We start from the raw sequence: 70,849 nt of genomic DNA on the forward strand, positions 1-70,849 counted from the left end.
AGAGTGTGTATGTGTACATGGTGAGGGGTGGGGGTTGGTTAAGCTTGGTCCTTGGGACCTCTCTTTAGCGTCCACAACATCTCATCACTCTCTCTGCTGCTGGAGAAAGTTTAGCTGCTGTATTTTAAGCCTTTGAAGGACAGCAGAATGTGCCACCCCAAAATGTGCCACTTTGGCATATTGATTACTTTCAGCTGCATGCATTTGAGAACCAGCAAATGCAAAGAGAGACTTCCTCTGAACTCCTCTGATCTGCCTGAAGACAGATCCTCCAGAAGGGACTCACAGGTCATAAATCCCTTCTGGGAGTTTCATCAACCGGAGAGGACTGATGCTTGTCACAGGAAAGGAGATTGAAAGTCTACACCACACCCCGACAAACCTCATCACAAACTATCACACCTCCCATCTGTCCTAAGGGCCCATTCATCTTCCCTGAAAAGCATTTACTCTCACCTAAGAGTCTGCCATTCCCCCACCTCTTTCCCTATTAAGATGGTGTTTAAGCCTGAATTCTTAGCCACCTCAGTCAGTTACTAATTCTCCCTGGGTTTCTCCCATGCATCCATGTTAGTAAACCTCTGTTTGTTCCCGTCTTGTTAATCTGTCTTTTATTACAGAGTTTCAACTCAGAGAGGTAGAAGGAAAATTCTCGTTCCTCCCCTATGCCCTGCTGATGGATGGAGTTGGTGAGATGGATGGCTCTGACTTAGGCCTCCGGCAAGAAATACTGAAGGCCCTCGATCACAGGGGACGGGAGCCTAGGAGGGTGACTCAGGTCCATTGTCAGGACAAGGTCTTCGTAAAGGGAGAACTGGCGCTGGCACAGCCGGAGGCTAGGATTTGAAGACCCCCGATTGGGGCCCTTCTGCTTTGGGAACCAAACACTCAAGAACAAAGGAAAGAGCTCTCTCCTGGGACCCCAAGTCAGGGGCATTCTCGGAGGGGCATGCTTGGCCAACGGTCTGCCGTGATTGAGTCTTTTGAGGAACCATGCTGCCTAGGCGGGGATCTGGAACATCAGGGTGTCACCAGAGCAGAGGAAAGCACTCACTGGGCTTCGGGTCACCTGCTGAAATAGTTGTGTAGGAAGTGAGTCTAGGAGCAAAATGGCATGGGGTTGCCAGACATTGCTGAGGGCCCTTCAAGTCTGGGGAACACAGATGTACAGAGAGCAGCAGATTCCCGAGCAGCGTCTTTCACCAGCAGCACTCAGCTCCAGATACGCAGGCTCAGAGGAGAGAGCCAAAGCCGTGATGCCAAACGAGTGTGATGAAAAGAGGCAGACTTGGAAATCTGGGGTATTGGAAAGTGCCACTGAATTGATACGCTTAGAACCTAAGCTACACAAGAAAGAAATGAAGCCGGGGAGGAGAGTTGATTAGTGCAAGCAAAGGGTCTGGTTGGGGGTGAAGGGTCATGGTAGCAGGACGGGTTAGGTAAGTGAGATGGAAGGAGACACTCCAGTTCCTGCTTTTGCAGGAGGAGCGGTCTCAGGTCACCGCGGGTCCAGGCCGCGCTGGTGGGAGAGGTCAGCTGAAGTGGACGGGACAGGAAGGACTCGGAGAGGAGAATGCCGGGTGTTGGCTGGGTCATCCGTGTGAAGTTAAAAGCATCCAAGTTTAAGGCAGGATTTGAACTAGAAGATGCTTCTTGCCAGGTGCCAAAACTCGAGCTGGAAGGTGGGAGATCTGGAAGATCATTGATGACAGCGACAGGACGGGCAGAGGGTGACTTGGTGGTTTAAACAGCAAAGGGTAGGAGAGAAGTGGTCTCAAAGGGATAACAATGACTGCGCCGGTGACGAGTGCCCTGAGTGGAAGGCACCAGGTACTCTGAAAGTAACGCGGCGACGGGGTGGGGGTGGGGGTGGGGGTGGGGGGTGGGGGTGGGGGGGGGCGGGGGCTTATTTAGAGTAGGAGGTCTCTCTGGGGAAATGACATTTAAGTGCAGAATTAAAGAGTGAATGGGAGTTTGTTAACTTGCCCTTGAGTGACTCTTAACTGACATTGAAAAAATAGCAGCAGCTGCCTCCCTGTGCCGCCCGGGAGGGGGAGAGGCGAGAAGCCCGGGGCGCCCCGCAGCGCCGCCGCTCCCGGCCAGGTGAGGTAAAGGCTGCCCGCCCTCTCTGCGCGTCTGCAGCGCCGGGCACGGTGCACCTCGCGGGCTTGTTATGAGATGCAAATTAGGTGCACCCATCACCAAAGCCTCGCAGGCGATCTACGTGGGGTCATCTGGTGCCATTATTCAGGAGAAGATGTTTCTCCTGGAATTGTCTCCAAGCACAAATCTCCTTGGGTCTTTCTATCTGTATTTATTTAATCCTTTTAATAACCCTGTGAGGTAGGTAAGAAGAAAAAAAAGCCCCAAAGAAGTTTTCTTTTTCTTCTTTCTAAATCAACACTGCCCCGAGCCCTGGCTTTACCCACGTTCTGTGGCTGTGTGTGACAAGGCTCCTTTTGTTAAAATCTGGGGCACTCAGGGGGTGGCTTCCTGCCAAACTGCCTTTTAATTTATCAGACTCTCTGCTCTCAGGTGTTCCGGTTCTTATTGCTTCACTTTTTAGGTCAGCAGTTGCTGTGAGAGAAGCCAAGTGTGTGACCTATGCTACCTGGTGAGGCTGCACCCAGGCGCTGAGGTCCCCACACACAGCCCCACCGTGGTCCCAGGAGTCTGGGTTGGGCCATTTTGAGAGTCGCCTCCAAGTGCCTTAGACAGGTTACCACATCTGATGCTGAAACAGGTAAGATACCTGTATGGCCAATGTCAAAATGATTTCACCCCACCCTGCACGTTACCAGCAAGCTGTTCGAATAAGGAAAGAAATGCTGTGAACCTTTTGCTTCTTTTTTCTTTTTCTTTTTTTTTCCTCATTTATTTTCTTCTTTATTTCACCTTGCTGTATTTTTGGAGCACTGTAAGCCGCTTTTAATCTTTTTGGAATCATAAGTGTCAACCAGGAAGTGCAGGGCCAGAACCAGGGGTGAAGTGATAGGGGCTGAGACACGCAGGTGGAACCAGAAGAGGTGAGGCAGGTCGAGCCCTGAACCCCGGCCGCTGACTGGCTGGGGGCACACCTTGGCAGGGCCCCCGCATGCCCCTCGGGGACGCCACAGCAGCAAGGCACCTCACAGAAGTTTTCGTGGCTGCAGGTGAGGTTGGAGCAGACGTAGAATGACAGAGGAGGTAACACAGGTAACCATTATGATGGTAAGTTTTTACGATCATGTGATACACACCTTTCAGGACATCTAGAAATACCAGGGAAAAGCACCGCAGGGAGAAGCCAGGTATGCTGACAGCAGCTCAAAACATGGCAAACTGAGTGCTGGAAGTCAACATGGCCTCATCCTGTTCTCCCTGAGAACCTCGATTTCCCTCCTCTTCTCCTTAATTTATCCATGGATTCACCAGGTCAGCCTTCCTGAAGGAGAGGAGCCCACGGATGGAAGATGAGGTGAGTAGCCAGAGACCAAAGAGGGAAACATTTGTCAGTGGTCTGCCATGTGCCAGGAATGTCCTCTTTAAGACATCCTTTGAGGTAGGTCTGCTTATTCCCATATTCCAGATGAGGACACTGAGGCACAGAAAAGTCGTTTACTCAGCCAAGGTCACAGAGCTAGTGACGAAGCCAGGATCTAAACTAAGATCTGTCTCATCCCCTTTTTGCAAGCTGCAGAGAAGAAAGTCATTCTTTGGGCCCCGTTTAGTGGTAGGTGTTTGATGGGACCAATGCAAGATGCCAGGAAGTCACTACATTTCTGTGAAACTTTTACTATCAACACCTGGTCTCCTCTATGCTGCCGCCCAGATGCTGTCACCACTGTGGAAGCGGTACTTCTCCCTCGACAACGTGGAAGCCCCTCCTGCTAACACCACGTGAGCGCCGGGCAAATTCTCACTCTCTCTAAAATGACTCCTTGCATCCCCTACCCCTGGCTCCAGTTAACTGCACTTAAGCTGCACTATTATAAACCTTGCCAAAACAACGGCACTATCCCAGGCAATAAAATGACTGCAAAACCTTGGTCTTTGCACTGGGTATTAGCTAAGGAGTTAAATCTAAACCCTCAATTGAAGCTTGTCAAATCAGTCAGTCTTACTGGGGACATGTGTCTCAGGCTCCTGGGTCTAAGTCCAACACAGAGGTGGGGGAGGGGGGGATGCCCAGGAAGCTTGGCCTCCCCTGACCACAGCGCCCGCTGCAGGTGTCGGCAGCTAGATGGGGCCCAGCTAGGTTCAGAGGCATCGCTGGCCGTCCTGGGAATATTTGTTGAAACGGCGACCGAAGACCCGGCACTCAAGAAGCAATTCCTGCCCACCAGCCCCAGTGGGGTCTCAGGAAATGTCAGGAACTGGGAGAGAGACATGCAGGCTTCTGGGTGTTACAGTGCCTTTGGGGCAGAACCTGAGAGAGACCAAACGAGAAGCTGGCAGACTTAAGGACTGATTGTCTTTCTGTAACCTTAGGAATTCTGTAAAATGGTGACAGTAAATTCTACAAGCCAAAACATGCCACTTGCCCAGAATGTCTTTTTCCGGGTTGGCAGTGTCCTGGGGAATGTCATATGGGCCAGTGTTGGGGGAGCAAAGGACACATGGCCCTTAGGTAACCGCTCTGAGAATATCCCTCCCAGCTGTGTTCCTTGCTTTGCGCTTCCTTGGAGGCCTCAGCAGCAGATGGTTACTAGGCAGGTGTAGCCACATATGGAAGTATCAACTCTTCCAGCTTTCTTGATTTTGTAACAAGCATCGCTGACCGGCCACAGGAAAGTACTCCTTCTAGAATTCCTGAACTCCAGGCTTGTGTATTCAATTGCCTACTCAACTTCTCCACTCAAATATCTAATGGACGTCACAGAGTTAACTGAACTCCAAAACTTCCCCTTTCAACTTGACTGGCCCTGTTTTCCCTGTCTTGGTCAATTCCAGGCCCTTCGGCTGAAAGTCTTAGAATTAAAACCCAAACCCAGTCCAGGAAAATCCTGTCTACTCTTCAAGATATATACAGAACCCAATCGCTTTTAGCACCTTCAAACACAGGCCCCAGTTCTCTCTCTCCTGGGTTATTATAATAGCTTCCTAAATGGTCTCCCTTCCACCCTCCTTTCTCCTCAGGCTGTTCTCACTCAGAAGCAACTGTCTTCTTTTTAAAAATAAGTCAGGTCATATCACACTCTGCTTAAAAAAAAACGAAACCCTCCAAAGTCTTCTCATCTCAGTCAAAGTACTTATAATGGCCCACAACGAAGCCCTACACAATCTGGTGCATGTGGTCGCCCACGCACTTACCCTCTCCGACCTCCTTCCCTGTTCCTCTCTGTCTTACCCACCTGCTCCGTGTGCGCTGGCCTCCGGTTCTTCCTTGAATTCCCCTGTTCCTGCCTCGGGGCCTTTGCATTGGCTGTTTCTTCTGCCAATGCTCTGTCCTCCCTCCTCCAAATATCAGTACACTTCTCTGTGATGGTTTTAAAACAGGTTCAAATTCACAGTTTTAGAATATATCAAATTCTTCGTAGAGCCTAATCCTAGCCTTAGTGACTCTGTTCTCAGGAATAGAGTACAGCGGAAGTGGCCGTGTGGGACTTCAGAGTCCACATCACAAAACACACTGCCACGTCTACCTCATTTGCTCTCCCTCGGATCACTCGAGGGGAAGCCCGCTGCCATGTCCTGAGAACACTCAGGTGGCTCTCTGGGTAGGTCCACATGGCAAGAAACGGAGGCCTCCTGCCCACAGCCATGGGAGCAAGCCACCGTGGAGCCACGCCACTCAGGCCTGCAGATGAGGTAGCCCCAAGCCAACCGCTTGACTGGGAGACCCTGAGCCGGAGTCACCCAGCTAAGCAGCTCTCAGATTCTGACCCTCCGGAAAAGAGAGAGGAATAAATCTTAGTGGTTTTAAGTGTCTAAATTTGGAGGTAATTTGTTATGCAATCATAGCTTATGAATATGGTTGCTTCCTCATTCCCTTCAAGTTTTACTGCAATGTCACCTTCGGGGAGATGCCTTCCTTAACTACCTTATTAAAACTGAAATCTCCCAGCACTCCCCAGTTTCCTTCTGTGATTTCTGATTCTCCAGAGCACTTACTGCTTTCTAATACTCTGTATAATTTACATGTTTCTTTTATTGTATTTCTCCTCACTAAAATATAAGTTCTACATAGGCAAAGGATTTTGTTTTGTTTACTGGCACATGGTTAGCACTCAAATATTTGCTGACTGAAGGCATGAACACTTGCCTTGGCTTAATTCCCTGTATTTACTTCCCGAATTCAAGGTTCATCCATTTTTTAAAGCCTGTTCTGATGCCGCTTTTCTAAGGATTTTGCCTGGGCTTCTCTTTTTTCACTACTACACAGGCCGGAAAAGGCTATTTAGTTTTAGATAGTGACAGGGTCATCCAGTCTCTTTCCTAAGAACAGGTGTGCTACCAAGACAAGCACCTTGCAGGCTGGTGGATACGTCTTTCATACTTGACCCATGACTGGTTTCCATGGAATTTAATTTAGTCAAACGGGCTCCAAAAGACACAAACAGTCCAAGCAGCAGATATTCCAAGTGGAAGCTAATCTGATTGTCCTTGGTGCCGGTACATTCAGGTCTGTCATGTGTGGCCAGCCTGCAGTCATGTGGCACCAGAGGGGCAGCTGTATCAACAGGCCCCTTGCAGGTCCGCACACAACACGGCTAGAGATTGAGTTTTAAATAAGGGAGAAGGTGAGAATGAGTAGGGAAGAGATACAAAGCCTCTCACACAAGGCATTGTTAGCAGGCCAGAGAAGAGGGGGAAAATTCTATAGTGCGGGCCTGCAGCCTCGGAAAGGCTGGTGACCACTGCTGTTGTGCAATCTCCGCTGTTGGCTTTCTGCTTGTTAGCTAGGTGTTCCCTGAGGCCCTTCCAGAAGGTGGTATACCTGACACTTTGACCAGCATTATCTCCAACCTGGACACAGATTGCAGCAATATCCTTACAGACACAGGGTCTGTATTGTTATAATGATCTAAAAGCCATGTAATAAAAAAGCCATATATATATATATATTTTTTTTTGAGTTTGCGGCTTCGCATGGCCTCTGGGTGACAGGTGTACCCAGGAGGGACAATGAAGAGTCAGTACATCTGGTTCACATTAACCAGCTGTGGACTAACTTTCTGTTTTTAGGTCTCAGTTTCCTCAACTGAAAAACAGCTGTTTTTAGCTCCCCTATTGCCTTCTGGTTCCAACATTCTCTGAGACCCAGAGCCACGCAGTAAAGAGGCTTAGGCTGCAGGTAAAGAGCCTCTCAGGACGGCGGGGCCACAAGGTTAGGATTCTTCATTAGGGTCATAACCAGTCGTCTTAGGGCAGATATTTGCAGAGGCCAGGGCACGCTCACTGTGAAAAAGGCCACATTTGGCCACTGGGCAAGTGCCCCCAGCCAATTCCAATGCTGGCACTTGTCCAGTGCACCTTCCTGGTGAAACCACATCCCACCACCCAGGCGCCCAGCCCTCCCAGCCCAGCTAACACCCTTCCTCTTTGCCTCTCTCTGACCCTTTCTCTGAGAGTCTCCTTCTCACCTCTGGTAATCAGCTAAAATTACTCATCTTTACCCTCAGTGAGAACTGTTGGGAACGACTTGCTTTTTTAAGGTATGCTACGTGTTTGTACTTTAAAAAGGTTAATGCAATTGGCGTGAACTCTTTACTGGATTCCAGGCAAAGTGGACAGGAAGCTAGGGAAAAGTGGCAGGGGCGGGGATGTCCCCAAGGCTGCTGGAGCTTGGGCTGAGCCCTTGACTCACCTTCCACAGTGCCCTGACCTCTGGTGTGCAAACTGGCACAGATGAGTCCGTGTCACGTGTCACCGGGGGTAGGTTACAAATAGCACAGGGATTAGCAAACCCATCCCAAAACCTCTGGGTCAAGGGCAGGGAAAGTTACCAGTTTAATTTCAGCAGATCATTAGCGACTGAGAACTGGGCAGGGGGTTCTATGGCCAAGGAGGGTTGTGCGCACACCTGTGAGCGAGGAAGGTAGAGCTGACCCGGAATGGAGACAGCCAGGGACCGGTTCCACTGTGGAGAACCCTTGTCTCATGTTCTAATGGCGCGCAAGTTTCTGTGACTTGGTGTCTCCATAACCTGTTCATCGGGGAGCTCTCAGCGAAGGACTTGCCCCAGTGACCCCAAGTCAAAGTCTGTGGAACGGCAGGAGGAACACAGGGCCACTGGATGGGCCCTTCCCAGGCCGCGCGGCAGCCGAGCGCCGGGCGGCAGGAACGCGGGAGCCCCAAGCTGCGGCCACGCCGGTAGGGGAAAAGACGCTCCCCTTACTCACGCCCCCTCCCTCGAATCCTGGAACCTAGCCCCGAAAGAAACCAGCTCCTTCCCGCCGCCGGGATCTCGGCCGGCGCAGCGCGCAGTTCGGACAGCCGGGGGAACCTCAACTCGCCGCCCCGACTCTCCTAAGGCTGCGGGCCAGGAGAGCGGTGAGGCTGCTCATTTTTTCCGGGATTCTTCGCGCGCAGTCACAGGCGCGGAAGCGGCCAGGGCCTCCAGCCCTGGGCCGCGAAGCTGCACCTCGCTCTTCACTCCCAGGCTGGGCGCGCTTCCGCCCCCGAAGAGCAGCACCCGGTGACCGCCAGCTCCCGCCAGTCTGCCCTGCCCTGCCCTGCCCTGCCCTGCTCGCCTTCTCCCCGATCGCCGCGCCCTCCCGGCACCGCCTCCTCCTGTAAATACAGTGGCGGCCCGCCCTCCGCAGGTGGGAGTGTGCGGTGGGGATCCGCGGCCAGCCCGCTGCCCACAGCCAGCGCTGCACCGCTGAGCGCCTACCCGGACCCGACGCCTGGCTCCGGGGAAGCGCCCCGGCGCAGGCAGCGCGCACGCTACACGAAGCCTCAGGTAAGCAGCTCCGGACCCCGAACCTCACCGTGTCCCGGGAGCCTACGCTCTCAGGGCACGGGTCTGGCGCCGCGTTGTTACCGCCGACGCTTGGTGGCAGGAGGGGCGCCAGCGCCAAGGACCCCGCGCTAACTTGCGTTGGTGGGAGCCGCGCGGCCAGCCGCTCGGGGCTGTTACCCTGGGCCTCCCTAAAACCCATGGAGCTATTTCCCGTAAAAGACATTTACCTTTTCCCCTGGACCCCCAACCGCACCAGAGATTTGGAAGTTCTTAGGTGCTGCTGATTTGAAAATGTCTTTTGGAAAAGGGATAGAGTGTTAGGGAGGCGAATTTGGCTTTGGGGAAATTAAGTGTAGGTTGGCATTTGAAAAAGGTTTAATTTTCTATTAGTGTAGATGTCTATGTGTCTGCTTGTGATTTCAGATTTGGAGAGAATAGACAGACGGACTGACTATCCCTCCACACGTTAGTTATTTTGCATTGGGGATTAACACATCAGCACTCAGCCCACTAGGCCATGGAAAAGAAGCTACAGGTCAGTTTGGGGCTTCCATTTTCTTTATTGGTATTTGGGAATTTGCCTTTAGATGATTGAAGCCTTGTGACTCACTTCAGAATTGAAGGTGCCAGGAACATAATGAATTCCTGATAGGACTTTGTAGCAGAGAAATCACCCTTATCTTGGAACCAGCAAAAGAGATAACATGATTCAGAAATTTTAAAAAAAATATCAGTGCAATGCTTTAAATCTTTGTCTCAGCTTAACCGCATTTCCATAAATGTAGTTTGCCCAAGTTTAAAAATAAAAACTCACTTCCCTCCTACATTTCCTTTTTTCTTCAACTTCCTTTTGATTTTATCATACTTTTTCCTGGAAAAGTACTTCCTCATGTAAGACAGGCTGTTTGCTTTCTTTACCTACACTGACCCTCCTTGGCCATGATTTGGGTTTGTCAGGATGGCCTTGGGCTTAGAGCTCCAGTTTGAGTTCCTTCATGTGGCCACAGATGCGAAATGTTTTAAGTTTTTCTTTCCTTGAGCAATGAAGACAGCCTTCACACTCGCATTGTCTTTTTGAATGCCCCCCATTCATTAGAGTAAACAAGACAAATGGATAATAAAGTCAGTCTGTGTGAACTAGAACACTCTTTAACAACTGCTCCAGGTTTATTTAATATGTGATACCCTTGAAGAACAGGGCTTGGGTGATTTTGTGGAAGGTGCTTTCCCACTTGATTTCACTTATACTTTTCTTTCAAAGTCAAGTTCTAGTGCTGTTTAGTGCTTTGTGACTGGTGATTTTATCAGCTGCTTGTTTTTAACAGCCTTAACCTCTTTGTGGAAGTGGGTGGCACCAAGGAGGGTGAGTGAGAGGCTGCCTGGCCACCTGGGAGACAAGGCTCCCCGTCACCGCTGTGCCACACTCTCCCGGGGCCATCCCAGACCCAAGCACCCAGGCCACCAGATTGTGGGCCAGGGAAGCCCCCGAGTGAGAACTCAAGAATCACATTTTGACAGAAGTAACTTAATAACTACTAAACACACTGGGTTCCTGAACCACCTTCCCTTCAGTTGAAACTTGGCTCTCCAGCAGATGTAGCCTTAGCATAAAGCACAGAATGGAAAGTTGCTGCGGGTCTAAAACAGGAAATGGAAAGTTAGTTACCGAACAAAAATTTACTGACATGGAAATGCTCAGAGCAGCGGTGATGAAATGGGGGATGTCTGTAAATCAAAAATAATCTCCCTGGTTCTTCCTTCACTCACCACTGTGAGTATTTTTTTTTTAATTTTGGGTTTTTTTTGTTTTGTTTTGTTTTTGTTTTTGCCTGGGAGATTGAGTTCGTAAGACTTAGAACAGGAAAAGTCACACCCAGTTACTTTTGTTTATGTTTTTAAGAAATATTTACTAAATATTAAAATAATTAATCGCAGTTGACATTCAGTATTAGTTTCAGGTGTACAACATAATGATTAGACATTGATAAAACTTATTTCCCCCCAGTAGGCCTAGTACCCCCTGATACCATACATAGTTGTTACAACATTATTGACTATATTCCCCTATGCTGTTTTGTTTTGTTTTTTAGATATACTCTTAGGTGCATGGTAATTGCATTTCCTCTTCTTGGATTTCTTCATAAAATTAAGTATTCAGGAGTTTCTGAATGCCAGTCCTTCTGACTCATAAACCAATTCATTGTTCTACAGTGTATCCATTGGATAAAGTTCTATTCCCTATGATTTCATCCTCGTGTGATTTCTGAACTGGCCAGCAAAAGAACGGGGTGGGTCAGGAATACCTGTGCCCACTTTAATTTGGTGTTTGGTTATATTTGCAGAGCTATTGAAACCATTGGAGGGAAAGAAACACACGCCACCCCTCCCTGGGGAAGGGGCCTCTTCTGGCCATGTCTCCTGCAGCAACTGAACCAGGTGGGGTCCAGCAAGACAGGCATGTCAGCATGCTCATTTTCTTCCTTTTCGTCTTTGGTGCCATCCTGTTGTTTGTGGGAGTCCTGCTCTCCATCTTTGGGTTCCAGGCATGCCAGTACAAGCCCCTCCCAGATTGCAGCATGGTGCTGAAGGTCGTGGGGCCTGCGTGCGCCGTGGTCGGGCTCGCGGCTGTGATCCTGGCCCGCTCCCGGGCGCTGCGTCAGTTCCGTGATGGGCGCCGTCGAGGCCACCAGGCGGACCCCGACCAAGCCTTCCTCTGCGGAGAGAGCCGCCAGTTCGCCCAGTGTCTCATCTTTGGATTTCTCTTCTTGACCAGCGGCATGCTCATCAGCATTTTGGGCATTTGGGTCCCTGGCTGTGGCTCTGACTGGGAGCAGGAACCGCTGAATGAGACAGACACTGTCAACGAGGAGCCCCAGATCTGTGGATTTCTGTCTCTGCAGATCATGGGACCCTTGATTGTGCTCATGGGATTGTGCTTCTTTGTGGTTGCCCATGTGAAGAGGAGAAGCAACTTGAATGAGGGCCCGAATGCCTCTGAAAGTGAAGAGAGACAGACCCAGAACTCGGAGCCTGTCCAGGTCACCGTAGGTGGGTGGCTCTCACTCCTGTGTTTGCTCCTATCACCGGGGCTGTTGCATCAGGGCTTCACTGGGCTGCCCTTGGGTCTGGCCGAGATTCACTGTCTCTGTCTCTGTCTCTGTCTCTCTGTCTCTGTCTCTCTGTCTCTCTGTCTCTCTCTGTCTCTCTCTCTCTCTCTCATACACACACACACACACACACAGTGCTGCTGCTATAGTAAGCCCCATAGAAATCCTTGTTCACATCATTTTGTCCCAGCAATTCGTTATTATTTAGAAAAAGCTTTGGGACTTTAAGTGGTGAATTTGACTGAGGTCACAGAGCAAATTGAGAGGAAAGTGAGAAGAACCTCAAGGACAACCTGTGAGTCCTCTGTCACATCAGGGACCTGCCAAGTGATCCTCTTTCCCCTGTTATTCTCACGCTGAAACCTGTGGCACTTGGCATTGCTGGGCACATGAGTTCTCATCCCGACTGTCACTGGTTGGCTTTCTGGTAAGTCCTTAACCTCTTGTGGCCTTGGTTTATATATCTATCAAATGAGCATTGCCCTTCTAAGATCCCTTCCAGAACTAACATTCCAGGTCTTCTATGTTTTGAGGGGCCTTCTGTTTTCTGCATTGTTCTTTATTTTCTGTAACTTCAGGATTAGGGCAAAGTTTAGAAGCAGTGGCATAAATGAAGATGAGATAAGACAACACCTGTCACTTATTTCCCCCATGGAATGCCTAGAAATTCCTTTTGGGTCCCTTGGGTCCTGCTGAATAGATGGATTACCATTTCCTAGAGTCGCTTCCCCCGAAGAACACCACCAGTAGCTTAGCCTCAGCTTCAGACAACCAAGGAAGAGCCCCAGCACTACTCATTTTTGCAAATTACTGTTTTTTCCCCAGTCTCCTACTTTTGAAAGGCTGGAGCTCTGAAGCCATAGGCTTTGACATCTAAAAGGCTAGGCAAAGAGAATTACAGAGCGGGAACATGGAGGGGACAGAGAAGGAGAGTGTGAGTGCGGCGTTTCTCACGGGCTGCGGCCGGAGCCAGCGGGGCTCAGCTGGGCGGTGCCCTGGGCCGGACTCAGAGGAGCAGCAGGAGGACTTGCAGGCGGTCCTTGTGTTGAGCCAGGGTTGGTGCTCCCCACTTGCTGCTTTGTGCATTTATATATGTAAGGCGACAATACAAGTATTAGTTATATATTAAGGGCAGCTACCACATGTAAAAAGTTTATTCTTGTCCCAAACACCCATTTAAGTGCTTTTAGCATCTGCTCTTCAAGGGCCTGTTGCGTGAAATTCCTTCATGCCTACGACAACCCATGAGTCAGATACTCTTAGTATCTTCAAGTTAGAGATGAAGAAACTCTTACCCTGAGGCCCAGGGATATCAAATAACTTGCCTGAGGTCACGAAGTAGCAAGCGGCAGAGCCAGGATCCAAACCCAGCTGGGTGGCACACAAACACTGTGGCCCTTGCGTAGCACCCTCCCCAGAGCACTGAGCTGTAATTCTGTTTCTGCTGGTTTCATCTTCGCTAGGTGCTCTGTGTAGTTCTCACACGACAAAAGGGCTCACCCAGTAGAGACCATTCTCGGTCCTTTTGGGGAGCACAGTTGGGTCCAAGTGAACCCACTCATGGGATGGCTGGAGCCTTCCACTTAGTGGAGAGCATTTTGAGGTATGCCCTTTGGATTTGCTCTCAGGAGAGTTTCAGGGTGGCCTCCGTCCTGGTGGCCGGAATGGGTGGGGGCATCAGGGAGCAGGGCTGCTGGTGCTGGGGCCGGGAGACTCCTGGGCAGCTCCTGGGCAGTTCTGTCTGATGTTGGCATGGCACCGCATAGTTTACAATCTTTTCCACGTAACCCTTTAAGTCCCATCAATCCAGTGAAAATCTGGCACCCTAACTCCTTGTTTTTTCTCTTTGATATAATGGGATATGATTTAAATTTTTAGAGATCGTGGCTTTTGGCACAATTTATAAGATTCTGGACATTGTCTCTCAGCAATCAGTTCTGCCTTATGAGGGACATTGGGGTAATGAGAGGCAGTTCTTGGCTAATTCTCTAAATTCGGTTGTTTCCAGAATGGAAGTCTCTCCTCCACTCCACCCCAGTAGTGATGTGTGGATAAACCAATGATACCCACACTGGGGACATGCTCATTGCTGGACCCTGGGTACGCAAGCAGGTGTAGGAGACAGCCCTCCCACGAGGGGTCTGTGATGTCAACTCACAGAAGCTCAGGTCCTGCAGGGCCTGGGGAAAGGGAAACCCCTAGGGGAGATGGGACATCTTTCCTGGTGAGAGCGGACTGCAAGGTGTGGGAGGGCTGGGAGCTGCCGGTGCAGGAAGGACAAGCCGCAGAGATAACCGGTGACTTTGAACATTTCCTTGTTTCTGTGCGATAAGTTACTGGCCGCTTTAGAGGTTTATGCCTGGTCCTGTGTTCTACAGTGTGTGATTAAAGTGAACACTTAACCTTGCTTCCTCTGACCTACCCAGACCTTCTGAAAAAAAAGGAGAAGACAACCATTGTGTTTTTATCAAGTTTAGGTTAGCAAGGGAAGCTCCAACAGCTAGGAGTGACGGAGTTCATGGGTTTTCTGGAGGGCCAAGGTGCCTTCTGGGAAGTGCTTCGGACACTCAGCACCGAGGTGGAGGTGGAACCACTGGCCAAGACCGCTGGCTGGGAGTCTTTCTTCAGGCGTGCCAGTCAGTGCCACTTGCTGGGAGTGTGAAGGAAGCAGCTCTGAGGGGACAAAGCAGCTGAGAGAGTTCGCTCTAGGCCCAGCACTGTTTCGATGGCTGCGCAGGAATCCAATCCTCCTACCTGTCCTCGGAGGCAGGTACAGTTATGGCCTGAGATTTACAGGCATGGCATCTGAGGCCCAGAGGCATTAAAGAACTCCATCAGGGCCAGGCTGGGTTGGTAACTGGCAAACGGAAGGGACCCTGGGAGCTTTACCCTGTGAGTCCTGTCCCTGCCCAGGCAAGCATCAGATCTGCCACCCACCCGCCCGTGCAAACCCGGCTCCTCCCTGCAGAGACGTCCTCTCTCCTCCTCCATGTTTCCTGAGCTGTCATTTGATGCTGCCCAACAGATGTCCTCAGACCTCTGTAGAGGGGTGCTTGCCTCATGGCTAGAATGTTCTGGGCAACTCATGTGCTGTGTTTTGTATTGGAATTGGAATCGTTCCCTAGTGTCTCCTCCCCAAAACACAGGTGTGTGTTCTGGGAATGCTGAAAAGATTTTTGAGTTTGACTTTGTTTTGTGAAGCTTGGGTGAAATGTTGGTAGATGAAAGACTACAAGAGTGTAAGCCACAGCTGTGATGATGCCAGTGACAGGCTGTGGGGCAGCTGACTGTCATTTGTCCAGAGGTGAAACTGCATTTGAGGGACAAGACGCTTGATCTAACAGCTAACTTTTGATGAATTAAAATTGTAAGTTAAAAACAAGAAAAGCTTTAACGCTGTCAACATCGCAAGGGGGTACATTGTTAGGATAATGCTTCATTGAAGTACTTTAGCTCAGACTTGCAATAAAGTGTAGGCCCACTATTTTTTAAAAATTGTGTTAAAAATATATAACATAAAATTTACCCTCCTGACCGTCCTTAAGAGTCCAGTGACAGGAAGTACATTCACAGTGCTGTGCAACTGTCTCTACTCTCAATTTTCAGAGGTTGTGTATCACCCCACACAGAAACGTGGCACCCATTAAACACTAACTCCAATTCCCCTGCTCCCGCCCCTGGATGCTTTCACCCTCTGTCTCTGTAAATTTGATTAGCCCACTTTTTAATTCTGGAGTTGGCTCAGATGTTTTCACCATTTCTATCGATGGGCCAAATACATAATTAATTTATTTTGCTATTGCTAAATTGTTTGCATTTCTTACTCATTGATCTTCAACCAAATATTGTGTTTCCTTAGGTGATGCCGTGATAATATTCCCGCCCCCTCCGCCACCTTACTTTCCTGAGTCTTCAGCTCCTGCAGTAACTCGAAGTCCTGGGGCTAACAGTTTGCTTCCAAATGAAAATCCACCTTCCTATTACAGTATTTTTAACTATGGGTAAGACTTTCTATTTGAACTTCAAGAGTAGCATTTTAACATTTTTAGGCCTATACCTGAATTTAGACCAAATCAGCTTTAAGGCTGTAGTACAGGAGTAAACATTGGAGTGTGAATATCTTCTTTTTGCTGACAGTATGTAAGAATTATTGCCTTAATATTAACAGTGCCTTTCAGGAAACTCTGGGCAGCATGTAAGTTAAAAATTATAAAAGTGTTTGTGCTAGGTTAATGTGAAGTTTTCTCCAGGCATTTTTCTGTGCTCCTAGCAGGGGTGACCCACAAAATATTTCATAGCCCATCAGCCACATGGAGCACTGAGCAAGGGCTCAGGAGGCCCCCCACTTGCTGCTTTAGATTGTGGGGAGGTGTGAGGGTCCCAGGGGATCTCTAACGGAGGTACCTGAGTAACTGGCTAAAGCCACCTGCACCTGACCTGACCAGGCTGCCTTTTCCCCTCAGTAATAAGTTGTTCCCTGGGCCTCAGAGCCTTCTCACATTGACTGAAGAGAAATATAAGATCCATACCCCTAACCCCAGGCTCCGTCATGCCACAAATTAGGGGGTGTACCTTGGATCAGATGCAACAGCAGAAATCTAAGTACCTTTTCTTTGAGGCAGGGAATGCCACTGAAGGTTCTGGAGTCAGCGCGATGGGCTCCAAGCAGGGGTTGGTTAACCCAGTTCACAGCGGGCAAAGGCCGAGGTAGCCATATCGGTGGGTAGGCCGAGTCCATGGATGGGCCTGAGGTAACAGGAGCCTGGAACCATGGTGGTTTGAAGGAGAAGGTGTGTGGGAGGGAAACTGGAATGGAGAGGACAGTGAGGAAGCGCAGAGGTCATCATGTCAAGGGTGAGTCGCAGGGACAGTGGACGCCGCTGCCTGAGAAGGAAGTGGGACCAAGCTCGGTGCAGGTGGGGAGAAGATGGAGAACTGCTTGTGATGGAGGAGTAGCGAGATGCGGACCCTTCAGGTAGACTGGAGACGCTAGGCCTTGGCCAAGCGATGGAACTGGGAAGAGGTCGCTAAAACCAGGAGGGCAGGGAGTTAATGACCTGCAGAGGGCCCACAGGGGCAGGCGTGGTGGGAAGGAGTTCGCGGAAGTGCCAGGGAGGAGCAGGGCTGGCGATGAAGCCTTGGGCGCCTCCTCTGATAAGAAACCAGGATGTAGGAAGTGAAGGGAGGATTTCTAGAAGATTCCACAGGGCGTGGTGAGTGGATGAGCAGGACTCAGTGAAAGGCGACTTCCCAGACATTGAGACATGTGCATTTTTGAAAGCAGTGAGAGGCAGGGCCTGAGAGACGCAGTGAGCGCGCTGGAGATGGTGCTGCCTAGCCAGCCACTCACCTTCTGAGGCGCATGTTCTTGTACTTCAGACGGGGTGGTGAGCTGGCCATGGGACCAGCGACGGATATAGGAATTGCCCTGCGTGGATGAAGGGGAGGTTAGGTTCTGGACATTTGTGGAATTCTGTTAGTGACTTTCTCTACTCTTTCCTCCAATGATGAACTTCTCCAAGCCCTAAAAGAAATGTCTCTTAACTTCAAAAAACTACTGCTGCTTTGATGGTTTCTGTGGGCCAGCCTCTGGCTTCTCTTGCATGCCCTCATGTAGTTCTCACAGCCTCAGGAAGTGTGCACTGTTATCCCTGTCTCATGGGGTGGGGTGTGGCGTGGGGGCGGGCACTGAGGCTCAGCGATCCTGCTGCTAGAAGGCAGCGGGATGGAGATTCAGGTGCAGGTCTGCCTGTTGCTCACACCCGCTCCATGAATGAGCATACCTTCCTGCTTCCTTCAAGTTTTTGCATAAGTTTGACTTAATTTTCTAATGATTTAATTTCCGGTTTGCATAAGTTTGCCTGCCTTTTGTTAGCTGCTTCAGAAGAATGAGGCAGAACAGTAACTTGTGTGTATGTGTGTGTGTTCTTTTTGGATGGCCCCTACCCATTTGTGCTCCATGTCTTTTGAGTGACAAAGGAAATGACAACTGGAGTGAGACTGTCTTGATATTACAATTGGCTCTAAGGAAAGTAAGGGGCAAGAAATTGGAACATATCTATAAACAACAAAATGTGGAAAAAATTACTCCTTAGATCCTTGCAAATTTGAAAGGAACCTTTTCCTTAAGGTGTGTTACGCTTTCCTCTCCACCCTCTCATGTCCTCTCTCTCTCTTCAGCAGGACCACTACGGCTGAGGGCCAAGGCGCGGCCTCTGAGAGGGAGCATGTACCCATATACACTATTTCTGGGGCTCCTTCGTCCTCTGAGATCGCCCATACTCCGCATCTCTCGTCTGAATTGCCTCCCAGATACGAAGAAAAAGAATCTACTGCAGCCATGTCCTTGTCTCCCTCTTCTCAGCCTTCCCCACCATGAACTCGGACTCCTGTTCGGTTTTATATAGAATTGATCACTATTTTATTTAATTTTTTTTAATAAAAGATACAATAGCATCGGCTATGTTCTGATATCCCTGGTGCAGCGTCAACATCACTGACAAGCGCTCACATACATTGGAGGGTCAGGGACGGAAGGTTACAGTGTAGTACATACAGCATCCTGAGCTAAGGCCGGGGGGAGGCACTGCGGGGGCTTCAGAGTGTCATTGCAGGACGAGGAGAAGAGCCGGTGTTCAATCATTATTAGTTTTCCATGCCCTATAGGTGGACCAAAAAAGGTTATCTGGCAATTTCTCATGGGCAAGACCCCAAATTCAAGTTCTAGGTAGTGGAAGGGGGACAGGGGAGAAGTTTTGCTTGTAGGGTCTCAGTTGCCTTTAGCTCAAAATAATCTGCATACCCCAGAGGCACATATTGAGGTGACTTGTTTGAATCCCGACACAGGTTAAGCTGTTAGGGTTTCAGACCCCTGGTTGTTACTGAACAAATGGACCCTTGGGTTGGGGAAGCCCAGATGCTATTACCGAAACAATGACACCCCCTTTCCCTGGGATCCCTCGGTCATAGGTCCTTTACCCGCTGCCCTTGGAATTATGGCTCTGAATGGCAGAGTTTGGTGAAAAGGAAAGGAACTATTTATTCAGAAGTTACACAGGTTTGATTAATGGCTAAATGTCGCCCTTAAACCTCAAAATCCCTTTAAAACAATCACCAGCCCACACAATCCTGCTTTCCCTGCTTTGCCTAGTTAGGCCAGTCAGGCCTGTCAGGGGTACGGTCCTTCAGAAGGAAAAGAACAGAAGTCCGGGGCTCGGCTCGGCAGGCCTCTCAGCACCATCCGCTGCGTCGCCGCGATCTCCAGCTCTTAATCCCCAACCATGGGGCACCTTCTCCTGGCCCACTAGCAAGAGTCCTTTTTCTCCTCTTTCTTCCCACGTGGTCTTCACACTGTTCCCCAGAGTCTGTCTCTGTCTCTCCTCTCTCCTCTTTCTCTCCCAATTACATTCTGTATTAAGTCTTTTTTAACCTTCCTGATTAGCTTTTGTGATAGGCAAAGTAACCCTTTTAGCAAATGAGGAATGAAGCTATCCTGTTATTGACATGCAACATGACTCTCCGTGGCCCTGCTCAAGGCTTCCATCCCCCATGGCGGCCGCTCTGGGGTGGGGAGAATATATTTTTCTTGGACACCCCAATCTCTGGACCCTGTTACAAATACCCTTTGGTGGGGCCCTGGCTGTGCCCCTTTACAAGGGGAGGCAAAGTGCCTCTGGCCTGGCGGGCACATAAGCTCCTTCTCTCCCTCAGACCTATCGTTCTAGGTGGTTGGTGGTATTATTCCTATTGGAGGGAAAAAAAAAGACTCAGAGAAGATAATGAACTTATTCAAGGTCAGGTGCATCCAAATGGAGGCAGGGTTTTGAACCCCCCTAGGTGGTTTCTGAAAGCGAGGCGCACATGTCAGTAAGCTGTTCTGTCAAAGGCCAGCCAGAAGCAGTTAATGTTTAGCTTGGTCCATTCGGTTTCCAGTGTTAATTGCTTCTGGGACCAAGAAACCAGATTGCTCTCCTAATTTATTATTTCTTGTTCCTCTTCTTTTCTCTTCCTCTCCGTTTTCCTCCCCTTTATATTTCCTTTTTCTTTCCTTCCTTTTGAAAGAAGGTAATTAGGGTACTTAAGTAATTTACACTGGCGCAGCTACCAGTGTATTGACACCCTGCCCCCCACCCCCCAAGCCTCCATATAGTGAAGGGACACTTTTAGAGAAGATATTTCCTGGGATACTTGGGTAACTAGCTCCCCCTGAGAGGTCCAGAAAGGATGTGGCTTTCCGTATTATAAAAGACAGGCGTTGAACCATCTGGACAGTCGACCTTTATTCTCATAAGGCTCCTGCTGAACAAAAATCTTTGTATAGTTGACTATAGTAAGAAATATTTAATTCTAGACCTTAAGAAACAATCCCTAAGTATTAGTGGTTCTACCTGGGAGAAATTGAGTTTAAGAAGATGAAATTTGTAGTAACTTAGCATGTTTGGTAACAAAATTTGATGTAGCAAAAATGTGAACTTTTTATGCCTTTCACACAAGCCACAGTCCCCGCTAGAATCAGCATTGTGCCTGAAAGCAGCACACACGAACGTTACTGCTCCCATAGCTGAGCTGCAGTAGCGACCGATGCCCTGGGAACTGCCACCGCCCCAAACCAGGGCGGCTGTCTGTTCGGCAGTGCCTGCCTCTTTGTAAATCGGACATTTACTGGACTGAACTCTTAAAGGTCTACACTTTTTTCCCTGGAAGGTTAATTATTCACATTTTAAAATTAGAACAGAAGGTAGATTATCACGACTTCCTTCTGCTGTTATTTGTTTATAATGAGTAAGCTGAAACTTCTAGGTAGAATTAGTTTTAATCATTTATGGGTTCTCATATATAATCAAGAGCCTTCTTAATGGCTCTGAGCTGCCGTCTGTAATGAAGTATTTTGCTTTTATATGCTAATAAACCTGAATAAGCTGTTATAACTTTGACCTTCTGGTTAGGGAAGTCTACTCTATTTCTGTGAGTCCCTTGGGTATCCAGCAAACCGGGGATGGAAGCCACAGCATGGAAAGGGACCTGGAAGTGTGAGGACGGCAGCTGCAGGCCTCAAATCACAGGCAGCATCTCTCAGAGAAGACGCCTGCCCCGCCAGTCCAAGGTTCTGGCAAAGAAAGACAACGACCAAAAACCCACCTGGCTACCAACACTTTTTTTTTTCTTTTTCCTTGTATGTGTTAACATTTTTTTTTAATTGAGGTGAAATTCATAAGCAGGCATGCTTCGTTTTATTACGCTTTGCAGATGTGTTTTTTTACAAAACAAAGGTTTGTGGTAACTCTTCATCGAGCAATTATATCAGCAGGCTCAGAGGATGGTTAGCATTTTTTGGCAATAAGTACTTTTTAAGGTATGTACATTTTTTAGACATGATACTGTCACACACTTAGTAGACTGCAATAAAAGGTAAACAGAACTTCATGTGCATTGGGAAACCAAGAAATCCGTGTGACCCCCCTTATTGCAGTACCCCCTTCGGTGTGGGAGCCTGCCGCTGAACTGGCAGTATCTACAAGATATGCCTGTACCATAAAATTAACCGTTTACAGTGAACAATTCAGTGGCATTTAGTACATTCACATGTTTTACAGCCACCACCCCTCTCTATTTCCAAAACATTTTTATCACTCCAAGATTAAAAAACCCATTCCCCTTAAGCAGCCACTCCTCATTCTCTCCCTCCTGCCTCTCCCCACTGGCAACCACCAACTTGCTGTTTCTGTAGAGTTACCTTTTTTGGGTATTTCAGATAAGCAGGGCCATATAATGTGTGACCTTTTTGTCTGCCTTCTTTCATTTAGCATGATGTTTCTGAGATTCAACCACATATATATCAGTGCTTCACTTCTTTTTAGAGCTGAATAATAATCCATTGTATGTATATGCCACAGTTTTATTCATTCATCTGTCGATCGCCATTTGGGTTCTATTTGCCTTTCGGCTGTCATGAATAATGCAGCTATGAACATTCATGTGCCAGTATTTGTTGGAGCACCTGTTTTCAATTCTTTTGGACATATACCTATGAATGGAACGGCTGGATCATATGTCAACTTTAGTTTGAGTTTTTGAGGAACTGAAAATTGTTTTCCACAGACGTTGCACCTTTTTATATTCCCACCAGCAATGTTCAAGATCCAATTCTTCCATTATCCTTACGAATGCTTGTAAGTTTCTGCTTTTTAAAATTATTATTATAGCCATCCTAGTTAATATAAAGTGGTAACTCATGGTTTTGATTTCAATTTCTCTAATGACTAATAACATTGAAAGTTTTCATGCATTACTTTGAACCTCATTATCAGTAGCTTAAGAAATCTTCCTCCAGATTTTCCTCCTGTGGCGCTGGAAGGTGTGGTGACTCACCTGACAGGAAATACTAGAGGAAGTCTGCAAACTCAAGGAGGACCACCCACACAAGGTGGGTGGGGCCACCGTGCAGCCTCTACACTGTGAACACCCCTTCTTGTGATTTCTTTGTCCTCTGGGGTCAGCTAAGGGACTAACCCAATTGACCAATTCAACTGAAACAAAAGCAATTATTGACAAAGTAAGGTCCCTTTGGTATTTCTTCAATTTATGAGTTAAGGAGGAAGAGGGCAGGCCAAGGGAAACAGGCTTCAGAGAATGAGAGCTGAAGGGGGAGGTGTGTGTTCATCCAGTTTCTACCTGAGAGGGTGGAGTGGGGTGGGGAAGGGGACAGGAGGAATTACGATGACCTCTGTGACATTGTTATGTGATGTGACTATTGGTTTTCTGATATGGTTGCTGTGCAGAGGACAGAGGCCACATGCATGATGGGTCTTCCCTAAAGAGGGTCACCATTCGAGGGCAGGTGGTAGGACAGGAATGGATCCAGAGATAGGAAATCGGCCTTGGAAGATGGCCTTACACGGGCAGAGGACAGATGGTAGGTAGTCAGCATTGATCTTCAAGGATCCAAGATGATCAAGACTACGCTAATTGTTGAAAAAGTTCAATTCCTCAGTCCCATTCTAGACTGGCCCAATGAATCCATATTGCCGGGGGCGCCACGTTGATCGTGCAGGGAACCTGGGACACACTCCGCTGTGGGGACAACAGAGAGACTGCAGAGGCAACCCCACCATGTGGGCTGGGTGATCGGGGTTACGGCTCCGTGTCATCCCTAGGCTTTTTGGAGAACTCTGTTTACACACCCAGCCTGTGCTAAGGGTCCTTCAGGGGATAGATGGGGGTTCACAGGCAGCCCCCAGTGCTGATGGTGGCTTCCCACAGTCTCCCTGTCCCAGCTTCTACCAGCCCTGTTGGTGATTCAGGTGAGAGCCCCCAGGGGGTGGGGAAACAAAGTCAGAGTTGTGTCACCTGCCCTTTCCCCTCTCACGTCGGGGGTCATCCTGTGTTTCCCAAATGGAGGACCTTGAACTCATTTAAGTAAGGAAGGCATGGTTTTGTCTTTGCTTCTCTGTGTTGGCAGACATCAAGACTGCTGGATGTCTACAATTGGGATCATCGGTGACATTTGTCAAGACGATGCAGAGTGGAAGGAAACATAGCTGGGTAAAAATGGAAAATGTCTTCCTTTCAGGGACACCCAGCTCCTAGCGAATTCAGCTGAAGGAGTTCTCCCCACCAGTGTGGTGGGCTGGGCCCTGCCAGCTGCTATTCTGGACACAGAAAACCCTGATCCTTCAGCCTCTGGTGTAGGAGCTTCACCAAAGGAGAGAGAAGTCCGGAAGCACATTGTAGAGGTGGTGGGTGGGCCAGAGGGGAAATGTCCTCTGACTGTTGGTGGGGAACCATGCATGGCCGGTCAGCTGCATGCCATGAGCCTCCTGGGACCTTACATACCTGGGATTCCTGGAGTATCATGCATGCTGCCACCAACCCATGTACCCCGACAGGAACAAAGTGGGGGGACTTGGATGCAGCTTTCCTAATAAGGAATGCTTTGGGGGAGGGGGAGGGAGATTCCAGCTAGGTGAAGCATGTGACTGCTGGAAAAGACTGTCTGCCCTTCACCTTGCTCCGGAGGAGCCCCAGCATCCGCCTGAGGTGGTGCCAGTGTTGGGAGTGCAGAGTGACTGTGTCCCCTCCCCCGGGAAAGGAGAGGGTGGCAGAGAGTAATCCCATGAGGGAGGGAGGTGGGCGGTGGTTTCACTACTCTGTGTTCTCCTGGAGGCTGCACAGGTCTGAAGAAGCCAGAGCTTGGGCAGGGTGTGTTCTGGGGGGTGGATAAGCCCCCACTGCTCCCATGTGCAAAACCACTCTCAGGATACTTGCTTATAGGCCTTTGACCTAGAGGGTGAACCCAGCGTACCGGTCCTAGCGGGGCCAAATGGCTTATTTATCAGGGGTTCTCACGAAGGAGGGGGACTGTGCCTTTTCCATGACATCAAGGTGGAGGTGAGGGGGGCCAGGACCCAATGTGATGGAAAGGCCCTGGGCCAGGCCCTCCAGGGGCTTGGTTCTTCCTCAGACTCGGGGTCGTCCTCGTGTCCCAAAGCCCGCGCAGGAAGTAGCCATTCCCCTGTCTGTCAGGTTCTCTAGGCCTGGCCAGACAGACGCTCCCAGGGGCGCTCCAGCCTTCCTTCAGGCCCTGAGGCCTGGAACTGCCTCCCCTTCTCCTTCCTTGGGCTCTGAAACTCTGCTCCTCCCTCGGGCTCCCCTGGCAGTTGCTAGAAGCTGCTCTGCTGCTCTGTCTTTCCTTGAGTCTGGGGTTTCCCCGAGGACTCTGCAGGGTGGGGTGAAGGCGCAGCCTCTCGGCTGTGTCCCCCCACTCCTCCTGCCACTCTGAAAAATAACAGGTCCCAGAGGGAGAGCCTGGCAGAGCCTGGCAGAGCGTGATGTCCTTCCTGAGGTCTGTGTCCTTCATGGCTATGCACTGAGAAGGGACCTCAGCGCCCAGTCCCAGTTCTGTGGGCAGGTCACTGTTCTCCCATCCTTGCCCATTACTGGGTGCCCTTTGGCTCTGGAAGGGAACTAGAATTGCGTTCCAGGTCCTATAAAGGTCTCCTCTTTTCATAGTAGGTTGCTGGCTTTGGAATTCTTCCTTCCTTTGAATTACAATTTAATATTACTACTAATAAAATGACTGAGTAAAGTAGAAGATTTTTTGAAGTTTTTAAACCCTTAAAATGTACCTCACTAAGCACGTAGGTACAATTAGAGTAGTGGGTTGAAAGTCATTTAGCTAATTCATTTTTTGTTGCTTTTATATTACTAATTTGATATAGAGCTAGAGTCATTTATACCTATTTATATTCAATATTAAGGTTAATTTTGTTTTTTAATTTAATATTGTTTAATCATTTTCTCTTTTAAAATAATTTTTTATTCTTCAATTACAGTTGACATACAATTTGTTTCGGGTGTACAACATAGTGATTAGACATTTATGTAACTTACGACGTGAGCAGCCTGATAGTCTAGGACCTGTCAACAAAAGAATGTCCAACCTACGGAAAAGTCTTGTAAGCGTTTATTTGAGCCAAACTGACAATTGCCAGGATGCAAAATCTCAACAGACTGAGAAAGTGCTCTGGCAAATGGCAATTTTGCAGTTTATTTTATGCACTGGAATCAAAGGAGGAGACCTGAGGACAGTTATGTGACAGCCATTGGTGGTAGATTAGGGAGGCAGGAGAAAGCAAAACAGGGAATCTCTGAGATTGAATAAAAAGTGAAATGGAGAAACACATAATCCTTTCACCTCAGTAGTGCAGGAGGGTTAACATTTACGGTGCACAGAGATGGTTTGTGGCTGATAAGAAACACTGTGGTCTCATGCCCTGGTGCCGGCCTCCAAGGGGTCTGGAAAAGCAGTTTACTCTGACACTTCACAGGTGTGTTGCCTCAGATGCACAAAGACAACAGACAATTTCAAAATTAAAAATTACTTTTGTCAAGGGAGCTACAGGCCCAGGACTTCACTACCCACCATTACCTGCTTTTAGTTCGTTTTTACGTTCAGAGCACCGTGCGTGCTTACTTTGGTTTCTGGGTTTGTAAGGCCCACCATGCAGGCTTCCTCTGAGCTTGTCAGGTTTAGCATGTGGCCCCTTTTTCATCCACATGTTTGCCTGACACCATACATGGTTATTACAAGATTCTTGACTATATTCCCCATGTTGTACCTTACAACCCTGTGATTCTTTTTACAACTGGAATTTGCACATCTTAACCCCTTCCCATTTTACATCTATCCTTCTACCCCCTCCCACCTGGCAACCATCAGTTTGTTTTTTGTATCTATGAGTTTTTTTGTTTTATTTATTTTGTTTTCTAGATCTCACATATAAGTGAAATCTTATGGTGTTTGTCTTTCTCTATCTGACTTATTTCACTTAGCATAATATTCTCTACGTCCATCCATGTTGTAGCAAGTGGCAAGATTTCACTCCTTTTTTATGGCTGAGTGATAGTCCATCGTGTATATGTATCACATCTTCTTTATCCATTCACCTATTGACACTTAGGTTGCTTCCATATCTTGGCTATTGTTAATAATGCTGCAATAAACATAGGGATGTCTTTTCAAATTTGTGTTTTAGGTTTCTTCAGATAAATACCCAGAAGTAGAATTGCTGAGTCCTTTGTCTCTTGTTACAGCCTTTGTTTTAAAGTCTATTTTGTCTGGTACAAGAATTGCTACCCCAGCTTTTTTTGTGTTTCCATTTGCATGAAATATCTTTTTTCGCCCCTTTACTTTCAGTCTGTGTGTCTTTTGATCTAATGTGGTTCTCTTGTGGATAACATATCTTGTTTTCTTATCCATTCAGCCACACTTTTAGTCAGTCCAGTTACATTTAAAGGAATTATTGATCGGTCTGCAGTTATTGCCATTTTCTATTATTAAATGTTTATAAATTTTAATATTCACTTGTTAAATATTATCTTTTTTCTATTACCATTTATTCCCCTTATACCTCCCCCCTCCCATTTTATTTTTCATATTTCTGATCTTTTTTGTTCTTTTTCTTAAAGAAGATCCTTTAACATTTCTTGTGATACTGGTTTGGTGGTGATGTACTTCTTTAGCCTTTTCTTGCCTGGGAAGATTTTATCTGTCCTTCAATTCTAAATGATATTAGGTTGGTCAAAAAGTTCATTTGGTTTTTTCTGCAAGATAGTTCTAATAGCACTTAGTTGTCTTTAACTCCATTTGAAACAATTTTGTTAGATTGCATTGTGACAGCTGTCAAATCAGTGTGCACTTAAAAAAACTTATCAAAATAGCTGAGTTTTTGTGTAGCCATTTTAATATTGAAGATGGAAGAAACTGTGCAACATTTTCATCATGTTAAGCTTTATTGTTTCAAGAAAGATAAAAATGGAACTGAAACGCAAACGATTTGTGCTGTGTAAGGAGAAGGTGCTATGACTGATCAAACGTGTCAAAGTGGTTTGCAAAGTTTCATGCTGGAGATTTCTTGCTGGGCAATGCTTCACAGTTGGGTAGACCAGTTGAAGTTGATAGTGATCAAACCGAGACATTAACTGAAAACAATCAACGTTATACCACATGCGAGATAGATGACATACTCAAAATATCCAGATCAATGAATTTATTGGTGGAGATGAAAAAAGTGTCTTTTATGGAAAAAACTAAATAAACTTTTTGGCCAACCCAATAGCTTTTCTGGTAGAGTAATTTTGGATGTAGGTCCTTGCTTTTCATTACTTTGAATAGTTTGCGTCAATCCCTTCTGGCCTGCAAAGTTTCTGTTGAGAAATCAGCTGATAGTCTTATGGGAATTCCTCGGTAGGTAACTCTTTTTCTCTTGCTACTTTCAGGATTCTCTCTTTGTCTTTAAGCTTTGACATTTTAATTATGGTGTTTCTTGATAAGGACCTTCTTGGGTTCATCTTGATTGGAACTCTGCATTTCCTAGACTTATATGTCAATTTTTTTCACCAGATGAGGGAAGTTTTCTGCAATTATTTCTTCAAATAGGTTTTCAATCTCTTGCCCTCTCTTTTCTCCTTTTGGGACTCCTCTGATGGGAATGGTGGTAGTCTTGAAGTTGTCCAAGAAGCTCCTTACACTATCTTCATTTAAAAATTTTTTGTTCTCTTGGCTGATCTGATTGGGTGTTTTCTGGTAGCTTTTCTTCCAAATTGCTTATTAGATCCTCTGCTTCACCTAATCTACTGATTCCCTTTAATGTATTCTTTTTTTTTTAAAGCTATTTTAAATTTCTTTAATTGCTGAATGCCTCTTTGGCTAGCATTTGAAGGATCATTATTTAGTCCTACAACTGACACATTTTTCCACTTTCTCATCTTTTTCTTTGCAAACCACCTAAGTCTTTATTTCCTCTGTTGAACATTGTTCTCTTTGACGTGTTACCAAATGGACCCCCTGCTTCAATGACACAGGATAATGTTGGAAAGTATGAGTATTTTAGAGATGTGTAAGTTATTGTTTCTCCTTTGTTATGAAATTATTGCTGACAGTTTCTAAAGACATGGTCACAGCTGCCTGAAACATGTCCTCTTCACTCATAGCATCACCTAGATCCCTGCCCAGTGCTCCTGAACTCATGGTTGGTGTTTCCGATGGGTGTGAAAGCTGTCCTGGCGGATCCTGCTGCTGCTGCTGCTGCTGCTTTTCAAAGTAGGCTTCTCTTCTCTTCCGTAGCTCTTCTGAAGTAAGTTTTGTACCTGATGTCTGCGGGGTATCTTGAGATACATTTCTGGAACTACCTTGCACACATAGCTCTGCGGAGATCTGCTTCTTCATCTTCCATGTCAATCTGTTGGCGACTTAGAGCCAGAGCCCGCCACAAGTCCTCCTCATCGTCATCTAACGCTCCTGGCCTGTCATTGGTTTCTAAGGCTTGTTCCAGGTCTGTTTTCTGGATTCTCTGTTCTTTAAATTGTGCTATTTCTTCTCCAATAAGCTTTGGTCGATGCATCTCTTGGACCCTGATCATCTGCAGGAGTTGGTCGGCTTCACAATCCGGCAGATCACCCTTAACAACAAATATAGAATAACCTTCCTGTTGTATTTGAGCCAGGAAAAGTGCAAGGCATGTGTCTGATATTAATTCTGGACCCGTCAAGAGAGAATTCAAGTTGAACCACTGTTTTCCTAATTTTCTAACTGTAAACCAGTGTTCTTTATAATTGCATATAAATGACCTTTCACTTATGGGATTGATCCCAAGCCTCTGATACTCTGGACTGTTGAACAGGATTAGTTCTAAACCCCAGATTTTCAAGGCATTGCTTATAAGTTGAATAGAGAAAAAACCACTATCATCCATATTTCCAGAAGGCTGCTGTAAAAATGTGCGGTAGTCTTCGCTGGTAACACCCCCTTCCACCATCCTCAATCTCTCCTCTTCGTCCAGTTGGTGCGCGATAGACGACAACTCCATGGGGCTGACATATCCTCTTTGCAACAGATTACTCAAGCAATGCTGAGCACAAAGTGAGCCTTCTTGTTTCTCGTGGAAGATGGACTCCATGTTTATTTGTCTGGCTAATGTATTCTTCATTTCATTTATTATATTCTTCATTTCTGACTGGTTCTTTTTATGTTTCCTATCTCTTTGTTAAAGTTTTCACTGAGTTCTACTCTTCCTCTAATTTCATTGAACATCCTTAGAACCAGTGTTTTGAACTCTGCATCTGGTAGATTGCTTGTCTCATTTTGAGTTCTTTTTCTGGAGCTTTGTTCTGTTCTTTTACTTGGGATATGTTTCTTTTCCTCCTTATGTTGGCTGCTCCCTGTGTTTGTTTCTGTATATTAGGTAGATCTGCTAGGTCTCCTTGTCTTAGTAGAGTGGCCCTATGTAGTAGGTGTCCTATAAGGCCCAGTGGTACATTCTTCCTTATCACCTGAGCCAGGTGCTCCAGGTATGTTCCTTGTATGGGTTGTGCGTGCCCTCCTGTTGTAGTTGAGCCTTGATTACTGTTGGCATGTCAGTGGGAGGGATGGACCCTCAAGCTGATTGGCTGTGGGGAATGGCAGTGATGACAGCAGAGGAGCTCTTGTGCAGTGGCTAGCCCATGGAGGGGGAGTCACTTTAGCGGGGCTCTGGTGCCTTTGGATGTGTCATTTGTGGAGCTGGCTGGGGAGTGCACTGGTGTGGTCTGAAGCTGACCACTGGGTGTGTTGGTTCTGGTGCCTTTTGGGAGAGGCTCTTGTTTAGGCCAAGTTCTTGTTAGGCCTGTGCCCAGCCTGGGGCCACTGATATGAACTACAAAGTGACCTGCTGATAGTTGCTACTTGTGCTGGGCTTGGGGGCAGCTGGGAGAGGCTAAGCTGTGAACTGAGGCTGGCTACCACTAGTGCTGGGCTTGGGGCCACTTAACAAGAGCAGGCTAAAGCCAGATGCTTTGTTTGGGGTTTGTGAACCTTTGAGAGATTTTAGGAAAGTCTGCAGCCTGAGCTGAGACAGGCTGTTTGTATGGCAAAGCTGCGGTAAGGTGGCTTTGGTAAGCCCCCATATTGGGTGGGGCCGGGTTGCAGGAAATCATGAGGGTGGGGCTGATGATGTTAACTAGGTAGGAGGAGACCCAGATTGGAGGCCCGCCTGCACTTGCGGGCTGGGTGCGGGGAGGGCTCAACAAAGAACCAATGGCCTCTGCCAGCACTTCTCTTTGGGAATAAGCTGCCCTTCCAGCCCTTGCCCTGAAGCCAGATAATTCAGTTCTTCCCCATGTTGCTGGTGCTTTTCGAGCATTGTCCCAGCACTGGAGCTAAGAGGGGGTGAATCTTTCTGTGAGTAAGTCCATGCATGGGCCCTTTAAGAGGAATGCCTAGGACTCCAGAAGCGCTCTGTCCCACTCAGCCACAGTCCCAACTGGTTTCCACAGCCAGAAGTTATGGGGACTTCTCTTTCCAGTACTGGAACCCTGGGCTGGGGAGCCCTGTGTGGGGCTGGGACCCTTCAGTCCTAAGTGGGGACTTTCGCAGCTGAGATATCTTCTCCAGTTTTTAACTGTCCCACGTGGGTTTGGGACTTGCCCAGTCTACATCTCCACCCCTCCTATCAGTTTTGATGTGACTTCTTCTGCATACCCTTAGTTATGGAATTTCTGTGCAGTTAGACTTCAAGTGGTTCTCAGTAATGGCTGTTATGTAGTTCAGTTATAATTTTGATGTGATCATGGGAAGACGTGAGCACAGCATTTATCTATTACATTATCTCGATTAGGACTAATTTAATTTAATTTTTGAACACATAAAACAAGCTATATAAAAAGGTATATATACAGAAGTCTTAGTTCCCTCTCTTTCTCATCTATTCTGTTTCACCCTCGAGGTCATCACTATTTTTTGAGTTTCAGGTGTCTCCATCTAGTGTTTCTTTTTATTCTCTATACATATGCAATACGTATAATGTATAAATACATATAATAATATATACTAATACATAGTAGTATATAGTATAACGTAATATACTATATAACATATATAGTATACTATTAGTATAGTATATACTTTATAGTATATCTTATATAATAATATGTAAAATAATCTACATAATATATAATATACTAATAATATAGGATATAGCGTATAATATCTAATACAAACAAAACATTAATATATGCTGCTCTGTACTTTCCTCTTTTCATCTGTCTCTTGTCAATCATTCCCTATATACAGATCATTCTCAGGTTTTTTGGTATAGCTACATAGTACCCTACTGTGTGAATATACAATAGTATATTAGAGTAACATACAATTCCTCTAATTATGGACATCTAGATTGTTTTCTAATCTTCTAATATTACAAATAATTAGAATAAATACATTGTGCTTATGTCATTTTTGATTGGAGAAGGTGTGTCTTCAGTGCAAACTTCCAGCAGTGACATTGATACTTTAAAAGGTAAATAAATGCAGCCTTGGCTGGTGTGGCCTAGTTGGTTGGAATGTCGTCCTGTAACTGAAAGGTTGCAGGTTTGATTCCTGGGAAGGGCACAGGCCTAGGTTGTATGTTCAATCCCCAGTCCAGACAACCAACCCATGCTTCTCTCTTGCATCAATGTTTCTCTCTCTCCTTTTCCTCTCTCTCTAAAAGCGATGCAAAAATGTCCTCGGGTGAGGATTTAAAGAGATTAAAAGTAAAAAAAACAAAAAGTAAATGCATACGTAGTTTTGTCATATATTGCCAAGTTTTCCTCCAAGTTTTCCTCCAAGGTACGTGCCATTTTGTACTCTCATTAGTAACATAAAAATAACTATTTCCTTACAGCTTCATTGTTAGAGTGTGTTAGCCAAACCCAACTTTTGGATTGTTGCCAGACTGATCGGTAAGAGTTCAGATTTCAGGGCAGTTTTAATTTACATTTCTCTAAATATGAGTAAGATTGACAATGTTTTCAAATATTAAGGGCCTTTTGAACCTTCTTTTCTATGAACTACATGTTTATTTTCTTTGCCAATTATTTATTGTGTTATAGTCTTAATTTTTTTAAAATTATCCAAATTTTTCTTGATGCAAGCAAAATCACTTTTCATTTGTACCTACCAGAGAGATAGAAAATGCAAAAATCAAACCAACTAGAAACCACAATGCTGTACCTTGCTCCCTCACCCCCAAACTCACTCTAAACCAAAAAGTATTGGTGATCCCTTAAATTTTAATTTTTCATCATAGGCTCTGTTGAGTTGACTGGACTATTCTGGCACCAAAGCAATGTTTTATTATTTTTCAAAATCATAGTCAGCCAGTTGGTTTTGTCAGAACATGGTGTTAATGAATCACAGGTGCAGTTTTGATACCGATGTGCACTGTTGGCTCTACATTGAGAAAAGCTGTTTCCCAGCCAGAAACGGGGTTGCCCCACTACCTTACTTTCAGACTTGAGAACACTCTGAGAACACCTCCTCAAAAGAACATTCTGTAGGTAAGGAGGGGGCAACAGTGTCATCTCCAAACATAGTTCGCCCAGGGGGTAGATGCTCCAACTCCTGATTCTTTGGAGGCCTGGTGTAGGCTTCTGCCTGGGAATTTCACTGTGAGGTCAGCAGCCAATTGAGAAGACACATGTGTCAAACAGCAAAGCATGCAGGGGCCTGCATGGTGTTGTTCCCAAGTGAAGTGAGTGGCACAGGGGCTCACCATCGCCACCCCAGCAGAAGTCCTAAAACTACCGTGCGAAGTCCCTGGATTAAGTTACCTATTGCTGCATAACAAACTACTCCAAAACAAAGAGCTTAAAACAACAATGCACATATGTTATCTCACATATTCTGTGGGTGAGGAATTTACAAGCAGCTCAGCTGGGTTGTTCTAGCTTATGATCTCCCATAAGTTTGCAGTCAAGGTCTCTGGCTTGGCTTGGCAAGGGCCCCACTTCCGAGATGCTCCCTCCTGGGGCCGGCTGTTTATGCCGGCTGTTGGCAGGGGGCTTCAGTTCCTTCCCATGGGGGCAGCCCCGGGGCTGCCGGGGTGTCTGCACAACACAACCCCTGGCTTCCCTCAGAGCAAGAAAGCAAACAGAAAGCAAGGGGGGAGCTGCAGTGCTTCTTAGCAGATAGCCTCGAAGTCACACAGCATCATTTCTGCCACATTCTATTTGTTAGAAGCGAGTTACTAAGTCTGACCCACACTCAAGGGGAGAGGAATTAACTTCTACTTTTGAAGGGAGGTGCCACAAACAATGTGCGGTCATATTTAAAGATTGTCGCAGTTCCTGAGGTCAAGATGCTTTTCCTCTTATAACTGAAGGGCTGCTTGACCTCTGGACAGTGAGGCATGTCTGCCTCTCTGGTAGACCCAGTGGTACATCAGAGAAAGATGTAGCCTCCTCCCAGGGGATGGCTCCCACCTTAGGAATGGACTCTCATCCACCTGCCTTCTTTTGACTCTACTGTAATAGTGGAACTGGTTAAAATACAGATTACTGGAACTCACAGGGAGATCTATTTCATTGGGTCTAAGGAGCTGGTGAATCTGCATTTTTACAACTATTTCAGATAAAGTGAGCCCTTTGGCGCTGGTCCAGAAAGATAAAGTGAGGAACTGGCTTTTCTGTCACTCAACAGTTCTGCCCCAGGCCACCCAGGGCAGGTTGGACCACACGACTGTGACCCTCAGAGCTCCCAGCACTGCACGTGGTGGGGAGGGGGCACGTCACAGACCCTTGATGGGTGGGTGAGCGGGCGAACTCTTCAATGATGGAAGCTCAATTGTGTTCACTGTGATGATCCCTTTACAGAAGTTAACATTCCCAATATTACCTAACACATTATTTTTGTCCCAAAACATTGAAATTTAAACTGACTCTCATGAGGTCCCCTGACCCAATTAATAGTTTATAGAAAATACAGGGGATGAAGGAATACATTACAGAATACCTTGAAAAAATAACTAGATGACTTAAGAATTTGGGGAATTCAATAAGATGACTGGCCTGGACTCTTGGAAGAGTCTATCTCATGGTATCGGTGGGTCAGGGGAGGGAAGAGGAACAGGCAGAGATACCATTCTAGATCAAGGGTCACCAAACTATGACTCGGAGGTCAGTTGTTTATTTTAATCAATAAAGTTTTACTAGCTTACCTATTGTCTATAGTTGTTTTTGTGCTATGATGTCATAGTTGACAAACTGCAACAGAAAAAGTATAGCCTGCAAACCTAAAGTATTTATTATCTTGCCCTTTCAGAAAAAATTTGCCTATCTGTGCTCTAAATTAGAAGAGATAAGCCACCATTCTGCTTCTGTCGATGACAGAATACGTAGTACTGGCTAGCCCTTCTCCCATACACGATTAGAATGCTGGATAAAATATGTTAAATAACTTTTCAGACATAAAATAATTGGCAGCACAGGATTGGACCCTCTGAGAGAGAGGGAACAAACCAGGCGAGCCTAACTATCATCCAGGCTTTCCGCCACAGGCATCTGCTGGATCCCAACCCAGGGAGGGGGAAGCAAACAGAATACAGAGTTCTTACTGACAGGACATGGCAGACACTGGTGTGTGGGGAGGCGGAGGCTGCGGGAATATGCAGAGCAGAACATTTTAGAGGAAGGAACTACACAGAGGAGTTCCAGGCCATGGGGTTCCCTTTGAGTTTTTGGCTAAATACTAAGTTCTGCATGTGTATGGGAAGCTCATGTAGAGTTGGGAGATGCTTGAGTTTTGACCTACCCTTGTGGAAAGTCCTCATTGAACACCGAAGGCTTTGACTACACTATCAAAAAGTCCACACCTTAGGATTAGGGCTGACCTAGCTACTCTAGATCTGCCTCAACAAAGCTTTAAAACATCCTTTTTAAAAAGACCCAAGTTAATGTACATATAAATTAACTGCCCATGAAAATAAAACGCAAGTCTTGAAAGGAAGACAACATAAATGCCTTTGACTTTTGACTCCCAACTTACTTAGAGGTTGAGAGGGTTTCTTCCTTCCTTCCTTCCTTCCTTCCTTCCTTCCTTCCTTCCTTCCTTCCTTCCTTCCTTCCTTTCTTCCCTTCTTTCTTTCACCATAAATGGATTTTGAATTTTATAAAATGCTTTCTGTGCATGTATAACCTTTAGCTATCATCACATTTTTGGTAAAAGACTATTTTCTCCTAGGCACAGAGACAAGGAAGGAAGTTTTCTTTCATAATTTCTCTTCAACATTTTGCCCAGTACAAAAGGGCAAAGAAAACCCCCGAAGCACACATATTGGAAACAAAGAAGTAAAACATGGTTGTGACTCTAGAAAAATCGTAAGGATTCTACAAAAAAAGCTACTAACTAAAACCAAAAAGTGACTCTCACAAGAATGCAGAGCACAAGGTCATTACATGGAAATCAATTGTATATCTATATTCAGCACAAATAATTGGAAAATAAAATGCTATTTGCAATATTAAAATTTAATGCTTTCAGATAAATTTATATATAAATATACTTAGATGAACTATGTACTGAAAACTACAAAATATTGTTGAAAGACACTCCAAGTGAATGGACAAATTTACCATGTTCATGGATTGGAAAATTCAATATTATTAAAATGTCAATTCTCCCCAACAGATTTGTAGATTCAATGTGGTTCCAATTAAAATCTCAACAGGTGTTTAAAAAATAGAAAATAGAAAATTATTATAAAATGTGTTTGAAAACATAAAAAACTAGAATATTCAAAATAATTTTTTAAAAGAAAAACAAATATGTAGGACTTCAAGACCTACTGTAAAACTATGGTAATCAAGACACTGGCATAGGATAGATGATGGATTAGAGTCCAGAAGTAGACCCATATATATGGTCAGTTGATGTTCTTTTTAAACAAAGTTGAAAAGATCATTCAATGGGAGAAAAAAAATGGTCTTTTCAACAAATGCTGCTAGAACAAATGGTTATATGTATGAAAAATATCTTAACTCTTATGTCATACTATATATAAAAATGAACTCTTAATGAATTATAGGGCTGTATATAAAAGCTAAACTACAAAACTTGTAAAATAAAACATAGAAGAAAATCTTTTAATGATAGGTTTGGCAAAGATTTCTTACACAGGATACAAATAAAGCACCAATTGTAAAAGAAATTATTAATAAATTGGCTTCCTGAAGATTAAAAATTTCTGCTTTTCAAAAGACACCATTGAAGAAAATGAAAAGCCAAATCACTAATTAAAAGAATATATTTGCAATACATAAATCTGACAAATTATATACTCATGTATAAGTCAATAAAAAGACAACTCAATTTTTAAAAGGGCAAATATTTGAACAAACACATCAAAAAAGTACACACACACACACACACACACACGAGCAACAAGTACATAAACAGATGTACAATATCTCTAGTTATCAGCGACATGCAAATTAAGACCACAATGAGATACTACATACCCAGTAAAATGACAAAGTAAAAAGAATGATAATATAAGCATTGGTGAGGATGTGGAAAAACTAGAACTCTCACATATTCCTGGTGAGTGTAAAAATTACAAACACTTTGGAGAAGAGATTGACAGTTTCTTGTAAAGTTCCACATATACTTACTGTATAATCCAGCAACTCTACTTCTAAATTTTTACCCAAGAAAAATGAAAACATATGTCCACAGAAAGACTTGTACATGAATGTTCATAGTAGCTTTCATCACAATAGCTTGAAAGTGGAAACAATGCAGATGTTCTTCCATGGGTCAATGGGTTAACAAACTGGTATTTTCATACAATGGAATATTACTTAGCAATAAAAAGGAACAAACTATTCATATATGCAAACACATAGATGAATCTCAAAAATATTACGCTGTGCAAAAGAAGCCAGACACAAAAGACTATAAACTATACTACTGAATTCATGAAGTTCTTGACCAGGCAAAGCTCTCTATACTGGAATATTTAGATCAGGGGTTGCCCGGGGCAGGGGTAAAGGCGTGATTTGTGGCTGAGGTGGCATAAGGGACATTTTCTATATTTTGATTGGGGTGGTTGTTGTAAGGCTACATATATTCTAAAACTCATCAAACTGTGCACTGAAAATAGAAGCATTAAAATAAAATGTTAATTTTACTTCAGTAAAAAAATTTTAAATAGACTAAAGAGAAATAATAGCCAAATGCAAAGTGTGAAACCCAATTGCATCCTGATTGAGTGAAAACAAGGCTATAAAAGGTATTAGGATGATTAGAAAATTTTGAATCTGGTCCAGCCATTAGATAATAATATAAAATTATTGCTAGTAGTCTTTGGTGTGATAATACTGTTGTGGTTGGGTAGGAGCATATCCTTATTCTTAGGGGATGTGCACTAAAATATTTACAATTAAATGGCATGATGTCTGCAACTTACTTTTAAATGGTTCATTAAGAACAACAATATGTATGGAAATACACACAGAGATGAAACAAATCTGGCATGTATTAATAACTATTGAAGAAAGTAGGGGGTATACAGATTTTCATTATACTTTCAACTTTTCTGAGTTTTCAACATTTCCCACTAACTTTCTGTAATGATAATAACTGGGAGAAGAAACATTAATGTGGAGGTTTTATGGCTTACCCAAAAGTCTACAAATTCTTCCTTTGAAAGGGACCCTTATGAAGACACTGCTCGAGATACGCTTTCCCAATTCTAAATGTGTGTGTGCTTCTGAGCAGAATCCAAGGATCCAAGAACGCTACCTGGTTGCAGTCCTGCTGCCCTCTGGCTTCTCCGGCTGCTGGCCGGAGCACGGAGCGTCTCGAGACGTGCTGTGTCAGGCAGACCAGGCTGGGGCCGCTTCTCCTCTGCCCTTGGTGGGAGGGAGGTGAATGTTTAACTGGTTGCCCACCCTGCAAGTTGAAGTATCCTCTGAGCCTGCCCAGATCATTCTCAGCTTGAATTCTGCCAGCCAAGCTAAAAGTCTCATAGCAAAGGCACAGGTAAAACAAGTCTCAGGTGGCTCTGTTTGCTGAAGAGTTAAAACCAGCCCTGACCGGTGTGGCTCAGTGGGTTAGGAGCACCGTCCCTCAAACTGAAAGGCTGCCAGTTGAATTCCCTGTCAGGCCACATGCCTGGGTTGCCAATCACGTCCCCCCTTGGGGGGGTGTGAGGCAACTGATCGATGTTTCCCCCCCCATCAATGTTTCCCTCTCTCTAAATATAAATGAATAAAATCTTGTAAAATATATAAAGAGTAAGAACCAGTTATACATGGGCACCTTACAAAACATACATTTTTGCATAAAAATGTCTCCTGTCACACCTTAAACTCACCCATATGTGGAGACACAGCCCAGAGACCAGATCAGGTGAGGTCTTGGAGGTGATGAAGGAGGGGTAAGGGATCCTGAGCTCTTCCTCCAGAGGGGGCACCTTTAGCAAGTCAGGGCGAAGCCAGCGAAGGGAGGTGGTTAGAGTCTGAGTTGAGGGGGGAGCAGAGAGTGAAGTCTGCACCTTGACCAGGGAGGGAACTGAATTCAAGATGCATGTGTGATAGACCGTGTGAGATGTTACAGAACCGTCTCTGAAGTTAAGTACTAGAAAAAAGTTCACCGGGCATGGCTGCTCATGGGCTTGGGTATCAGGTACAGAGTAATTTCCTGAGGAAAGGTGGGAGGGCTTAAGAATTGCACAGGAGGGGAGGAAATGGAAGCACAGGTGCAAACGATTTTCTAAGAAGTCTGGTACAACGCCAGTGGCTCTGGAAGATGGCACCAAGCAGCGGGAGGAGGGGAGGGTTTTTAGTGTCTGGAGACCTGAGTGCTCCCCAGTCTGTGTGAAGAGACTTGGACTAGGGAGACAGGATAGTTAGCAGAGGAAGGGGGAGAGGATGTGCTCAGACCCCTGCGGGTTAGCAAGAAGAGACTTTTCTGAGATGGAGGGAATCAAAGAGGGAGACAAAGAGGCGGGGGTGTATTGAGGTTCTGGGTAAGATACTAGCGCCACCCAGCTAGATGTGCATTCAACACTCATAGCTTTAGAAATAAGAGTGACTATATTTACAACCATAGTGCATATTTGAAAGTTGTTAAGAGAGTAAATCTTAAAAGTTCTCATCTCAAGAAAACAGATTTTGTGACCCTATATGGCGACAGGTGTTAACTGGTCATACAGCGGTGATAGTTTCAAGATATACACAAATATCGTCATTATGTAGCACACCGGAAAGTAATATAATGTTCTGTTAATTAGACCGCAAAAAAAAAAAAGAAAGAAAAAGAAAAAAAGAAATAAAGAACCTCATTTTATGTAGCTGTAGATCTAGGCCTACTTCAAATCATAGTTAATTCAGGAAGAAAGTCAGAAGGGAAAGAAGAGAACAAGGAAACCGACAAATGTGTGAGGAGTCTGAGATGGTGAGGAAGGTCAAGCCACAAAGTGATTGAAAGACATGGAAAGAGTGTCAAAGCAGAGAAAGCTACAAAGAAGAAATCACATAAAAACCCACCAAGAGATGGATAGGTAGGTTGAACACAGTGACCCCTCTATTGGAAAACAGATTCAGTGTGTCCCCCTGGGTGAATCATTGACTTTCACAGGGTGACACCTTCCTTGAGGGTCTTTTCAGTTTATCGCTGCTGCTTTCTTGCATCGCTGGGGAAAAGTCACATGGTCTGTAGCCATTATTCCCCAACTCAAGTATTTTGATCCTGTACATCTGTATTAAAAATGTTTCTAACTTGCCTGGGATCCATTCTCGTTGGGGAGAGATTGGCAAACCAGGTAGACCGAATTATGTTTTATAAACGTTGAGTGACCTCCTATGTGCAAAGCATCATCTTAGTTCCCTACAGATATAAAAATGAATAAAAGAGTCTCCATCCAGGATGCAGGTCGTGGGGTGGGCTGCGCAGTGAGCCTGCTCTTGCGGGGTGTGGTCGGCTATGTAGGTTTGGGCCTCAGAGGCAGTACTTACCTGGGGGAGGGACGGAGTACCAGACTGGGATTTTTCAGCTGGAAGAAATACATCAGTATGGGAAATAATATTGTCTTCTGAGAGTTAACCCTAAGTAAAAATCAATTCACTGTATAATGGACAAAACAGAGATGAGCAAACTTACCAAAGGAGACAGGCTGGTTCCTAGGTGAGCCGGAGAGCAGACATGCAACCTCAGCAGTATGTGCCTTTTCCACGCTGTTCGCTCTGCTGGAATACCTTTCCCTGCATCCCCTAGCTACCAAAATGCTATCATCCCATGTACTTTTCTTTCCTGATCCTCTCAATCAAGATCATCACTCCTTTCCCTATACTTTATTCTTTTTAAAGATTTTCTTTATTTATTTTTAGAGAGGGAAAGGGAGAAAGAGAGGGAGAGAAACATCAGTGTGTGGTTGCCCCTCACACGCCCCTTCCTGGGGACCTGGCCTGCAGCCCAGCCATGTGCCCTGACTGGGAATCTAACCCTGGCACTCAATCCACTGAGCCAGGGCTCCCTATACTTTAAAAGTATGTGTTTAAAAATAAACTAATGAGCAAAACAGAACTAGAGACATGTAAGCAGGGGACAGACTGACAGCTGCCAGAGGAAAGGGGGTGGAGGGGAAGAGAGAAAGAAAGGGAAGGGAATAATCAAAGAACATGTATGAATGACGCACAGACCGCGACAATAGGGTGGGAATGGACTGTGGGAGCGGGGGATGGGGCGGGACAGAGGAGGGCAAAGGGGGGAAAATTGGGACAGCTGTAATAGGTTAAACAAGAATAAAATAAAATTAAAAAAATAAAAATAGAAGTATGTGCTTAACTTTGTTGTCATTCACATTTTCCACTATCTTGGAGTAGAGTTTGTGGGTTACATGTAAGTCCTCCCTACGCCAATATAAACTCGACCACAGAACCAGGTCTTCTTCCACCCTCCATGCATATCATGGGTCACTAAACCTTACGTGAAAGACTGAGTAAATGAATGAATGTGAGATAAGCCTTTGACTACGCGCTTATCTGGAAGCCAATCCCGGTACAGCACATTACTAGAAAGGATGCACTCTTACTAGTAGGCAGTTACATAAAATCACACATAGATTTCAATCAATAGTGCATGGCTGTTATTTACTTACCCCAGGAGAAGTCTGTCCCAGGTTGGGATCCCCAGAAAGAGCCTTGTCCGTGAGACATGTTGAGGAAGTGCTCTTGGGGAAAACTAGTGCAGAAAGGGGGGGCACACTGAGCAAGGAGGTGTCTCAGCTGGACACCAGGGTCAGCCCGATCCCACGGAGCACTGGAGCATGAATCGTGCCACTGAGTTGCTACTCGCCGAGGCAAGGAGGCTGGCCTCTGTACCCCCAAGTCCGCTCGACTTCGGCTGTGGCTCCCTTGGGGGTGGGCGTAATTTGCTAGGAGAGAAGGCTCCCATTGGCCAAGGGCAAGTATCTGGACTGGGAACAGCTGTGAGCCGTTAGCAGCTGAGCTACAGGGCGGGTGCCTGGGCTTGGTTAAGGAAATCCAGGCGAAGGTTTTCAGTCCACTTAGGTTCATCTTTGATGATCGCGCGGTTCTCCCCTCCCGAGTCGCCCTTTTTTCTTCCCTTTTCTCCTTCTCAGCCAGCCCTACAGGGTCCCAGTTCCAACCAATTACAGCTGGTGCCACTGTAAGGGCCACAGGACATTCATGCAGTTGGTGGTCCCTTACGGCTCAGGTCCGGTTCTGTGGAGAGGCACACCCACGGAGAAACAAACGTTTCAGCCACTAATAACATTTACCTGCCACATTGTAACTTTCAAGTGCCCTTCAGCTGAAAGAGCTCTTCCCACCAGTGGTGAGGAGGTTGGGGAATGCAGGGAACAGAGGAGACCAGCAGACTCTACCACCACCCGTGTGAAGATGCTCCGTTAGAATTTCCTCTACTTGGGAAAAAAAGATGATCATTCCTACAACCCGTGACCCTGGTTAGGGTTCAATTTAAGTAACTAAAACAAACAGACCCCAAAGTGTTCATTGAACAAAACGGATATGTATTTGTCTCTCACAAACACAGGCGGCCGTGGGCTGGAGGGGGGCTCTGTTCCACGAGGCTGTCCAGGGACCAAGGACCAGGGACCAGGGCCAGCCTGTGTTGTTGCACCGCCATCCTCGGCCGGAAGCTTCATCACACAGTCGGTGGTGGTGGCCCCAGCTCCCGCCGCTGTGTCTGCATTGCAGCCGTGGCGGGGCGGGGGGGCAGGGGGGTCCGAGAGGCCCCTCTCTTTCATATGTTTATTTGTGTATTTGTTCCTTCATTCATCTTGTGGTAAAATACACATTACATGCAACTTAACATTTTGACCATTTTTAAGGGTATACAGTTCAGTGATATTAAGGACATCAGCACTGGCCACATCTAGAACTTTGCTGACTTCTTTTATGGGCATGATCCCACAGTGGCCTGCCTCAGCCCCGCTCACCTCCCATTAGCCAGAAATTAGTCATATGGCTATACCTGTCTGAAATGGACATTGGGATTAAATGTATTCTCTACCCAGACGATTGTATGCCTGGCTGAAACTTGGAACTTCCTCATTAATGGAAAGTGTGCAGCTTTAATACCCACACTTGACCTTTCACCTTCTAAGAGGCTCTGTTGCTGTGCCCATTCCTCTGTTTGGTTTATTGTCTGCACGCTCTTTAGGTGGCTGCCAGCACCACGGCGGCTGCCTGGGGTTCTGGTGGCTACGAGACAGAAAACAGCTGCTGGTGGTGGGGCATGCGTGTTCCTAAAAGGCTGAATTGAGATCGTTCTTGCTAATAAAAATAATTTTCTTTAATTGATTCGAAATACTTGCATATATAAAAAAGTATTTTTATAAATCACTTAGTGAAACAAATAATTATTTTTAATATTGGCCACTCTCATCTGTCTTTCATGTGAATGTAAAGCCGCACTTTAGCCTGGCGTGGGGCTGCCTACTGCACTTAGCTAGGTCCTTCTTGTCCTGCTGTGGCAACCGTGGTTCTGAGGTCATGGGTTCCATTATCTCTCCAAGGCTGGCTGCTCCTGGTATCTATCTATGTATAAAAGTCACCCCCGAACTTAGTGGCTTAAAGCAACAACAATCATTTTATTATCTCTTATAAATGATGGATCTGTGGTTGAGGAGTTAAGGAACGGCTTGCCTGGTCACTCCCAGCTCAAGGTCTCCCATGCAGCTGTGACCACATGCTGGCTGGAGTTGGAAGAGAAGAGGTTGGAAGGCGCTGGGCACTGGCCAGGCATCTCTCTCTCTTTTCATGTAGTCTCAGGACCTCCCTGTGTGGTCTTCCCATGCGGAATAGCTTGGGCTTCCTCATAGCATGGCTGTCCCAGGCAGTCATGGTGGCTAAATGCTTCCAAAGAGTGCTCCAGGGAGCAAGGTGCACACTGCTTGATGGCTTAGCTGTGGAGGTCATAGAATGTTGCTTCCACCACACTCATGGAGACAGGCACAAAAGCCCACCAGTTTCAGGGGAAGGGGAGACAGACCCCACCTCTTCATGAAAGCAGTGTCAAAGTAACCATGTGAAATGAGAATGAGGAATGAGAAATGTTGTCACAGCTATCTTTGGCAAAAACAATCTCCTACCTCAGCTTTGGCTGATTAAGAGCTTCACGAGCTCCGGAAGATGGAAGGGGGAAGCCCCTGAGAGTTATTCTTGGGTTTCCCAACTTGAAATGTCTAGATGTCCTAGATTTTGCTCATTCCTTTTTAATTTGGAAGATAGGCAGAGTTGGTCTGGAGAGAACTAGCTCTAGTACAGAAGAGAAGAGTCCCCTGCTGTACCCCCTCCTTGGCGGTGAAAGCAGAAGCCACCGCAGCAGCAAACAGAAGCATCTGGGAAGGGTCTCCACAAGGATCTGCAACTGGCCATGGTGGTTTTTAAGGACGAAGCTACCGAAAGTCGGTTTTTCTAAAATGTAATCAGTGTCCTCTGCTTGCTTATAGTTTCTGCTCTTAAGTTCTGTTTACCTATGACCAGTATGGTGGCTCCTCAACTCTCCTTGCCTCCTTCCTATGTCATGGCACTTCCATCTCAGCCAACAGCCTCAATCTTTTCATTTTCTAACTGAAAGCCAGATTTCACAGGTTACGGTTTTCAACGTGGCCACACAGGTCATGAGTCCCTTCCTGCTGGAGTGACTAACTTGTCCTAGTTGGCCCAGGACTTTCCCAGTGTTAGCAATGAAAGTCTTGCATCCTCGGACCCCCTCTGCCCTAAATTCCAGGCAAACCAGGGTGGTTTGCCACCCTACCCCGTACCTATGGAAGGGCTGCCCTCGTATCGATGCCCACCTCAAGAGGAGGAGGCCTGTGTGACCTGGTGTCCCTGTGGGCCACTGTCTTTCAGCAGCATGGGATAGCTTCTCCGAGGATTGGGTAGGAGTTGGGCTAGCAATGATCAGCTTCTCTAGCTAAAACTATACCTGGATAAATGACTCTTTAGAAGGGATTAAGGTATTATAAACACATGTGCAGCAGTGCGTAGTAGAAAGAGTAGGGAAGTAGAAGTCAAAACGCCTGGTTTCTGCAGGTGAGTGGCAATAAAACCTGAGCCAAAGAATTCATCTTTCTGAGCCTCAGTTTCTCCAACTGTGAAATGAAAGGATTAGACTAGGGCTGGCTTTGTTTTTTTTCTTTTTGTTTTGGAATTTCGTTCTAAAGGGTAGAGTTACTCATACTTCTCAAGACAAAGGCCTGCCATTCTCATCCCTAGAGCAAGTCTGTTGGATGGCAAGAGCAGAATGAATGCATCTTTGGGCCCCTGGCTCTCTGAACTTGAAGCCTATCCAAACCTCCCAGATCGGCAGACCTATGAGCTCTCGCTGGAGGAGCTCCCCTGCGGCATAAAGCTGATAGACACTTTTCTAGGGGAGGCAGAAAGGAGATTTCCTGCCTCTGGCTCTTACATGACCAGGCACAGAAAAGTATGGCAGCTCTTTAAGACCGCAGCCAGAGATAGACCTCAAGTGGTGCAAACTCTAACTCCTCTTCCCCAGGCGGAGGAGGGCCCGGCCAGTGTCCTGCCCAGAGAGTTCCTGTGGTTATTAGTGCTTAGGAGCAGAGCAGTGTGTGGCAGGCTGAGTCACTCTCTTGGTGGCATTGAGACGAAGGGCGCCATGTGGTGTCTGAGGAAGGGCTGTGGGTGGGGAGCAGCTGTGGGGATGGGCCCCTCGTGTCGCTGCCTGCTGACGCCTGGCAGAATGGATTCCATTTCAGCGGCAGCGGTTCACTCTGGGTGGCCTCTGGCTTCCCTCCCCTGTCAGCGTCACTGAGAACTACGCAGAAGGTTGAGAAGGGTGTCGCACCCCTTGGAGGGAACAGGCCCTGCTGAAGGGTCTCTCCTCTGTCTCATGGATCTGGCTCAGCACAGTCTCATCCTCCATTCCGTCCCCTCAGCACGCTCGGGCAAGATCCCTGAAGCTCGCCTGGCCAGGCCCAAGGAGATCAGAGCGGGCGGTGGGAAGCGGGGCAGAGGGCGGGGAGCCTTTAGGTTTCCCCAAGTGACAGACTTTCTCACCTAAACTTCAGACAGAGGCACATCTTGACTCTATTCCAAGCCTTTACTATTTTTCTCCTTTGAAGATTCAAAACACACAAGAACAACAATAAAATACAAAAAGAATAATTATCAAACAAACACCCACACTCACACTCAGTAAAGGCCTATGGTTTCCACCTTGTGTTTTTTGAAGTCTCCCAGAGGACGAGTTGAGTTTATGGACACACTTTACCTAAATGTCTTCCTTTGCCACGACAGGACTTAAGTTGACCCTGAGAACCAGAGAAGGGTCACTTTAGCCTTCAGGCCCAGTAGCACTGCTCCTCGGTGCCCAGGCAATGGCTTCAGCGTTGCCATGGACCCAGCTCCTCCAGCACCCAAGGAGAAAGCTTTAAAAAACACACAGAAAATTAAATAATTATAGGTGGTAGTCACTGAGCTTACTATGCTTTGGGATGAGGCCCCAAATCTGCATTTTGGTAAAATCCCAGGGGATGCTGCTGCCGCCGCTGCTGCCGCTCGTCCTGAGACCTCGCCATCAGAATGACTGTGTGGCAGTAAGTTGGGCATAAGACCCACTGCAGTGCTGTTACTTAAATGCTCTCAGTGAAGCCTGGGCAAACGAATTCCCAGGAGGGTCATTCTTATCTGAGTCACTTGTTCTTAAATAACTCTCTCTTTGGCTCCCGGCAGCAGCACCAGAATGTGATGGGCACATGATTCTAAAAATGCCCTCCTCCAAAAAAGAGCCCACATTTCTTCTTCCCCCAGAACCTGTGAATGTGGTAAGAATATCATTCCTGTGATTGTGTTGTTATATGGCACAGCTGATCTAAAAAAGGGATTATCTGGGTGGGTATCTTTTAATCATACGGGTGCAGAAAAACAAAGTGGAAGGAAAAACTAGAATGGGAGGTCAAGGCGGTCTGAATTTCCAGAAGCACGCAAGGCGCCATAGCCAGTTTGACGATGGAGAGAGGGCCACGAGTGAAGAAAGTAGGTGACTGTTGGAACCTCCGGCTAAGACACACATCTGATCTACGGAACTGTGAGCTACGGAATGAAGGTCGTTGTAGCCTCTGTTTGTGGTTATATCACAAGAGAAATCTAATACACAAATGTGTAAATTCTTGATTTCAGAAGGGAGCTACCGCCCAGCGCAGACCGACCTGCGCCAGAACACCCTCAGATGATGAGCGGAGCCCCTGAGAGGCTCACCTTGTTGTTTGCTGACAGTGTCAGTGGGTGTGACTTAAATTGTGACTCCATCAAGGTAATAGTCAGTTTAGTGGGGGAAAAAAGTCTAAAGGTTGTCTGAGAGAACACCTTGAGAACCGCCACCCCAGCGACCCTCGGCAGACACGCTGGCTCAAGGCCACAGACAGATCTCTTGTCAGCAAGCATGTGCCCTTCATGGAAGAACGGTTTAAAAACAGTTTAGCAAAACAGATTGTCCTCCTGCGCTGCTACTCGGCCACATAACATCCTTTCCTGTTTCTGAGATTAATCATCTATAGAGCCGAGGCACTGTCCCCCACCAGGGTGTGGGGAGGCTCACACAAGAGCACGAGGCACATGTGCAGAGGCTCTACAGCAGTGGCTCCTGCGCCCCAGCCCACCCCCCTCCACTGCTCTTATGATTCTTGTAACAAAGTAAAATGCATGGAGACAGTCTGGGTTTTCATCATGACTGTACTATAGCTATGAGAGTATAGTTATGATTCAACCACTGTGTCTTTTTATTGTAAAGGGTGAATATAACTATCTGCCACCATAGTCAGACACAATTCAAATAAATGAAACAGGTTAGCCGTGGATAGTCCCTACTATTGAGATTTCGTCCAGACACCTCCCTCCAGATGACTAACAGACACCTGACAGTTGTTGAAGTTCACGTTCATCTCTCAGGGTTGAGGTTCCACATCTGTCCCATCCAGGGTATGCACTGATCCTCTCGCCACAAGCCCCATACGGGTGTGGCGGAGTAGCGACTGTGGCTTTGCTCATGTTCCCTACAAGTCTGCAACCTTGGCCCTCTGAAGGCACAGAGCCGGGCAGGGCCTGGCCTTCAGGCCCTCGCCACCTCTCTCCATGACAGCTGCCTGCTTCTGCTGCCTTAGCCCTAATGACCTGTCATGTCACAGAGGAAGCTCCTGCCCAGTGTGGGGCACCTGGATGTCCAGCTCCTGGATCCAAGCAGATTCAGGAGCTGTGCACTCTGACGGTTTTCCTCTCACAATAACCGGATTCAGAGTCGAATCCAAGGACCAGTTTCCTCGACCCAATCATACCCTTCAGACCACTCCTGCTTCTGCTGATTTGCAGTGCTGGCGGCCAGTGCCAGGGTTCTGCCGCGCAGCAGAGCATCCAGCCCCCTTCCTGCCTCTTTGTTCTTCTCTCCCAACCCCCTGGACTGAGGCTCCCCCACCCGCAGTGTGCTAGGGATAAGGGAAGCCAAACAGTGTCATTTCCATCCAAATGTTTGGGAAGAAATTCTTTTGAATTTCGGAAATCTCGAAGGGTTTTGAGCCACATATTTGAAAACAAAACTAGCAGATGGCTGTTTTTCCATGTTGCCCAAGCTCATGGCTTTGTTTTATTTTGCTTTTTATATACTTTGAGTGGTTGAAATATTTGCTTTTTTTTTTTTTTGTTTTTTGTTACTAGAGACCTGGTGGTACTTCATCTGTGGTCAAGCCAAGGGAATATGGCCCACACTGCTGTGAAACAGATTATACTGCAGGATCACGGTCTGAGCAGCTAGATTTTTGAAAGATAAATGTCACTTTACCAAACTGTTTTAAAAGGTTATTTGATTGCATGCACACACACACACAACTTCTATGAAGCAATTTACTTCCTACCACAATATTCTCAGTCAACTGTTTTGTTAACGAATACATGACCATGCTAGTTTCATTTCCGAAGACTTCTCTGATAAGCTAAGAAAACTCTGTTTTTGTGTTTTTAGTGTCACTTTTCATTCATCTCTTTGAACTGTAATCATTTCAAAATTACAATTTTTAACTGGGAATGTGGATTGGTGGTTTAAAACAGGAGGTTTGGTGTTTAAGTCTGAAGAACAATGAAAATATACAAGAAACTCAGGAAAATTCAGAACTTGACGTTACTGATGACTGTGACCGAGTGCTGCCCTCATGGGTCCCATCAAGGACTGGCTAGAAAATAAGAATGAGGTTTCTAACCAATCGTGAGTGGGAATACAACATCGTTGATCTAAAATATGGGGACACCCTTGGGTGTCCAGTTGACAAAAACTCAAGCAGTGTTAGGGATTAAACAGTGGCGAGTCAAAATTCCTCCGTGGAAGCTTGTATTTTCCAGAGAGCAGCAATAATATCTCCTATCCCACATGTTCTTCTGCACGGCGATCTTAACATCCTTCCCATAGAGGGGAAGAATCTAATTTCCTTCCTTTTGTATCTGGGTTGGCTTAGTGACTTGCTTAAGCAATAGACTGAGATGGGGTAGGCCACCCGAAATGAAACACACTCAATCCTTGATGCTCAAGGACACGTCTGGGAAGATACCTGAGCAGGTCATCTGCTTGTTTTCCCACCTGGTTGGCAGTGAAGTTGGACTTTATCTGGTAGCAGGAAGAGGCATTTTTGTGGAGTAAAAAAAGTTCCCTGATCTCCCAGGAGCATTGGGATTAACTTGGAGTAGGGTTTCCAAAGATTCCCAATGACAAGAGGTACCTGCGACACTTACTCTCCCTTGGAAATATCTGCCTCTGTTTTTCTGAGTTGGAAGCTTGGATTTTGCCTTTTTAAAAAATGGCTTGGATGACTTTTATCATCAGGGAAGTATGGGAAGCCCTGACAGAGCACGAAAGCAACTTTTTTCCTCCTGCCCCGTGTTGCATAAAGGAGCTTATAAAATATTCCACCACTGACCAGAGACATCCGTTTGCATAAGACCTGTCTAGGAAAGGAAGAGAGCTATAGTTACTATTCTTTGGAGGAGGAAATTCATGGGGTTGCTTTGAAGAGGTTCTGTGGTTCTGAATGACAGATAATGTCATTGAAGAGGAAGCTTTCTTCTCTAAATCAGCTTGGGCTTTACTGCAAAACACAGCAGGCTTGAAAATGCAGCTGTTTACTTCACCTTGGAGACCAGGGACTGTGCTGCCCCCATGGAAGGGGAGTCTGAAGCACGTGACCTCAAGACACTAGGTCATGTCTGATGCTCATTCAAGCTCTGCCAATGATGTGGTGCATGGGAAGGTTTCTTGTGGTGTTTCTCTTCTCCTGCACTTGGAATTATTCCCCAAATGCTGAAAGAAAAAGGCACATGGGAAGTGGGAGGACATACACACACACACACACACACACACACACACACACACACACACGGACAAGCCTGCCTATTGTTAATGACCCAGTAGGGAAATTGTGTTAGGTGTCTGAGCAAGCGGTTGATACATCAAGGACCCCTGAACAGCCAGAGGCCCTGGAGGTTGCTCTGCCATTTCTACGTTCCTGGTTTTGGTAAGACGCAAGCAGGACCTTGGAACAGTGCCTTAGGTGTCTAGAAAAGTGCCTCCTACCAAATAAGGCAACTCAGCAACATTCTGAATGAGTGAATGAATGAAGGGATATGAATGAGAGAGAGTGAGCTTGTCATTGAATTGCGAAACAGAGAACTACAATTGTTGACAATCTATGAGAAAGCTTTCGGCTTCATTTGTCAGACCTTTATTCTTCCAAACAAAGTTCAGGCCTCTGCCTGTTCTACTCTGTTAACCACAGCAGCCCAAAGTTCTTCCATAACTAATCTGAACCTGTGAGTCCTTTGCTCTGCTCTCAGGAGCTCTCACAATCCCTTTTCCTTCTAAGAAGCCGGTGATTGTGTGAGGATGACGGAGCAGAGCAGGAGCTGCGTGGAAGACTTCCCTCTCAACGTGTTTTCCGTCACTCCTTACACACCCAGTACTGCGGACATCCAAGTGTCCGACGATGACAAGGCAGGGACCACGTTACTCTTCTCAGGCATCTTCCTGGGACTGGTGGGGATCACGTTTACCATCATGGGCTGGATCAAATACCAAGGGGTCTCCCACTTTGAATGGACTCAGCTCCTTGGGCCCATCCTGCTGTCAGTCGGGGTGACATTCATCCTGATTGCCGTGTGCAAGCTCAAAATGCTTTCCTGTCAGTTGTGCAAAGAAAGTGAGGAAAGGGTCCTTGACGCGGAGCTGACGGCAGGAGGACAATCGTTTGTTTTCACTGGTATCAACCAACCCATCACCTTCCATGGGGCTACTGTGGTGCAGTATATCCCTCCCCCTTATGGCTCTCAAGAGCCCGCTGGGATGAACATCACCTACCCGCAGCCCGTGGTGAACCCTTGCTGTCTCACACCATCTGGAGTGGTAGCTGCTGCCGCTCCAAGCCCTCCTCAGTACTACACCATCTACCCTCCAGAGAACGCTACCTTTGCTGCCGACCAGGACTACCCTTCCTTCGTGGATGGCAGAAATGACAGGTATGGTGTGTGTGGTGGGGATCCTCCCCTTCCAGCTGTCACCATCATTGTCTGTGCCTATGATGGGCTACAGGGAAGGTGGTGGGTGAATGCAAATCTCTGTGTGGCCTATTGCCAGGTTGGTGGCATTGGTTCTGGGAGAGGTGCTGTGGGCTGTAACGCAGCTGTGCTTTCTGCTCACATTTCAGGTCCAGCCCTGGTGCTGAGCAGCTAGAAGAGACACAGCGGGGAGATGGGGACTGTGCCTGCCTCTCTCCTCCTCCTTATGAGGAAATATTCTCCCTCCCTCGCTAGAAACTACAATGCTGAGAGAACGGCATTTAAGTCATTGTTGCTGACAAACCAAGTGCTCTATGCGATAACCTTCAGAAGTGAGATAGCAGAGCAGCCCAGGAGGCCTGACAGATGCCATTCAAGGGGAGGTGGGAGGTAAAATGTCTCAAATTGGTAAAAATTAGGCTGAGGTAAAGAAATTACCTTCTGATTCAACTAGATGTACCCTGCACACAGTTCAGAAGCAGGAATGTCACCTGTCTATCACCTACTCCTTTCCTCTAGGAAGGTATTGCTGTCTCAATTTTAACTCCAGCAGCCAAGGGCACTTTAACTACTGCGGTGACTTTGGGAGTTTCCACAGTAGTGAGAGTGGGGGTGGGAAGGAAGCAGTGAAGAGAAAACAGGTTCCACTGCAGCTTTCCCAGTGTCTGTTCTCAGTTCCCAAAGTAGATTAGCATATTCCAAACGACCCAGCTGCCGACATGCGGCCCCTGAGGACTCTAGGTATCTGAAAAGCTGCACAAACAGACAAACAAACAAATAAATGGAATAAAGCAAAATCACGAAGAGCTCCTGTTAGACTATTAGATGGCTAAACCACACAAAATAAATAATAGTCGGACAATGATGCCATTAAATCCTTAAGTTATCATTAGGTCGCAGTGACTTGGCTGCTGATGTTCTTGTCGGCAAGGTTGAAGCTTCATGTGTCGATCCCGGGTTGGGGTCTGGGCTGGGCATGGACCACCGAGGCCCAGTGGCCCACACACAACCCTGGGGCTTCTCTAAGCACCCGAAGAAAAGTTCTGTTGCATTAGACAGAACAGATCTGCCATGTCAACACCTGGACAATCGTGAATCATGGAGACAATTGCTACGGCCAAGACAAGCTCACTTTCTTTATTAAAAAGCAAAAACAAAAACTTGGTTCCCTTAATTGCTCTGAATCTGGTCTGTATAATAAACAGCCAGAACAGACTTAATAGACTTTGGAAGAGTCAGTTATAATCATCAAATTTTAAAGGAAAATAGTTTCCTTAGGTTACAAAGGTAAGGCCAGTCAAGGCTATAAAGGGACGCTTACCCAAAGCAAGACAGAATTTAGCAATTCTTTAAAGTTTTGGTACCATGTTTATATATGCAGTGATTTTTACTAATTTTTATCAGAAATTATCTAGTTTTCTAAGGACATGATTAGTATATGTTTGGTGTATTGTTGTGATTTTTATTATACCTCAGGAACAAAATCTTTTCATATGAGAATTCATTTTCGTGTTTGATGACAGAAGTAGGAAGATGGAACAATAGAACTCAGTTCACAGAAACTAGCTTTACACTCAACATATTCATTAAATGCTGGATTCCTAGCTGAGGGCCATTGGCTCTGGGCAGGACGTTGGGTGACAGGGACATGGTTGAGCATCAGCAGTAGTGTGCCACCAGCAGTGACACAGGGAGCCTTCCATGCCCACCCTGCTCACCCCTTTCCCTCCTCATCCTCACCCACCCTACGGCTTCATATTCCTGGGCTTCAATTTGGCATAAACGGATGCTCAAGTTGGAAAAGGATGTTCGGAAAGGATGTCTCTCTGGGAAAGCTGGGAGGGCAGGAAAGACTATTTGTCTTGGTGATGCCAGGAGTCCTATTGGCAAGAACTTGGGGAGTGTGTAGCTCCAGGCAGTAGCAACTCACTGCCCCCGTTCTAAGACAGTGAAAAAGTGCTGCCCATAGAGGTAATCGGTTCTTTTGAAAACAGTGCGTGAAATCTAACAGCTTCAGGAGCTCAAGGTGGGAAGCAAGCCTGCCACAGTCAGGGGGTCAGAAGATGGGAATTTGGTCATTCAGCCAATATTTATCAATTGAGCATCTACTCTGTCAGAACCAGGGTCATGAGGTAGGGATGGAGCAGTGAAAAACCAAGCCAACAGAAAAGCTCCTGTTCTTGCAGAGCTTCTGGTCTAGTGTGGGTGATAGATACTGATCAATTATTCTCTGACACCAGTGGGGGGTCCTAAGACCATAGAGGATTTGAACTAGTCAGGAGCGGCACAAGGGTTCGGCCCTAGCAACGCATAATCCCAGGGAGCATTGCTTACACGCGTAGCCAGGTGGCTGGTGTGCTTGGCTCTGAGGACTGTCCTGGGAACTGAAGAGCCAGTACCCATACGAAGAGGAGGAGGGAGACACCTGGAAAATCCCCTGGGTGGGAGACAGTGTTAGGAGGTGGCTGGCAGGTTGTGTGAACCGTTATATTTCGCTGCTGCTGCTGCAGCCCTCAAAAAGACCTGCCTTTCCGTACCCAAAGAATTACACCCACCAGCTCTCTTGCTTCAGGACAACCCCATACCGCTCTTTGTCTTTGCCCAGTCAGGCCAGTCTCAGAGCACGCTAGTCAGAAGTACCGTCTTGCAGAAGGGAGAAAACCCAGAAGCCCACAGCTCACTTCTCCTGGTTCCTCCCAGTAATCCATGCCGGGCTGGCCAGGTCCTCTGTGGCGCCCAGCACCATCAGCGGTGTCGCTGTGATCTCCAGTTCTTAACCCAAAACCCTGGGCACCTCTCGGGGCCCACTAGCAAGAGTCCTTTCATCCTCTTTTAACCCGCAGGGTCCTGCATGGGTTATACCTGCCAGCACTCCGAATTTTCTGCCTTTCTTGGCTGCTATAGTTAGTCCGGGCAGGTGTGGTCCACAATGCAGAAGTCACCCTCGAGCTGCTCTTGCAGGCGCAGGAAGCCACCCCACCTCGCCCCAGCCATGTCGAACCATGGGCCTGGGTCATGCCCATCTCCCTGGCTCCACTCAGGCATGGCTTTTAATGTTATTAAAATACCCCATTACACTCTGTCAACATGTTATCGGGATGAGGGGAAACCTGTGACCTGGGATCGTGAGTTGGAGTCTGTCGGGCCCGGCCACGCTCTCCACCCTGAGATTAGTGGTGTGGGGAGTGGCCTGCCTTTGCTCCTGTGCTCAAAGGCTCAGTGTCCAGGCCAGAGCCCACGGGGCCGTGTGAGCCTCATCGAACATCTGGTAGGTGTTTGCAGAGCAACAGGGAAGCCATTAACGTGTCTTAATAATACCTGTCACCTGATTCTGAACGCTTACTGTTAGGGCAACATCCAGAGGCACCTAGGGTATAATACTGATCTTGCTGGCAAAGCTCAGATCTAAGTGACCAGAAAAGCAGGAGACGTCCCTCCCCGCTACCTCGGTCATCACAGGGCCATGCAGGCAGGCACATTCTAAAGAGCTGCATGGAATTCAAAACAAAGCTAAAAGATCTTGTTAATCAACAGAGACAGGTCTCTGAAGAACCTGAGGTTATCTGGAAACATCTCCTGCGAACCCCTTGGGCTCCTTTTGGTTGGAAAGACCGAAGACAGCTGACACTCTTGATGGGACAGGGGAGGGATCACCAAGCCTGGGAAATGAGGCCCATACACCAAGGGGAGGAGGCTTTCACAAGGCTCTTAGGACTTCTCTCTCCTTTTGGACCTACCGAGAGGGGCCCATCCTCGTGCAGCGTGACCTGCACCCACCCTTGGGCAGCGCCCTGGGAGGCGTCTTTCAGGGGCGGAGAGCTTCCCGGAGACGGCAGTCGCCTTCTCCTCTGCTCCACTGAGCCAGGTGCTACATTTCAAATGCACCAAGTGGCTCTCTGCTGCAGAGCCAGGCCTTTAAAGGCTCTCTTTGGTTTTCTGGGGGGTGGAAAACAGTATAAAAATAAAGCCTCTTGTTTGCGAAGAGCTGGCTGCGGGTGTCTGTTTTCAGCTTCTGACCCCGGGGCCGCCTCCTCCTCCTCTGCCGTGTTTACTGTTAGATCAGTGGAGTAGGGTTGCGATGAAGCCCCACACCCTGGGGCAGCTAGTGTTTCTCCTCCAAACAGAAAGTCCTCCCAGTGACTGTGGGATAGATGCCTTCTTATCAACTGGGAGTAGAGAGGTTCCCGCACACAGCACGGAGGCGACTGCCGCCTTGCGCTTGGCCGCGCCCCCATCCGCCCCAGTAACCAGGGTGCTGTGTGTGGCCCCCACCACTGGCCTTCACCGAGGGTCTCAGGCAGAGCCCTTTACGCAGCGTAGTCTACGCTCTCAGTCCCTGTTGAATCACAAGTGTGAAGTGAGTAAGTGAAGAACCTTAGAAATAGGCAAGAACTAGTCTAGCTCCACTTAGTGTTTCATTGTTTTCTACATGATGAAAAATTTCACATAAATACAGGAGTAGAAGAATAGTACACGAAACCCTCTGTAGCCATCACTGAACCTCCACTCACCTCCAATCTTGTGTGATTTATACCCCCATCCACAATGCCCCAACTGCAGCTTTAAAAAGCAAATCCAAGCAATCAAATCATTTCACCCTACAATATTTCATTGCATATTTTTAAAAGATACAGACCAAAAAAAGAAAAAATACACCACCATTACTGCACCTTAAAAATGTATAATTTATCAATTTCTAAATATCTAGTCACTGTTTAACCTTTCCCAATTTTCTATTTTATTTTTTCCTCTGTTTTGTTTGAATTGGGATCCAAACAAGATGAGCTTTTTGCTACGTGCATCCTAAATTTCTAGCTATAGTACACTGTATTTTGGGAGGTAGGCAATTGGCATACTATTCATGGTAGCAGATTTATATTTATTAAATTTCATTTTCCAAACAAAAATGTTTTTCAAGATTTTTCACTCCATATCTACTTCTTTGCTGGTCCTCTGAAGCACTTGGTATGCTTTGGAATTGGACACTTATTTTTTTCTACTTTTAGCATATTATTAGAGATTTTTCTAAACACAGGCCTAGAAAAAAATTATACGTGAGAAGTAAAAGATCTTGAAGTGAATGTTCAGCTGAGAAATATCTGTTGCAGATTAGTTTCAAAAGTATCAGAAAACACTGACAACCTTTAACATTTTTGGCATGATCAGTAAGACTTTTTATGGAAAAAAAATGTTTTTTTCCTTCAGAGACCAGAAAAACTCTTTTGAACATATCTAAATTGAGAACTAGAGTCTCCACCTTAAAAAACAAAGAGCCATGCCTCTTACTCTATATTAAAATATTACCTGGTACAATTTAAGTTCCAGAGGTCATTGATTGTGGGTCTCTTACCAATGAGTTCTCAATTATTCTCAAATTAAAAATGAATATCGTTTCTGTACATGCTTACACCTCGCCCTTTGAAGGTGAATGTGGGCCCGTATGTGTTCTCCTACACTCCCTTAGTACAGAATGTGACTTATGGATTCCTTGCCCACTTACTACTTGTAAATCAGCAAGAGTTTTATGTCCCCAGCAGTCAGCAGTTGGTTATAAAATCAACAGAGAGCTGTGCTAAATAAACTTTTGCTGGATTGCTCTTCAGAATTGATGACAAATTGGGGTGAGGACAACTCCACAGAAATGATTCTCACCTGCCTCTGGGAAACCACAAAGTTCTCAGATATGGGATTTTTATTTGTCTTCAGCTTTTAGGAAGATTAACAACCAGATGAACTGGGAAGGAAATCCGTTTCCTAGGTTCCACAAGTTTTCTTCTAACAAAGAACTTGTCCTCCGGCATAAAACCTGCACGTGTGTAAATCAGACACAAATATGTGCGCTGGAGTCTGCTTACACACAAGGGGCTGACAATGAAGCTGAAGGAAGAAGATAGAGATTTTCCTGTTTAACCCACCCATTCATTCGTTTAAAAGAACACATTTTTTAAGAGGGGGGTGTATGTGTGTACTCTTTTTTAACATACAGAATCTCTCTTAGAGAAAACATAGGAACCGGTAATAATCATTTCCAGGGCAGAGGAGAGGAGACTTATTTTTCACTTTACTCCATGCTAATTAATGAAAAAACTTAACCATGTTTATTTCTCACGTGTTCACAAAATTATTTTTAGACTGGAGGAAAAAGAGAAGGAAATGATATTACTCCATGGACTTTCATTGTTAACACCATCTTCTTGGTCCTAGAGTAAATAATTTGCATTGCCTCTGCTGCTTGTATATGTAACAGATTATTTTGCCGTGTATAATGCACACAAAAAACTGCGGGTTACATGGCAAAATACGGCATAAGGCACACAGATACTAGTGTGGTATGTACACATGCATCTATGCGTGCAACAGAGCTGGCTAACGGCTGGTGCTCTGTAAACAGCGTGCGATATCAACGATACGAATGTAACAGCAGCGCACAACAGTCATGAGTCAGATTCCATGCTGTTTTTTTCTTGAATAGTTTTTCTCAACTCAGCCTCCACCTTCACACCTGGAAAACAGTTCGCGGCAAAGAGCAATTCGCTCACCAAAGAGTCACTGCTTTGAACCATCAGAGGTGAAACTAAGAGAAGCTAAGTAAATTGATTCCTCACCAGAGGAGCTACAGGGATATTACCTTCGCAGGCTTCCCACCCCGGGTGGGCGTGAGGGGGAATCGGTGCCCCTTTCCTTCTGGCTCCTCCTGCTGCCTGTCTGGGGTTCCTCCTCCTGGGCCACTGGGGCTGGTCTAATCCCTCATTGGCCAGAACAGGAGCCGCAAAAACATGCTTGGAATTTTCCAGAAGGAAAGTAGATTGCAAAGGGAAAACAAAAAGCTCTGTCTACAAAGCTCAAAGTAGAGAACAGCTTTAGAGTGTGTCTGCACCTCATTCATGCCCCGGGAAGGCCACTGGGGACTCACTCTTGGGGTCACCTCTCTGGTCCCTGACTTCCCAGCTTACTCTGAGGTCCTTGAAGGGCTGTGGCAGGACGCACTGTGGGGATTGAGACTTATGTATTTGTCAGGCATTTTCTTAAAACTGAACAAAATCAGCCTGTCAGTCCGAGGGAAATAGCTGACAGTATTTGTTGCCAATGATAACATTCAACCTTTCAAGTGAAAATTTAAATTCTTGAGAACTTCTATTTGTCATCATGAGCTTGACAACATCCCCCAAAGTGGACTGCTTTTTTGAGATCAGTTGTGATATTAAAATATGTGATTTAAAAAGTTTTATATAATGAAATATGTCACTATTTGAAAGGTCTGCATAACTTGGTGAGCAAGTATTTTCCACATGACCACAATGTAATATTACAAAATTATGCTCAGGTAAAAAAAAAAATCTATTCACCATGCAAAATAAACTAATGGATTTTAATGTAAGAGAGTACAAAGTATTCATTGATATGATTTCAGAGATAACATTGCAACTAGCCTTTAAGAAACTACCATGTGAGTTTTGGTATAACATCAAAGAATAATGTCCACAATTATCTGAAAAGCTTTTAAAATAGTTCTATATTTTCCAACTACATATCTGTGTGAGGCCAAATTCTCTTTATATAATTCAACCAAAACAACATATTGCAATAGAATAAATGTAGAAGCAAATATGAGAATCTGGTTGTGTTCTGTTAAATCAAATATTAAAGAAGTTTGCAAAAATGGAAAACAATAACACTTTTTACTGTTTAATTTTTTGATTTGCAAAATGTATGTTATGCAACATGTAAACGATTTATAGTTATAATTTTATTTTCAAAGTTTTTGGAGGTCTTGGAGCTGTTTTTTCCAGTTTTATTGGTGTATAGTTGACAAATAAAATTATGAGATATTTAAAGTGTAATGAATACATATTTTATTTGGTTTTGATTCCTACTATAGTAAGTACTAATACATATTACTCACATAAACAATAGCTCTTTGGGTTCCTCAATAAATTGTAAAGGTATAAAAGGTTCCCAAGACCAAAAAGGTTGAGAACTGCTGGCCTATATCGTTGAGAGGAAGGGGGAGCGGCAATGTGCCCAGTTAAAAGGCTACTTCCCAACCCCCACGCAGCTAAGTTTGGCCATGGGGTAAAGATCTGGCTCATTGGATGTTAGCAGGAGTTTTCTTTCTATTTTTTAAAAATTCTATTATATATATTTTTTCCATTGAGAAAATATCCTAACATTTTATTTTCACACCAAAAATCTACTTCTCTTCAGTTAAGGTTATATTAAAAAGTTAATTTCCAAAAAGACACAAGGTTAAAAAGTCATGATGAACATTAGCTGTGTCTTCTTGAGAAATGAAATGAAAAACAGACTTTTCAGCAAATTCTGCTTCACCAAGTTTGAAAAGGAAAAAGGCTCTCAGGGTTTCCAGTGTTGCCTCCTTGCTGGGCGAACCTGGGGGACTTGCTCCTTTGACAGCCTTCCCCATCACCCCTGCTCCCAGCCACGACTGACTCCATCCACATGAGCTGCGTATCCAGGTTGGAGCAGACAAATCCCTTGCCTCTTCAATGGAGCTGTGGGTTTCAGAGGTCCCTCTACATGCCCCAGTCAATTTGCATAGAGCTACCACTATAAAGACACCGCATTACTTGTGGGATGTTTGCCCACTTTCTGGAACAAAAACCGGCACATCAGTCAGTTACTTTACAGCTGGAGTAGGTAGCCAGTAGCAGCTTTTCTGGAAAAGCTCCTTATCTGTGGGCAAATGCACGATCCACCAGATGGGGCATGTTGCAAACTATATTATAACCCAATAGTTTCGAAAATGTGTCATCATTGTCATATTCTTTAAAAGGCGCAGCTCTTGGTGACCATGATTCCTGTGGCTGTCCCTTTCCTATGTCCTTGATCCAACTTTATTTTTTATTTTTTTAAGTATATTTTATTGATTATGCTTTAACTGTTGTTCCAACTTTTACTCCCCTTATCCCTCTCCTGCCTGCACCGCCCACCATCCAGCGTTCCCCCTCCCGTAGTTCATGTCCATGGGTCATACATATAAGTTCTTTGGCTTCTCCATTTCCTATGTTATTCATAACTTCCCCATGCCCATTTAGGGCTTACCTATTATGCTTCTTATTCCCTGTACCTCTTTCCCCCCCCCATAATCCTCCTCCCCTCCCCACTGATAACCCTTCATGTGATCTCCATTTTGGCGATTCTGTTCCTGTTCTTGTTGTTTGCTTAGTGTTTTTGTTTTTTAGGTTCAGTTGTTGATAGTTGTGAATTCATTGTCATTTTACTGTTCATAGTTTTTGATCTTGTATTTCTTGGATAAATCTCTTTAACATTTCATATAATAAGGGCTTGGTGATGATGAACTCCTTTAACTTTACTTTATCTGGGAAGCACTTTATCTGTCCTTCCATTCTAAATGATAGCTTTTCTGGATAGAGTCATCTTGGATATAGGTCTTTGCCTTTCATGACTTCGAATATTTTTTTCCAGCCCCTTCTTGCCTGTAATGTTTCTTTTGAGAAATCAGCTGATAGTCTTATGGGAATTCCTTTGTAGGTAATTCTCTCATTTCGCCTTGCTGCTTTTAATATTCTTTCCTTATCTTTAATCTTGAGTAACTTAATTATGTTGTGTCTTGGTATGTTCCTCTTTGGATCCAATTTCTTTGGGACTTTCTGAGCTTCCTGGACTTCCTGGAAGTCTATTTCCTTTGCCAAATTGAGAAAGTTTTCTTTCATTATTTGTTCAAATAAGTTTTTAATTTCTTGCTCTTCCTCTTCTCCTTCTGGCACACCTATGATTCAGATGTTGGAACATTTAAAGTTGTCCTGGAGATTCCTAAGCCTCTTCTCATTTTTTTGAATTCTTGTTTCTTCATTCTGTTCTGGTTGGATGTTTATTTCCTCTTTTGTTCCAAATCATTGATTTGAGTCCGGTTTCCTTCCCTTCACTGTTGGTTCCCTATATATTTCCCTGTATTAAATTTGTATAGCCTTCATTTTTTCCTTCATTTTGTGACTGAGATCAACCATTTCTGTGAGCGAGCATCCTGATTACCAGTGTTTTGAACTGTGCATCTGATAGGATGGCTATCTCCTCATCATTTAGTTCTTTTTCTGAGTTTGAATCTGCTCTTCCATTTGGGCCATATTTCTTTGTCTCAGTGCACCTGTCACATTGTAAGAGGTGAAGCCTTAAGTGTTCACCAGGACAGGGCAACCCTCTTCACCGTGTCATGGTGCTGTCTGTGGGAGCAGGGACACAGAGGAAACAATGCCACTTGCTCAGCTCTCGCCTCATTTTCCATCACTTCCTTCACTTCCCACAAGCAGATTGAGTCCTTTCAGGTGCTGATTGGCAGGTGGGTGGGTTTGTGTACATTCTAGGATCCTGTAGGTCTCTACAATGGACTCTCCGGTGAGACTGGGAGTTTCTCCTGCATTGACACCCCAACAGATTTTTATAGCCAAGGGTTTTGAGTCTTTAGTTTCCTATGCTGGAACTCTGAGTTTCAAGGTCTGTCTCACTGCCCCATTGTTCCTCCTGGCTTATCCCTGCACAAATGTCACATTGCCTGCCCCGGTCCACCAGCCTATGCCTTGCCATGGTCCTCACTGCCCCTGTCTCTGCGCCCCACCCCCCCCGCCCCGCCGCCACTAGTCTAGATGAATGTTTCTTTAACTCCTTGGTTGTTGGATTTCCATGCAGTGTGATTTTATGGCAGTTTTGGTTGTCTTTTGTTTTTAAATTTGTTGTTACCCTTTTTTTGGTTATGCAAGGAAGTGAAGTACCTATGCCTCCATCTTGGCCAGATCTTGATCCAACTCTAAATTATATCTTATCAATTATCCTATTACAGTTGTCCTGATTTTAACCCCTTTGCCCCCTCTCCACCCTACAGCCCCACTCCCACAGGCAGTTCCCCCACCATTGTTCATGTCCATGGGTCATGTGTATATGTTCTTTGGTTACTCTATTTCCTATACTGTACTTTAAACTCCCGTGGCTATTCTATAACTACCTATTTGTACTTCTTAAACCCCTCACCTCTTCACCCATTACCCTACAACGCCCTCCCATCTGGCAACCATCAAAATGCTCTCTGTATCCATGATTCTGTCTCTGTTCTTCTTGTTTACTTAGTTTGTTTTTTAGGTTCAATCATTGATAGATATGTATTTATTGCCATTTTGTTGTTAATAATTTTGATCTTCTTTTCCTTAAGTAAGTCCCTTTAATGTTTAATGTAATAATGGCTTGGTGATGATGAACTCCTTCAGTTTTTCCTTGTCTGAGAAGCTCTTTTTCTGCCCTTCAATTCTAAATGATAGCTTTGTCAGGTGGAGAAATCTTGGCTGTAGGTTCCAGCTTTTCATGACTTTGAATATTTCTTGCCAATCCCTTCTAGCCTGCAAAATTTCTTTTGAGAAATCAGCTGACAGACTTCTGGGAACTCCCCTGTAAATAACTTCTCCTGCTGCTTTTAAGATTCTCTCTTTATCTTTAACTTTGGGCATTTTAATTATGATATGTCTTGGAGTGGGCCTCTCCATCTCTCTTATTTGGGACTTTCTGTGCTTCCTGGACCTGGATGTCTCTTTTCTTCACCAAATTAAGGAAGTTTTCCTTCATTATTTTTTCAAATAGACTTCCAACTTCTTGCTCTTTCTCTTCTCCTTCTGGCACCCATATGGTGCGAATGTTGAAGTTGTCCCAGAGGATGCTTATACCATCCTAATTTTTTTTGGATTCTTTTTTCTTCTTGTTGTTCTGATTGATTGTTTTTTGGCTCCTTATGTTCCACAGCATTGATTTGATCCTTGGCTTCATCCACTCTACTGTTGTTTCTCTGTAAGTTGATCTTTATTTCAATTAGCGAATCCTTCGTTTCTGACTGGATCGTTTTTATGCTGGTGAGGTCCTCACTAAGTTCCTCAAGCATCCTTATAACCAGTGTTTTGAACTCTGTATCTGATAGACTGCTTATCTCCATTTCGTTTAGCTCTTTTTCTAGAGTTTTGATCTGTTCTTTCATTTGGCCCATGTTTCTTTGTCTCCTCATTTTGGCAGCTTCCCTGTGTTTGTTTCTATGTATTAAATAGAGCTGCTTTGACTCCGTGTCTTGGTAGTGTGGCCTAATGTAGTAGATGTCCTAGAGGGTCCAGTGGCACAGACTCCCCTATCACCCAAGCTGGTACTCGAGGTGCACCCTTTGTGTGGGCTGAGTACACCCTCCTCTTGTAGTTGAGCCTTGGTTGCTGTTGGCAGATCAAAGCAAAGGACTTACCCAGGCCAGTCAGTGCAAGGATTGGTTATGACCACTGACTACCCACCTCTGCCATCTGTGGAGGATATACTGTGCAGGGGCAGGATAGTGGTACTCGGATGTGGTCTGTAGCTTTCCCCTGGGAGTACTAGCCCTGGGATTTCTCAGGTGGTGTAGGCCAAGTTCATCCTCCACCTGTATTTCTACTGGGGCCACCCTGCCTGAGCTATAAAGCAATCTGAGATGGCTGCTCCTTGTGCTGGGCTTTGAGATTCCCAGGTGATGTCAAGCTGTGATTCTAGGCTGGCTGCTGCTAGTGCCTGGCCTGGAGCTCACTGAGGCCAGCTGTTGCTTGTTTGAGAGGGTTTAGGAAGTTGTGGAGCATGAGCCAAGACCAGCCATTCATATGGAAAAGCAGCTTAGGGGGGCCTGTAATCTGGGTGGGGAGGAATCTCTCGGATCTCCAAGGCAGGTCAAATAATATTAGCCCAGTTAATGGAGTCTCAGATATGGCACCAGTTTGCTGGCTCTGTGTGGGGAGGGTTTAGAAAAGGGACAATGGTCTCTGTTCACCTTGATGCCAGACACCCCAGTTTCTCCCAGAATGCCACTGGTGGCTTTCAAACTGCTACCCTGGTGCTGGAGCTCAGAGGGAGAGTCTGAGTATATGAGTTTGTGTGTGGGTTCTTTAAGAGGAACTGCTTGGGGCTCCAGAAGTTTCTTTTACCAATTCAATCCCTGCTAGTTTTTTCAGCCAGAAGTTGTAGGGACTTGTCTTCCTGGGCTGGGGGTCTGGTGTGGGTCTGGGACTCCTCACTCCCAAAATACCCTTCCCAAATTCTTATCCACCACACATGAATGTAAGGCCAAACCTCTTCCATGTCTGCAACGCTCCTACCAGTCTGGACGGATGTGATTTCTTTAATTCTATAGTTGTCAGACTCCATTCAACTCGATTTCTGACAGTTCTGAGTGATGGTTGTTTTATAAGTTATTTGTAATTTTGATGTGGTTGTGTGAAGAGGCACTCCATGTCTGCCTATGCTTCCATCTTGACTGGAAGTCCCAGGATTTTTCAAATGGGGCTTTCTGAAAGACTACCTGGAAAAGGGATAGGTGGGGGCAAAGTCCTTTTTTGACTTTCTCCTTTTTTTTATTCTTGAACACTATAACTTGTACATGACTGCAGAAGCCCCAGCAGCCACTTTGAACCATAAGGTGACCTTAGGACTAAGGCTACTTGTTACAAACACGCGGCAGAAAGATAAGATGGGTCCCCAATGACTAGGATGCTGCCTGACTCTAGATTTCTTTTAAAAGAGAAATAACTTTTAAATATTGTTTAAGCCACTATTATTTTGTTTTTATTCTGTTACATATAGCAGAACCCAATTTTCCTTCATTTAGGTGCGATAACATGCTAAGGCAAACCACAAAGGACCCAGCTTTATGTGGATTATATAACTATTTAATATGTATTTCTAAGACTGGGTTTCTTTCGTATGTCAACCACTGTCATAAGGTGTAATGTTGAAAAAAAAACATTATTCAGGGTTAGTATTTTAGGCAGTCAGAAATTTTTCAACTCTTTGAGCAACAACCCTTTAGGAAGCTGCCCATGTTCTAGGCCGGGAGCCAGCACTGGCTGTAGGTGCTCTGAGAGCCCTCGTGGTCTTGGGGGGAAATCGCCTCGCTCCAGGGCCCGACACTGTCCTCACGGCTCTGCTGGGGGCCCGACACTAGCATAACAGACTTGCTTGGTATATAGAGAGAAGCAGACGGCTTGTCACTTAATTGGTATTTACAGAGCAGGAATTAAAATTCTCCTGAGTAAATTTTATTGTCACCCACTCACACTCTGTGAACCAGAATGGCCTAAATAAACAAAAAGCCTTCCCTCTCCCTTCTCCTTAGTTTTGATGGGTTGACAGATCTGATTTTCCTGATTATCCATGTCAGTTGTTGAATGCTGTCTCATGCTGCATTATCAATATAGTAACTAGCTGGCTTTGAAAGTATAGTTGTAGGAGGCCCACAAATCTTGTCCATGGAACCACCTATAACTAAAACCCTCTAGGCAACAGTAAGTTTCTGTGGAAACTTGAGCTGTTGCTTCCCTCCTGTTACAGAGTCTATTACCATTTAGTGGGGGCATTATAGGTTGGGGGGTTGGATGAGGGAGAGATACACAGAGAAGCATTATTCACAAAGGCCAGCAAATTCCAGAAGGGGTAGCATCTTTGGAGTAAGCAAATCCCTCCCAGGCTCCTTGGGTTTGGGATGGATTCAGGCCAGACCTGACCGCTGCAGAGCCTGCTGGGAATTAAAAATAAAATATTGCTAAAAGGGCCCTGGCTGGGTGGCTCAGTTGGTTGGGGCATTGACCGCAACCAAAAGGTTGCAGGTTCCTTCCCTGGTTGGGGCACAGACCTAGGCTGCAGGTTTGACCCACAGTCAGGGCACATACAGGAGGCAGCTGATCAATGTTTATCTCTCTCCTTCCCTCTCTCTCTAAAATCAATAAAAAATATATATTGGGGTGAGGATCTAAAAACGAATATATTGCCAATTAAAAACTGCAAATGTTACAGAGCTGTATTTATTAACTCATGCTCCCCTGATAGGAAAAGCAAGACCAAGTCAAAATATCAGCCGATTAGACTGCTGACTCGGTTACTTATTAGCTGGGTGACTTTAGCAAGCTGCTTCACCTTGCTGACCACAATAAAGAGTTATGTACATTTTCTTCAAATAATGCTGCTCACTCTAGCAGGTGGACTAACATGGGCAAAAATGTGCTGGAATAGTTTGAGAGATTACTTTTCTATTAATATTAATAGAAAATAATACTCATATCATTTAGAATTAGATTTGTTTTTATACAACTAAAAGGCTTAAATAACTTTAACTTAAACAAATTTATTTGTTTCTCACATATAAAAAATTCAGAGGTAGGTAGTCAAGGGCTGCTCCTTCTGCCGTCCGGGGCCCAGACTCCTCTCTTTCTGCTGTCTTCATTCAGCACCTGGCTTTCCTCTTCAAACTCATCTCATCATCCAAGATGGCTGCTGACACTCCATTATGTCTACCTTCTAGAAGGCAGGAGGAAAAAGAAAAAGACAAAAAAAAGCGGGGGGTCGGGGGACACACCTCACACATGATTCAAATCTTATAAAGAAAACCTTCCTGGAAGTTCCAGGTTATACTTCCACTTCCACCTCATTGACCAGAATTTGGTCCTGTGGCCATGCCAAGCTGCAAAGAAGCCTGGGAAATGTAGTTGTTTTTGTTCCTGTTGTCCTATCACAAAGAGAAAAGAGTAGAATAGATATTGGCTAAGCAACTTGCAGCCTCTTCCATGATTGGCTCTCTCTTTCTCTTCCACACTTTGGTTTAGATTCAAATATCTGCTCAAGAATTGGGAACTTTTCAGAAGATGTTTGTTTTGAATCCCTTTGCTGAACCAACAGTATTGACTTTGAAATGCCAACTATAAATATACATGCTAGATGCAAGGTTTCAGCCAAAGAAGCTGGACTTGTAATTTCAGAATGACAGCCTCACTCATCAGCAGGGGATCACCAATGATTACAGAGCATCTAAGTTGTAAAGCAGGCAACCTTTTGACTGAGCCACGACACCACGGACTTGGATGTGACACCATGGACTTGCGTGTGTCACATATTTTTCTCATTTCTCTGGGCTTGACTTGGATGTGTCACCATGGACTTACATGTGTCACATATTTGTCTCATTTCTCTGGGTGTTGTTGGATTTTTGGTCTCCCCCATCTTCCCATTTGAAGGACATTAGTTGTTACAGAAACAGTGACATTAAATTCATATGGCAGGCTTAATGATACTGACATATGCATAACAAAGTAAGTTCATTCCAGAAGCTGTGATTTAATAAGCTTGAATTGTTCAGAGTTGAACTTGCTCCCTGAGTTTGGGGCAGAGGAAGGGAGGGAGAGTGTGGGAAGCCAGACACCTTTGGGAGCTGCCATAACTTCTTTGGAGAATTGGAGCTATATTTAATGCAATTAAGTTGCTAATTCAGTTAAAAACTGCACAGTTCCCTTGCGGCCTGAGAGAGCAAAATGCAGCTGTTAATGGTGGCTGATTTATAACCAGGGAATGGCCTGGGCACCAGGGGAAATGAGCCAGATCCTTCTAAAGGCCTAAATCATTCTCCGAGTCAAGACAGCATGCTCGCCCTGGGCAGAGCACCAGAGTTGGGCAGTCTCCAAGACAAGGCTTGAAAAAGTCCCAAATTTGCAGCAGGATTAGAGTCCTGCCTCTCCCTCATCCCTGGGAAGGATGCAGGAAGCGTAAGAAAGCCTTCAAAGGCTCAGGAGTCAGTACCTACACTCTCTCAATCTCAAGCTCAATCCTAGAGAAAAAAATGATCAGAAGGCAGACAAGTATGTATTTAACTTGTGGTCTTTCCTACTAGCAATTTCAAGTCACTAAAGATCATGTATGAGGATCAGCAGGGCCAATCGAAGGGCTAGCCTGTTGTACGCCACATGTCCTCAGTGAACACTGTTCACAGCATAGTCTAATTCAGCGGTTCTCAAGTATGTCTTCATGTAGAATCACCTGGGCTACGTGAAAAAGCCTAATGCCCAGACAATTAAACCAGGCTCTCTGGAAGAGGGATGAAGGTATTAAAAATGTTTAAAGTCCCCCAAGAGATTCCAATGTACAGCCAAATTAGGAACCAACGGTCTGGTTCACAGAGACCTCAGTGTGAATGACTTCCCCTGCAGCTGCGCGTGGGGACAACCTGAACAGACCTATGTCACAGCTCTGGGTGGGGATGGAGAAGCAGGGCGGTAACAGAGGACGGTAGGGAGATGGGTTCGCCTTTCACGAAGAAAATAACTCAAAGCAAATCTAGAAATTAGACTTCAAACCAGCAAGCTGTGAGTGGGGTGAAAAATTCAGACTGCAGAATTCGGGGTTCCTGAATAGCTTACAGGATCCCAAATTTCACTTTCCATCTGCCCCAGTTCCAGAGCTTCCCTTCTTGAATATTTTCTAAGACATGTATTTTATGTAACTAGAACAGCAATCCCTACTCAAGGATCACGTCAGAGTTTGCAAAGCACATTTTCCATATCCGTCATCCTCACCAGGCTGCACAACTTACAAAACTGCCCCGGTCCTTCTTTGACCCAGATGCCATTAGAACCAAAGGTTTGGTTTTTCACGTGTGGTTTTTGCTGGGATTTTTTTTCTTTTTTGTCTTTTTCTCTGAGTTTTCAATCCCTAAGGATTCGAGACTAGAGTTTAAAGGCAAAATCAGCATTTGCGGCGTAGCCTCATCTGTGCTGAACTTCACCCTCAAGCTGGGGCTCTGCTGCCCCTCCCCCACGGCCCACCGCCCACCCAAGGCCCACTGTCTGGAACAAGGGAAACACTCAGGGAAGCTTGGCGGAGCCTGTGCAAAGGTGAATGACACAGCGGTGATCGCCGCAGGGAGGCCACAGGTGAGAATGAAGGTTCTGGGTGAGGAGAGGGAAAGTAAGGCCCTGCAGAAAATGGAACACACTTTGCTTCATTAAAGAGTGTAAATTTGACTGGGGGTTCCTCTGGCCTCTGTCTGCCCTCAGCCTTGCCAAAGGCAATACCCAAAGAGGTCTCCCATGCCGTCCTGGTGAGCCAGCGTGCAGGCCCCGATCACAGCTCTGGTCCTCAGGTGGCCCTGGTGCTCACCTGCAGCCACAGGTGTCTTTGGTCACATGTGGTAGAGCCTAGCAATCAAGACCTGACTTCTGTCACGCTAGGCAGCCCCTCTGCGGGTGAGTGACTTTGATAACATTACTGAAAATTGTCCTTCCTCTTTCTCTTTTATCTGTTAAATGGGATAGTCTGGGCCGCTTACTGTTGCTGTGAGGCTCAGCCCAGGCCAGGAGCCCTGGAAGATGCTCCGTAAGTGGTGGCAATGGGACGCCCCCACAGGCTCCAGGTCGAAGACTTCTCTGACCTCATGAGTGAAAGCTGGTCACCCTCTAGTTCCCCTGCCCTGATCTGGTGGCCCCTCTGCCACCACACCATGACATGTGTTTTCATGAGTCTAGGGATAAACACTTTTAGCAGAATACATTTGAAATCCAAAGTTCTGGTTCCATCTTTTTCTTTAAGGGCCATAGAATGGTGTTTAAGAAAGTACGTTCTGGACTCAAATGGCCTCATCTGGCTCCATCGTTCTGCCATGATTTTTAGCAAGTTCTTGCTCTCCCCAAGTCTCAGTTTCCACATCTGTGAGATGGAAGTAACACTACTATTCATGCCCTAAGGTTTATTGGAAGAATCAAAGGGCATCACGCTTGGTCCATAATTAGCACCTGGTTAAAAAAAAAAGAGAGACAGAGAGCTGATGTCATCGGGTCGTCCTGTCTGCATCTCTGTCCCCGTGAGCCAGGCCTAGAGACTCTCTTTGTGGCCCCATTGCTTTCCATGAAGTTCCTGCCAACTTCAGATCTGCTCAGGTCCAGCAGTTCCCGTTCCAAAATGTCCCCACCTGATAGAAATTTGTTATCTCTTAAAAGAGTTCTTGCTTCCTAGGGCAGTAACCACTCAAGAACACATTCCAACATTTGATCACCTATCTCAGGGTGCCCCATTCAGTCACCTCTCCCTTCTTCCCCACTGCTCTGGTGGGCACACCCTGTCCTGTTTCGGCAAGGCCGATACATCTATTCCCAGATGCTCAAGCTATTTAAGTGGACACTTTCTCCCAAGTGTGCCGCCCACAGCCTGGCAGACCACTCGACCCAAAACGCAGGGCTTGGGAGAGGTGGCCTGCACAAACCCGCAGCTCCTAACCTGATAATAACTCACACACCGTGCAATGAACTATCTCTTGTTTATCCATGGCCCAGAGCCCCACCCATATCAATCTGACATCACTGTTTCCCTAAGAAACAACAATCTTCAAACGGAATGGAGCCGGAGCTGAAAACCAAATGAGACCAACATGTTCTGAAACAATGGCCACAATGGTGCGGTGTGACTGCAAGCCTGTGAATTTCTGCTCCAGATGCCTTCCACATCTCAGTGCCTGCTTCCTCCACGACCAAGGAATGCAAAGACTTGCAGCTATGAAAACAGTTCGGCACAGCCTCCCATATCCAATGGGAGCATATCTCTATAGAGAGAGACATGACTGTCATATTAAAGGACTTACTAATGCAATCCTGCATCTGGAGCATGTGTTAATCCTCAACGTTTCCCA

The 70,849-nt window shown here is 45.8% G+C and overlaps 3 protein-coding genes across 4 annotated transcripts; 2 read left to right on the forward strand and 1 right to left on the reverse strand.

Moving 5' to 3' along the window:
• The first annotated feature begins 8,791 nt into the window (after window positions 1-8,791).
• TMEM171 (transmembrane protein 171) lies at window positions 8,792-18,434 on the forward strand. 2 transcript variants are annotated; one of them, XM_054578244.1, is made up of 5 exons: window positions 8,792-8,887; window positions 9,311-9,422; window positions 11,230-11,935; window positions 15,854-15,995; window positions 18,175-18,434. In XM_054578244.1, the coding sequence occupies exons 3-5, from the start codon at window positions 11,299-11,301 to the stop codon at window positions 18,371-18,373; spliced, it is 978 nt and encodes a 325-aa protein (XP_054434219.1). In that variant the 5' UTR covers window positions 8,792-8,887; window positions 9,311-9,422; window positions 11,230-11,298; the 3' UTR covers window positions 18,374-18,434. The 2 variants fall into 2 exon arrangements, with proteins under 2 accessions (XP_054434219.1, XP_054434220.1); XM_054578245.1 differs by having other exon boundaries at window positions 18,178-18,434.
• Window positions 18,435-28,396: 9,962 nt separating this feature from the next.
• On the reverse strand, window positions 28,397-29,450 carry LOC129074435 (ataxin-3-like). Its single transcript, XM_054578246.1, is given in 2 exon segments — window positions 28,397-28,691; window positions 28,693-29,450. Coding segments are annotated over 2 exon segments (1,053 nt in total).
• Window positions 29,451-50,719: 21,269 nt separating this feature from the next.
• Window positions 50,720-51,642, forward strand: TMEM174 (transmembrane protein 174). Its single transcript, XM_054578247.1, has 2 exons — window positions 50,720-51,348; window positions 51,537-51,642. The coding sequence occupies exons 1-2, from the start codon at window positions 50,720-50,722 to the stop codon at window positions 51,640-51,642; spliced, it is 735 nt and encodes a 244-aa protein (XP_054434222.1).
• The last annotated feature ends 19,207 nt before the right edge of the window (window positions 51,643-70,849 follow it).

This window comes from Pteronotus mesoamericanus, unplaced genomic scaffold (assembly GCF_021234165.1).
Source record: "Pteronotus mesoamericanus isolate MK-2021 breed Mesoamerican mustached bat unplaced genomic scaffold, CSHL_Meso_final contig_50, whole genome shotgun sequence".
NCBI classification, from domain to species: domain Eukaryota; kingdom Metazoa; phylum Chordata; class Mammalia; order Chiroptera; family Mormoopidae; genus Pteronotus; species Pteronotus mesoamericanus.

Bases quoted from the DNA above. Each gene is read 5' to 3' on its own strand.
- TMEM171 (XM_054578244.1), top strand. From the start codon at position 11,299: ATGTCTCCTGCAGCAACTGAACCAGGTGGGGTCCAGCAAGACAGGCAT. The intron at 11,936-15,853 runs GTGGGTGGCTCT...GTGTTTCCTTAG, and splicing joins GCCTGTCCAGGTCACCGTAG to GTGATGCCGTGATAATATTC. The intron at 15,996-18,174 runs GTAAGACTTTCT...CTCTCTCTTCAG, and splicing joins TACAGTATTTTTAACTATGG to CAGGACCACTACGGCTGAGG.
- TMEM174 (XM_054578247.1), top strand. From the start codon at position 50,720: ATGACGGAGCAGAGCAGGAGCTGCGTGGAAGACTTCCCTCTCAACGTG. The intron at 51,349-51,536 runs GTATGGTGTGTG...CTCACATTTCAG, and splicing joins GTGGATGGCAGAAATGACAG to GTCCAGCCCTGGTGCTGAGC.